This window comes from Poecilia mexicana, unplaced genomic scaffold (genome assembly GCF_051168715.1).
Source record: "Poecilia mexicana isolate PSO_F unplaced genomic scaffold, ASM5116871v1 scaffold_9, whole genome shotgun sequence".
NCBI classification, from domain to species: Eukaryota; Metazoa; Chordata; class Actinopteri; order Cyprinodontiformes; family Poeciliidae; genus Poecilia; species Poecilia mexicana.
Genome location: NW_028263378.1, coordinates 5,368,905 through 5,440,993, shown reverse-complemented (window position 1 = coordinate 5,440,993; position 72,089 = coordinate 5,368,905). Strand labels below are relative to the sequence as shown.

Here is a 72,089-nt window from a genome sequence, read left to right as displayed (position 1 = left end):
CAGTACAAATCACTTCATTATGCAGCTTCCAAACAGTGTTACAAAAGGTTTCTATCAGACGCCTGCAGTACAGAAAAAGTCCTCCCTATTAGCCAAATTAACCTTTACATTCTCAATATATGGGGCAATTGTTTGTGGATTAATGTTATATAAATGAAACTAAACTGAGTTGTGTTTTCATTATACTTCATTTTGTGTACAGTGCAACTGGACCTGCATTCAAAGCCTTCTCGAGTTCCTTAGAAAGTGTGATTTTAGTAATATTACAATGAATATAACGTCATGCAGGAATACTGAACAAATCAAGCCTAAACTTCCCATAGCAGTCTGTAGCTCTGAGTGTCTTTAACATGTTCAGATGTTCTTTAACTTTTTCGCTCACTTTCAGGGTGAGTGAGCCAAGTGAACCAGCCCTGTTTAGTTCAGTTCGTTTGGGGAGGTGTGATTACAAAATTGATCTCTGATGTGGACCAAACGCTGCCTAAAAAAACCCAGGTTTTGGTTCAGTTCAAGTGAACTCTATGTGAATGCAAGTGGGACCACTGCAAAAGCAGGAAGTGGACTATAGCACAATGCATTCTGGGTAAATACAACCAAAATAAACATGAAAGTCTAAAGCTAACGGCAGAAATGGCTCCTTGTCTTCTATCAAATATTGAAACTGCTGAAATCTCACTCCACTCCAGTTTCGCTTACATTTTGTGAAGCAGGAAGTTGCGCTCAGTGTCTTGTTCAGAGATTTAAAGTTTGCGGGGTGAAAAGAAAATCAAAAGGTTTAATTTGTTTGTTTTCACCGAACTGCATGCACAATTTTGGTCCCCATTTGAACTGAGGCCACCAACCTGTTAGGTGTAAAACACCTTCAGTGTAAGGCTCTGGCTTAGAAATGTGCTGCTAAGGCCTGATGCTGTCCTCATGTGCTATCAGGCACTGCAGAACATGTTTAGTTCAGGGTAATCAGACGGTGAGAACTCACTGTTTTATATATTTCATCTAGAGTGGTGGACAAGAATTTAGCAAATATATTGTTGACAACACACAGTTTGTAACTTTATTTAGTCAGTAGCTTTAACTTAAATTATGTACCTTTTATTGCAACAGGCTGGTTAAAGCTTGGCTGACATGGAGCTCATTTAGCTTCAATTATATATGTGAAAAAGCTAAATCTAATTGGATCACAAATTATCGGAAAGAAAATGTGTTTTTAATATTCCTAAGGATGTTTTGCCTTTCTTCAAATAGGCTTTTTTGGGTTAAATGGGTTCTTAGGGAGAAATTTGAATAATTTAATAATTTTTCTTTGGGATGAGTTTCATACCAACACATTACCAACACATTAAAATTCAACCCCTAGAGGAAGGCTGCATTTCAGCTCGAGTTCTGCTCAAGATGATGTGAAAATATTGAAGTAATTGAGATTTTTTTAAGTAAAAGGAGAAAATTGGAAAATTTAGAATTAATTTGAACATTGTGTTTTTGTTTTCTATTAGATAAGCGACATTAAAGGGTGGAAATTGCAAAAATAAACAATTTAATTAAAGATGGTGAAAAGGCAAGTCATATGTAAACTTTTTCTGTGATCTCCAAATAAAAATCTTACAGCTTACTTTCCTTTTTTCCTGTTGGTCTGAGTTGCCATTTACTCATCATTGTATGTGTTTGTTTGTCTCGCCCAGCTGGTGAATGGGAAAGTGAATTATATCTAATAACATCTGCATAATAATTTTATTCATCCATCCATTATCTGATGCAGGGTGGAGCTCATCGCGCCTCAGACGGGTCGTCAGTCCATCACAGGTAAATTATATTAACAAGAATTTTAAAAGTGTTTGTGAATCAGAAAGTTTTGTGTTCTTTTATGTTTGTTTCTCCTGCAATATTGTTGTATGTGCATTAGAGTTGCTGCTTAAATCTTTTTGATTTTTTTTAAAATTGCATGTCATATTCATATTTTTTCACTGAGACAAACTTACAAGATTGTCTTGATGTCATCCTTCCTTCAGTTCATCTAGTTGATTAGAATCATCCGTTTGATCAGGTTTAGACAGTTTTTTGTTCTGGTGCCACATAAAGCAAAATATAAAAAGATATATTTTACTTTCTGTTTAAAAATGCTATTTAGGTGGGATAAAACATCTTTAGCTGTCCAACTTTTGCTGTTATGACTTAAAAAGGTAATGTACTGCTTTGTCTGATGTAACCAGGTTTCACTCTCTGTTGTGGTTCTAACAGGGACATTTTTATTGCTTTGCTGCAGCATTGCCAACTTGTTAGCAATTTGTCTGCATATAACTCAATACATTCATACATGTATGAAAAAAATCTAACATTTCATGCACAAAAATGTGACATATCCATTTGATAATTCTTAAAGCTGTTAAACATAACTGTAAATATTTTTGAAAAAATGTTCTTTTCAGCACTCAATACATATTTACCTCTGACCAATCACTTAACGAGAGAAAACAAAATACAACAGTTCCTTTTAACGAGTTAAAAGGAACATGCCTGTCGTTTACATCAGTTTCCTTCTTTCTTTCTCCAAAGTGGTTGAAAAACTCAACAGCTTGATGAATACAGGTAAGAAGAAAAATGTTTGAGGCTTGAAATGTACTTCTTAATCCTCTTCAGATAAATCCATGTTGCATAAATGTGTGGGTGGAAACTATGACGTTAGCAATTATTTGTGCACAACAGAATAAGTGCTGATGGCTAATCTAGTGGACAGCAAAGCTGCAAGACCTTGTAAGAAAGCAGTTTTTTAATAGTTTCTCGCTATAAAGTGAACAAATCACTGGGAGTGAATAATTTACCTTAAATTACGAATTCAAAATTGCAGCGGCTACAAAGCAAAAAGCGGATTTTGATCTTTGCTTTGGCTGAATGATAAAAGAATAACTTGCGACACAGAACTGGTTTTCTTCCCTTTACAATCTTTTGGTGATTTTCTGTTGCTTGGATGTATTAATTTGAAGCATTTTACCGATGTGAAGAACCGCAATTTTCACAGTCATGGAAGCACATTATAGGAAAACAATTTGCATTTCAACCAACTGTGTGTTTGTCTGTGCAACCAATATATACGTGGAGCTTGTTTTTTTTTATTTTGCACACAAATTTGAACTCCTTTCTTTCTTTCTTTCTTTCTTTCTTTCTTTTGAAAGAAATAAGGTCAGAAAAGTTCAGAAAAATTCTTTCTCTTTCTTCCTTTCTTTATTTCTTCCCCCGCCCCATCCCAAATACCACCTTGGGGAGATTGTTATGCCTTAGTGTTGCATGGACACATGGGAGGTTTTTTCTAAACTACATCAAATACAGGCCTGGAAATAAAAGAGCTTTTTCCCCGGTTTACTGAAGTAAATTCTGCTCTTGTTACTGTTCTCAAATTCCTTCTGAAATTCATATTTTCTTTAAACAACTCCACTTATTGCTGGAAGAGAATGCGAGCTGGTCCTCAATAGAAATCCTTCAAGGATTTATTGTAGTAATGAATAACTTGATCTCCAGCTGCTGGTGATATCTGGCTGACATTAAAGCATAAAGAAACAACACCTTCCATCCCCGCAACATTTAAATGAGAGAAAGCACAGAGAAGCAATTTGCCTTCAGATGACTTTCTCTACTGTAAGTGTCCTCTCCCACAGAGTTCTCCTGGCTTAAAAGCTACATTACAATGATTTAGTCTGCCTAGAATCAGAGTGCACTTTCTGAGACACACGTACACACACTCACATCCAAGCAGATACACCCTCAGGCCAAGGGATCCATCAGTTACAGCCGATTCACTCAAGTCATCATCGTCCTCATTTTTTCCCCCTCCTCTCTACATGCACAGAAGTGGCACATGATGGACTCAAACCCTCTCAGTACCTCAGATGTGGAGCGCTTTGTTTGGAAGGCATGCTATAAAAAATAAACCCAAGGTTCCATCGGGATCTTTGAGCCACTCTTGTTTTGTGTTTGCTGGTTTTAGCATGTCTGCTGTTAGCTGTCTTGGAAATAAAAACAGTAGAGTTTGTCAGAGGACTATATTTATCTGGTTCTGTCAGATGTCATAGGAAGCAGATGGTATATACATCCAAACTCGGTTCCCTGAAGTGTCTTTTACTACCAGCCCTTTTCACTTTTTATAAAAGAAAATCCTATAGTTAAGTGCATTTAGAGGTTCTCATCAGTTCATTTGTTTTATTTACACACTCATTAAGAGCAAAACTATTCATAATAAAACATTTAAGCCCTTGTCTACTTTTATTAAGGGCAGCGGTTGTATATTTCTAAAAATATATGTATTTGTTAAACTGACAAACACAGTTAGCAAACAGATTTTGTTTTATTGATCGGAAAGAATAGATTTGAATTAAACAAGATTGTTTGGCTGTGAATAATGTTCAGCTTTGCTACTTGTGCTGTGTGAGACCCGTTTGAACTCCCCAAGTGGAAACTGTCAGTACAGTTTTGTTTTACCTCTGAGAAAGTCTTGTGTCTTTCAGTTTCCACCCAAAAGAGCTGACATAATAAATGCCAACCATAAAAAATATATATTCTGAACTTTTCTGGTGCTTAATGGCTGATATAAATAATGTTGGCTGGTTTTAGAAAAGAAAAGTGACACAGCCTTGAATATGTGACCATACTGATGATACGCATTGAGAAAACTTTTTGTAAGTTGCATTTTAGCTGCAGATTTGTAATGAGAGATTAGAGTAATAAGTTAGTTAAAAAAAATGTTACCACTGTTTCATAACCAGCAATATAATGTAACAATGGCATTTATATTATTATAATGTGACATGTTTGATAAAATGTCAACTGGTGGGCAAACTGGACAGAAAAAAAATAAAAAGAAAAGGAACAACATGTTGATGGATTCATAAAAAGAAGAGGAATTTATGTTTGATTGATTCTATTTGTTATCACAAAGTCTTTGGTAAATTCTGTACAAATTTCCAATTTAAAGGTGACAAAGTTGTAAAATTTGTAAATCAGGGTATAATAATAGCATTACAGCCATGGAAAACTTGGCAAACAATCAGCAAAACCCATATTTTCCACGTTTTTGTAAGAAGTTTATTTACAGTTTTTGAACTCGTATTCTTATTTTTTTTTAACTTCCTCTCTTCTGTGGCGTACGGCTGCATGCCCTTATGATATTATACAAAAGTGAGGCAGTAAGACCACTGAGTGAATCTCTTTCAGAGCACTGAACCAAAACACATCCCTGCAAAAAGCTTCTTTTGTCTGAGGCAATCTGTGCCCATCCTGAACCTGTTGTGTAAGGCCACTGATGGCTTCCTCTTGCTGCAGGGTCAGAGCGGCAGCCATATTGATTTTGCTGTTTCTAAAGACAGTAGCAAACAGGGCAGGCACTGAATACCAACAGGAGTAAGTTGAAAAAAGGCAACGACTCGTGGTATTTCTCTGTTTCCCTGCCTTTCCCTGCCTCTCTGTTGGGTTTGAGTTCACGTATTTTCTCTTTCATGATCTGTGTCAGTACTTTCTGTTTTGCTAAGTACTGTGAGGGACACCAGTCAGTTTTGATGTGTTTCTAAGCTTTTATTGGTCCAGAGACTGGAGCATGCTTACTAAGAGATGCTGAGTACTATGATTGCTAAATAAAACTGACATGAAAAGTGTAAAGTCATACAAATGTTTTATTACTGCAGCTATAGCACGTTTATACAAACTGGGGTCATTCAAGTTATTCATAAAGATTCTCCGTCTGATCAAAGTAAATATAAATGTATTGTTTCTACAGCAATCCCCAGACCTGAGGAAGGATGCAACTTCCCCAAATCTTTGTTACATAATATTCAAAGTTCCATCTATGGCAGGGGTGTCAAACTCAATTTCACTGAGGGCCACTTCAGCATATTGGCCCCCCTCAACGGGCCACATTGACGGTACAGATCAGGAGGGCATCCCTGCTAAAACACACCCAGACAAAAGGTTGACTTCCCTCATTCAGGTCTGAAGAGGCTTATAATGATTCAATGGTCCAGGTGTGTTAGAGAAGGAATGCATCTAAAGTTGCAGAATAGCTCTGGAAAACTAGACTTGGGCAGCCCTAGCATAAATGTATAAAAATACATTAAACAACACTTCATAATGTTAAATAATTGATTTTATGCATTGAAGTTTTAAATATTACATTTGAGTTTCCATGGATGTAAAATTACTTATTTAAATCAGTGTTTAAAGGTAAGCAAACAAATAATAAAAACAAGTCACATGGGCAGACATTATAGACTTTATGCAAAGATGACCTTGAGTTTGACACATGTGCATTATGCCATTGAACTGCCAATTGGTAATTGAAGTAAAGTAGCTTCGATTTCAAAGAAGCCGATTGGCAAATGAACCATCACCAAAGAGGAAGGCTCTTGTTGTCTCACTGCACCCCAAGAGATGCTTAACCTACAAAACCATTTCTGTCTGGTTTCAAACCAGAGACCTTTAGCGTGTAAAGCAAATGTGATAACCACTACACTACAGGAACTGAACTTCTCTGCTTTGTTTCAGTTTGAGGTTCCAAAGTTGATGATGTGAGATGCAACGCATGAAAATTTCAACTGAGGTTTGCACTCAGATGCCTGGATTCAGAGTTCAGACCATGACACCACAGAACCCTTGTTGGCCTTTAGTAAACACCTGTGATGAATAGAACATGCAAAATCTGTTTCTGTCTGGTTTCGAACCAGAGACCTTTTGCGTGTGAAGCAAACGTGATAACCACTACACTACAGAAACTCATGCTTTGTGGTAAGATCATGTCAGTTCTTCTTAAATCCATGGAAACTCAACAGTTTGTAAGGTAGGTGAGTTAGCTCAGCAGGTTAGAGCACCGTGCTGGTAATGCTGAGGTCATTGGTTCAAACCCCATATGGGGGCAATTCATGTCTAAGGTCTTACACACAATCAACACTTCAAAATAAATAGGGGTTCAAAAATAAAATCAACACTTCAAAATAAATAAGGTTTCAAAAATAAAATCAACACCTAAAAATTAAAAATGGTTCAAAAATAAAATCAATACTTACAAATAAAAATGGTTCCTATAATAAAATTTACAGTTCAAAATGTAAATTGGTGTCTGTTCAGTCCATAAAGTAAGCCTGTGATCAAAAAATTTATTGAAGATGACAGATTTCACCCTGACTCCACAATTTGCAAGCTTAATTATCTTGTACATAGACAAGGTCTGCCTACTCTATCCTAAAAATATAAATTTTTTTTTCTAAATTTGCAAAAAACTTGGCTCTCTTCAAGTAACTTTTGAAGTTTGTGAAACAAAACAATATGTGCAGTTAATTCACTGGATTTTCTTATGGAAGTATTCACACGTGCACGTCTTGGAGTGTTGCTAAGTATTTCCTCTTAGACCAACTGAAGTGATCAGACTCCAGATGAACATCAGACATGTAGCATCACTTACTTAACACATTTTCCTAATTACAAAAAGTATTTACTGTACAGTGTTGCCCTCCAGACTCTCATGACTACACAGGACTCCGTCATGAGGTGCTGGAGGGCAGCGCTGCACATCACCCACTTTCACTGCAAAGTCTGCACATTGGTGAAGAAAGACAAATAAACCAGCTAAGATTTTACTCTGTAAGAACTCAGTCAGTCAGTGATGCTAACTGACTGAGTTAGCATCACTTTTTACCAGAGTAAAAAGCAAATAAAACTCAAACTGCAGTTTTTGAAAAGTCTCACAAAATTTTAGTCTGTCTTTGAGACAAACAACCTCATATTGCAGATAAGATTCAAAAACATGGCTGCTGTCCTCTCGGATGACAGCTCATCTTTTTGGTTCTGTAACTTTCCGGCTTGAAAATCAGCATAAGCATTTCTCTGTCACCTCTAGGCATCGAGCAGAAGCAGATCTGCTCCATCATCCTGTAACCCCGTGGTTTATTTGCCCTGATGGAGACTTCTGATTTAATTAGGTAAGATGTTGTCCTCTCATCGTTGCCCTGTGTGGGTCAGATTGTCCTTAACATCACCAGGCTGGTCATCTACTTACTTACTTTCCAAACCCTGCCAAGTCCCTAAAGGGAAACTTTGTCAGTGTGCATGTCTCCTGAAAGGTGTAATGAGACAGGAAGTAAGTTTTTTTTAATCTATTTTCTTTGATCCAGGCTTAAAATATGTTGATTTTCAATTCATTTTAGGTAAAATAAATATTTCAGCTATTTATTTCAGAGTTTATTTGAGCAGCAGAGTGCCACTTGAATTTCATCACATCATGTCTCGTTGCAAACAGACATGAATGTTTTTCATCTACTCAAAGCAGAACATAATTGTGAATGGGTAGAAAACATATTTTAGATTTTTAGTTTAAAAAAAATCTGAAAAGTGTGATCATTTCAGCCTCTTTTGCTGCATTATTACTCCTACAAGTCTTCTGGATATCTCTACCAAAAAACTGAAATTGCTCTTTGCATGGAGGGAAACCATTTGATTGTAGCTGTGACTGCATGTTTACCATCATTACTGCACTAGAATGTCAAAGCAAGTTTTACATCTTCTAATATTTTACCTTTTAACCAGTTTCATGTTTGCTTTACCTTTTTTGATTCTTCTAGCAGTTAATTTAATAATTTATCTTGGTTTATTGAAATATAGATTAGGCCCAAATACAAATATCTTATAAAAGATGTCAGTTTACTAGTTAATATTTAAATGTTTTTGTCTTGCATCTATCTTTTTGTATCTTTTTGTCCTATCTCTATGTTTTTGTGAGAGAAAATAAAAAGTATTATGTGGTAAAACCTTCACCTGACCTCCCCAGACTCTTTGCTCTCCTGCCCACTGTAGCTGGCCACATAGATTTTAGGATTTAATCAAAACAAACCCTTAGTCTGGCCACTTTTTGAAAATAAAAAGCCTGTTCTTCAAAATAATGAAGGTTTTGCTGACCTTGCAAACTATTGTTGTTCTGTTTTACTTCTAAGACTGTGAGTTGTAATGACCGGGGTCAGAGGACACTTTGCACAGACTGTGTGTCTCAGATACTATAAAGAAACTGAAGGGAGACGAAAACAATTCAGGCTTCATATGGATTCAAGTTTATTGAAAAGAATTACAAGAGTGATTTGTTTTGGCTACATAACCTAAACTAGCTGCTATTTACTACATTAGGTGCTTTTTAGTCTTTACAGAAGGAATAATAATCAGGAGTGAAATTTAGATAACTGGAAGTAAACAGATAACCAGTATGAATGCTGCGTTTCTGCCAATGTGTGTAAATGCAACATTTTCCAAGAAATGTTGAATATATGTGAGAAGTTTTTTATTACCATTATTTTTTATGGAAGGTCAGTTTTGTTCATTTAAAGAATCGTAAGAACCCTTGATGTTCAGCGCAGCTCTTATCTTCTCACATATATTTTCTCAGAAAATATATCAGATAAAATATTTCCTGCTTTGAGTTTTTGCAGTCTTGAGCATTTCTGTATGATTATTTGATGCTTGGACTGTATCATGGTAATTGCTGATATTGACATTTCTATAAACTTTTACAGTGGCTGTAGTGTCACATTTTCAAATACATTGACTAGAGAAACAATTGATCCGCATCTTGAACAAATAAAGTTCAGGAACGTCTGATTTAGAGGAAAAATATTCTCAGACTGGGAGTACAGACTGACTGAAAATATATTTTTCTGTTTTTTTTTTCTCTTTTTCTAATTTAGCAAAAACTGAAATAAAACAGTTTGTCATCTTTATAACAAGAAAAATGTAGGTCAATTTCTGCATGTTATAGCACCTATTTCATTCCCTTTACTTCAGTCATATATGAGCCAGGCTCTGCATGGAAGTGTTGGTTGTTGCTATAGCAACCACAGGTTCCTCCATTTTCAGGCTAATTAAAAATACTATATTGATTTCTCTGCATTAGAATAAAAGAAATAAATAAAAATGCAGATATAAAACCTGGAAAAGTGAAAACAGAATTAGTCCAAACCACTAGGATTTGTTGATAACACTGACAATTATTAAATCATAAAAATGTACAAAAGCACAATTTTTCATTATGTTTATGTATTATTCTTTGAGCATGCTGTCTGTTGCTTCCTAAACTGTTGCAGTCATTATGCTGGAATGTCAAACTATCATATCATTTTCTTTATGCATGCCTTGTTATTCAATAGATCTCCTCCTCAAACCTTAACGCTCATTTCCTAATTACACTGCAGTTAAAGACCACGACTCTTCGCTCTCAGGTACATGGAGGGATGATCAAAATATCACTTTGAAGGAAATCATTACCTCACTGCTACTGCCTGTAAATGAAACAATCAGGTTTGTGTTGCCTCGGGCAAAGCACCTGGAGTTCACAGTTTACAATTTATCAAAGAGATTTAGAAGAAATCATTATACCAAATGAACAGTCAGCCTCTGTCCTCCAAATCAGTATTAGTGAGCCTTGCTTTCCTTCTCTAGTCCTTCTTTCAAAAGGAATTTTTGTGATTAAAAAAAACCGTCAAAGTTTTGCTCCAGGAAAAATCATTTTAAATCTGTCTAGTTTTTAATTTAATTTAATTTTTTTTTTTTGTAAATTGTTGTACACAGTTAAATAGAGCAGCAAATAGCTGCTTTACAGCTTCTGTTTCACAAAATAAAAGTTTATATTTCCAACTGTTTGTCAAAGTAAATAACCCAACACAGTAACTATTTCAGCCAATTAGACAAATAAATAATGACAGCATAAGCAGAGTCAATGATTGTTATGATGTTTCCACCAAGAACTGCAGTTCTTACAACAATTACAGTCATCGGTATTTATATTTTAAATGTAGTCAGATCCAAGACATGATGTTTCACAGAAAATGATGGAAAATGTCGATTTTCCATCATTTTGGTCTATAAAAAAAAAGGTTTTCTTTATTATGCTAATGTTTAATAATAGGTTCAAAGAGTAAACAATAGGTCTATTTTTGTAAAATAATTAATGTTGTTTATTTATGCATATTTTAGGTTGATTCTGAATTTAAAGTTGTTTTCTTGTCTTATTTGAGATACCCCTATCTGAGGTTTTGTCCAGTTTTCTTCTAAGAATGGATAATGGATAATCTTCTAGACCAATGATTGTGTTCACAAAAAGTACACACTTTATTCATCTGTATGGTCTGCATTGGGTCTTATTTGTTTTTGTCAAATCATTACAAATTTGTAAATGATTTGATTTGACAGATAAGTTTTGTTTTCTCTATAATTAGAAAAACGTGGTTTGTTTTCTGGATCAGTTTCCTTCAATGTCTGACTAAAAATGACACAGTAATTCCACAGGTATTGGAAATAAGTTTTTTTTTTTTTATAGCACCACATGTCCTCAAAACTGTCTTGAGAAGGAAGATTTGTCTGCTCTGAATGCGGTGGTGACAGCTCATCCACAGACAATAACCATGGATTCCTGGTAAAGACGCGGAGGCGCGCTCGCTGAAATGAAAACGAATTTACGGCTCTGGGCTTTGACAACAGGTTGAATGTTTGCTTTCCAGTGTTTTAAACGATGCGTCAGACGAAGAATTGCCAAAAAAGCAAACATATTGGCTCTTGCTGATAACGAGAGACAAAAAGTTACATTTCACAGTAATTGCATACCCTCTTTTTGTTGAAAAATAATAATAATAAAAAAATCCATTAAGAGGAATTTATCTGCTCCAACAAAAGCAATTACTGTCAGCGGGAGATCTGAGCATGCAAAGTCATCCAGCCTCACCAATAAAAAGTCTCCATCCATTCCCCTGTATTTCCCTCGGCTATTTTTAAAAGTTCGCTTAATTTTTTGTTTACCTTGAGTGGAGGCTCTTCACGCTGCGCCCTGTCAGCCAGTACAAATATGAAAGACAACTCCTTCAGGAATAATTGGGCTTCTGACTGTTTTCAGAGCAGAGCCGCACACAATGAATGTCAGCCACTAATTATTGCAACATTTTCTATCATATTAATGACATTTCAATGACAATATCAAGAGCCAATTAAGATCAAGAGTCCACAGCTTTTGAAATCTGTTTGCATTAAACATTTTAGCAGCTCTTACTAATTGCTTTCCCACCTATCAAAACTTCTCTCATCTTCACACAAATTAACATTTTCAATAACAACCCATATCCTTCAACTAAGCGCTTTATTTAAAATCTATACAGGGAAAAGCTCTTCATAAAAAAAAAATCTGTTTTGCAGAAGCCCGACCCGCTGCCCTCGGCACAACCCTCCGATATTTAACGCGACGGCGCAGACGCTTATTTAATATTCCCAACGACGATGAAAACATTTCCCATCTTGTTTGTGCTCCCCGGTTTGATTGGAGAGCACCTCAGTTCCATCTTTATGCAAAGCACACTGATGAAGCAGCCACTTATCATCAAGCGACTGGTGGTGTTATACATCAAGGTTTCAAGTTATCAACTAATACATGCATTATTAGTCCCGATGAGGCATGAAGCAGTGTTATTATGCATACATATTAGAGGAAAGATATTACCACCTCCACCTACGACTTTACAATGGGGGAAGTGCAATTTACCTCTTAGTAATAAAGAAAAGAGTTAAAACTCTTATTCTTTATGTCTTGCATTCACTTACATTGAGGTAACATTCAGGTATTTTAATGCATTTTTTACCCACATGCAAATAAAATAGATCTTCACCTGAAAGGTGAGATTTTATTTGGTTTTTCTAAACCAACTAAGTTCAAAACAGGCGGATGTGGATGTGTCTGTGAGTTTTAAGGATAAATAAAAACACTTTTAATTTAATCTCAAACAAGCTGACTGAAACAAAACCCAGAAAATATTTTAAAAATCTTTATTTAAGGAATAATAGCTGTACATATAAAATTATAACAATTATATTTTTGTGTTTTTTGTTTTGTGTATACCTTAGAACTTAACTCTAATTATAAAGCAATGCAATTGTTATTGGTGTCAAGTGGTTGGTTAAAAAATTAGCTTTTAAAGGAAAACCAGTTGATTGCATTGTTTCAGTTTTGCAGAAATAACTCATTCTGAGCATGTGGTAACAGTAGAAAAGATTGACTCCTTAGAAAAAAAAAAAAAAAACTCTGAAAGAAGCAGGCCCAGCATGAGCTGCCATCTGCTGCAGCAGAGTGAGGCTTTTCCAAGACTGAGCAGACACAACAACAAAAGAAGCACTACTGGTTCAGGAGTGCGTTATAACTTAAAGAAAAAGTAAAGAGTTATTTTCAGCAGTAGCTCTTTGCTTGCCTTAATCCAGGAGAGAGATCAAGTTAAAACGGGGTGGGGGCATTCTGCACGATCAACTTTTTTGAGCTTTGTATAATTTCATAAAGTTATTCTCCCATCAAAGTGTCTTTGAGTGTTGCTTTGATGCATTCATGCATGTTTAAGGAATCCTTGAATCTCCTGTGGAAACCATTTGGGCGTCAGTTCGGACCCAAAGCTCCGTCTTGGAGCTTTAGTCCATTACAGAGCACCACTCCAACACAAAGCTCCACCAGACTAGTGGCAGCAGCTATTAACAAACAACAGGTAAAATTCTGTCTGCTGCTCATTCAAACTACAGCTCTTCTAACTGCATCAATGGAGAGCAGGGAGAAGGTAGGAGGTTCTTAAAGAGACAGAGGCCAATTTCAAAGAATGTTTTAAGTTGTTTATTTTTACATTTAAAGTATTTTCTTAATATCTGAAGGTAAAACAGTTATTTTTCTGTGCTATAAAATGGCACTTTGTCATTTTATCCACCCCAAAATTATATCCAAACCAGTTAACATCAGCAGTAGGAAAGAGGTTTTAAAATATGAAAAAAGTTCCTGCATATTTTGGTTGAGAGTTTAAAGCCTCATTCATTGAATTAACAGTTTTGTAACAGGAAGTGCGGAAAACTGAATACTAATCTGAAATGTTTATGGTATGTTTTAAAAGTACTGTTAGCAATAAAAGAGATTTGTAGGTCGGTCAATCGCTAGTAGCTTAAAAGTAAACTCAAACTTAAAAAAAACATGAGATGCATAAGAATATTTCTGTAGAATTCTCCTACAGCTTGAAAGTTCACTTATTTTAGTACAGTGAAAGTTACACATTTAACGTAAATATTAACATCATGTCATAAGAAAACCTTCACACCTGTGTGATCCAATCAGACTAGAGAGCAAACAGATGAATCCAACATTTGGAGAAAAATGCAGGGAGGTTTGGATCAGGCACAAGCCCTGACCGGCCCTCACTGAGCTGGGCCTTTTGTTATGCTGATTTACTCCAGCCTTTTGTCTGAGCAGCATGAAGTGTGAGCTTCCAAGAGAGCAGGACAAAGAAATTCAAAAGCTACTGACACAGACACAGAGCAGGCTGTATTCAAATGTGAAACCTTAATCGCACGTAAAATAAAGGACGTAACACTGCCAAGCAAAATGACTCCATTTTGTGCAAACTTTTATCATGAAAAATGTATGTGCATGTTTTATCAAAGCCGAACTAGTAAAATAATTAAAGAAGGTAAAAATTATATTAAACATAATGGCTCTTTCACCATTATGTTTTATTTTTAGCCATTGTTTACATCTGGATTTACAGCATTTGGCTTCTGCTGGGGCAGAATTATGCTGCACCATCATCATAATTTATCATAAAAGTTGGATAACCTGCAACATGACCGTTCAGACCGCAGATATTGTCAAAATTATCCATCTGATGTAGTTTAGAAAGTGACACAAACTGAGGCTTTTATTGAAAAGATTAAAACTGGAATATTTACACTGCTTTGAAAAAGTCTGATATGAATCATATATGGGGATAAAAAAAACAATTGGATTTGGGTTGAATTTGTCTGCTGTGTGAATGTAGCCTAAAAACAAACCCTTTTTTAATATGCAGTACATCCTCATTATATTCTGAATTACTGCTACTATTGCCTCTTCAACATTGACTTGATTGTGGGAAACCATTTTGGCAACAGAACATCAGCATCGATATTCAATTCATATTAAGCTAACAGAGAAAGTGTGACAGTTGTATTCTCACTAGACGATGTGAAGTGTTTGGACGTGGTTTATGGGTATTTCACAAACTTTGTTGTAGTTTTAGAGATTCTGTTGAATTTTTTCTTCTTCTTGTGGTATTCATGGTTTTATGTGATCTGATATAAGGATTCTTTTATTAAATATTGATTGAGAGGTTTTTTTTTAAATAAGAGGAAGGAACAAGAAGAGGGGGAGAAGAAGACAATGAAACAGACAGTGATGCGTAGAAGTGAAGATGAAGGTAAACCTAATTTCAAAACTAACAGAGACAAGAACAACACTCCCACATTACACACAGAGGTGTCCCTCCACCCCAGAGTCCAGCCCCCCTTTCTGACGTCACCAGCGCAGAGATACAAAACAAGCTTTTTCACAGTTCAGCTCCTCACTCGGCTCTCATTGACGCACCCGCTCACACACTCTTCAAACTCACACTCAGACCTTCCTTCAGCTGAGCCTCAAACCTGCTCAGCTGCTGTGGGTGGGAGTACAATCAAAGCACAGCGTCTGACCACGCAAACTCCTGTCTCCTTCTGACCGAGCCATGCTCCTCCATCTGTAGGACGGGAGCGCTTCACACTGTGCAAAGCTTCCGACAGGGGCAATAGAGAGAAGCTCCCCGACCCGGACCCCATCCCAAATAGAGCAGCAGATGTGACTGAGAAGGAGAGGCGGAGAGAGAAACACAATCTGCCCCCCTACCCCGTCCCGTCTTCAAGAACAATACCCTGCCTTCAGCTGGAGAGGGTCAGCTTTTGTCCTTCTCCCCGGGCTGCAGCTCAACTGAAGAGCAGACAGACGCGCTGACACGTTGACCCGCTGCAGCGAAGAGGAGAGGACGCGGCAAAGCTGCACTCCACTTGCTTTGATTCAGTACTTGGACAGTTCCCGAGCAACAACTGGAGAGAGCGTGTGAGCGTGTTTTCAGCAGACTGTGGAGCGTCTGGCTCATGAGGGACTAAAGATCACATCTCACTTGCAGATTAAAAAAGACACACACACAAAAAACAAAAAACCCTGAGATGCAGACACCATGTTCACTCAAGCTCGACCTCAGTGGTCCTTCTCCGACCCTGGGATCGGAGGGAAGCACCGCCACCTGCAGCTTCCTGCAGCTGGGAGAGAAGCAGCTCTTTGAGAAGTTTTGGAAAGGGACTTTCAAGGCTGTGGCCACACCGAGACCGGAGAGCGTTATTGTGGCGAGCATCACCGCCCGCCGCAGGGTGACCGGGTAAGTTCTCTGAAATGTTCTCACATGTTGCTAAGCTTTGGTAGTTTAGAAAGAAACTCGAGCAGAAAATAGCTGTTATGTCTTCAAGGACATCTCGGTGTTTAATATACACATCATGAAAATGATCGTATTACATATTCAAGCTGAACGTATGCTACATCTCACTGGAGAGGTCGAGATTTTTTGAATTTTAAATGCATTTCTTCTTTTGTATTGTTTTAATCTTTGTTAGTTTTCACACTAAAATGAATACAACTCACCATAAACCTGTTTGTTGACATTTGAAGTAAATGTAACAGTTGTCATGAATTATGGATAAACAATATGTTCCAAATATCATCTTTGCTTTATGAATCTGCATAAAAGTACTATTTGGAGCACAATAGTTTTTTGCCCAGTCGATTTGGCCAAAGATTGTAAGTTGTAAGTACATGTAATATATTTTCCCAGGTGCATGGAGTGTCTTCATGCGCTCTGACATATGATAGTGAAGTGTACAGAGAGAGTTGGATCAAGGTGTCAGAGGTCTGACGAAATGTGGATTCATCACTTCGCCCTCATATGATTTCCTAATGCTGTACAAACACATTAGGTACTTTGAAAAACCCTGGGAATTAAAGCCCTTTATCTGTGTTGAATGACTTAAATTGTGCTTTCAGTAAAGACTTTTTAAGCCTAAATAAATAAAAAGGGGTTTTATTGCGATGTGATCTCAGTTTGATTCGATTGAAGTGGTCAGTATGACACGATGAAAGCATTTTAAGTTCTGTCCATTCACATGAAGAAAACTAACCAGTTTTTTTAAACTGGCAGTATTATGTAAAATCAACTTTTTTGAGCTTCACATCATGTTATAATTGTATTCCCTTGTCAAAAACATACCTGGAGTGTTCTTTCATGTTCTTTCATGCATGTTTGAGAAATCCTTTTGTCTCCCGTGGCAACAGTTCAGCTGTGCAAAACGCCTGGGTGGACCTACCGCCACCTTCAAAACTCCTCAAAACCACAAGCTTCCAAGCGTCCGCCTCGTAAAGCATCCCTCCCCTGTGACTCCTTCACTTTGCTCCTCCAGACTAGCTAGCAGCATTTAGCAAACATCTTCATCCTGGCGAAATCTCAGTGAAATGCTGATAACGCTGTTAAACGGTTCATAGAGGAATGGTGCTGTGATGACTTCCTGAATGCACTTACAAAATTTCTTTTAAGTCATATTTGATCTACACAGCATTTTCATAATAACTGGAGGTAAAATAGTTAATTGATTGTGACTAGAAAACATATTTGAAACTTGAACAAGTCTAGGTTTTAGTATCGTACGCAGCAGGCGTCGTCTTAGTTTTCCTCTGTAACCCGTGTTGGCACACATCCCAAACACATATCTGTGGCGTTTAAAGGTCATGTGACAGCATCGTCCTGCCTCTAATGTCAGATCCGTTCCTCCTCTCCTCTCCTCTGTGTCACGGCTCTGCCTGAGTCTCTGTTGAAGCAGCAACCCGTCACGTGTGAGCCGTGACACTTTCTGTCCAAAGGTTAGCTGTAGTGCAGCGGCCGTTTCAGGTGGAACGAGGACAAACATGTCAAACTCTTTTTCTGATCATCCTCTTTTTTCATGTCCACATAAAACTGTTCACCTGTTTTGTCAGAAGCTGTTCTGCTGCCTCTATGTTTACCTGATTTCTCATCTCTGACAGCTGTTTCTCTCTGCGCTTCAGCGGTCTCTCCATGTGCCAGCGCATAAAAAGAGATTCTACTCATAAATATTTGAAATGAGCGTTAGAATATTTGAACAGGCTTACTTATATGTACATACACATCTAGTAAATGCCTGCCTGGTTGACCTTTAAATGGTTTTGACACTCTCTATCAACTTCCCCTTACGTGAAATTAGCTATGTTGATGAGGATTACAATGGCCCATTTCATCTGACATCGGCGCAGGCAGTGGAAAGGCACAGTGAACCAAATAATGGGTCTTTAATAGCTTCTGTTACCGCAGGAGCATACGGCTGCACATGGCTTGGTTTGAAAAGATTTTATTAGCTTTTTGGATTAGAGTTAAAAATACTTTTTATTCCTCGAATGCGACTGAACATGTCAGGCCTCCAATCAGACCGAATAGATGAACGTCTTTGACTCCAGTCTGGAACAAATTTAAGCCCATTTTAGGAAATTTGCAAAAAAAAAAAAAAAACAAACAAAAAAAAAACAAAACAAACAAAACAGAAAGAAAGAAAGCAAAGTAAAGTGGCTCGCTAGCATGAACTGAGCAGCCTTTTCTCAAATAGCCTGAGGTTCTGGAGCTTTGCCATACTGTCTCTTCAAGTTCAGCCTCTCTTGGAAGAAATCTCTCCTCCAGTCGCTTCGCCCCACCACTGTTTCTGTCCGGGTGACAGTGACGATGATGGCAGCGTGGCAGGCAAGAGCAAACATCCCCAGAGAGCACATTAAATGTTGCTAACTTGCCTGGACAGCTCGTAAAAGACAAGACGAGTGTCCCTGTGGTCCAACATTTGTCTCAGGGAAGGAGAGGCAGAGGGACCTCTGGGTGATGCAGATCGTAAATAATGACTAAAAAGTAAAAACAACCCACAGAGAGTATGGAGACAGGGCATTCGGCCTCCCTCCCCTGCTGCACTGTTGATTTTTTGCGCAGGCAGAGAGAGCGACTTGGGAATGCTTAGACAATCAGAATGCATGGCCTTAGGCTCGCTCCTCTGCCTCCTTCTTTCCAAGAGGAAGCATTATTATTCACTGTGGAGAACTGAGGGGTGACGAGCAAATGCACTGAAAGCGAGAGGGCATTATGTACAACAAGCAGAGACGGAAAGAAAAGAGAAGGAGACAGAGAAAGAAGCCACAGGGAGACGCTTCATGTTCAATCAGCATGAGTTCTTTTCTCCCCGCGCTGTCCTCACCTCTCCTTTCCGCTCCGCTCCTTTTCTCTGCTCCTGAAATGAAATGCTGGAGGGACCCGATGGCCACACTGGACTAATTAGAGTTTGCTGTCGTCCCCCGTGCCCCCCCGCCCCCTGCCTCTTCCCTTGGAGTCCCACAGAGAAGAGGAGGAGTTTGGTGGGTTTGTGCAGCAGGTTGGGTCTTGCCGTCCTTCATGGGGACTTCTCTCACTCAGATTACTGGAGCTCGGGTGCAAATGTCAGCGAGTGCGTTTGTGTGCAGCCGTCCACGTCTGCTGTGTCTGAGACGTTTTCCAGCAATTGAGCGGGTTTTAAATGAGGGCTTTCAGCGTGGATGTATGGTGAGAGCGTGCGGCTGCTCCGGTGGTGGGGCTTCGTCCAACTCTGTGGCAGATGGCAGCCATGAGTGTCTGCAAAAGGAAGCGGTGGGTGTGTGTGTGTGTGTGTGTGTGTGTGTGTGTGTGCGTTTGTGCAATGTTGGAGGGGGGTATTCAGGCCTCTTACCTCAGCAGATGCTACTTTAATGAGGAAGAGGGGGAGAAGTGGTTGGAGGGGCTTGTCGAATGACAGCACCAGAGGGAGGATTCGGCAGGCCGGACGGAATAGCAGGAACACTTCTGAGTGGAGAGCAAAGCAATCCAGCTGCAGCCTCAGCATTGACTACAAGTTCTGAATACGACTGAACAATTAATCATCTGCTGAGATATGCAGCTATGATATGAAGTATATCTATATTTTGTTTTAACCTTATTTTTTATATATGTTTGGATTAACAGGTCAACATCAGCCTTTTTAAATGAATTTGCATCTTAGGTAAAAACATGTAAAAATCATTTTGCCTGTTCAGTGCATGTTTCTGCCACCATACCTCAGCTCCCGCTTCTTGCTCACATGCTACTTAACTGATGGTTAATCTCTTATCCTTATCAAAACTGCATTGTTTGCCGACGAAACTCAAAGTCTTTTGACATTTGCAGCATCGATGCTGAAAGGCACAATACAAGCAAATGCAGACAAACTGACAAACAGAGCGGGGACAAATGAGTACAAGGAATGGAGTCTGAAAACATGAAGCAGAGCCAGTCAGAGCTCCTCCAGAGATGAGGCATCTCTGCCTTTCTTGATCTCCCAGTGAGAATGATAAACATGATTTAGTGGCGGATGAGGGGTCTGTCTACCGTTACTCTCCTCTCTGCTTGTTTTTCCTCCTCTCTTCACTTCTGCCCAACATGTCTCCTTCTATGTATTTCTCCCGGTTTCGTTTCACTGCGTGTTAACTGGCCCTTCCCGTGTCTATGTCGTATTACTCTGGGTAATACGGACAATGACTGACTGCTGGAGCATTCCCACTGAAGAGCGGGAGATGATGCCAACTCCCCGGGAAGCGATTGCACTTGACAAAGTGGATTCATATGTCATACTGATTTCCCCATCCACTAGAATCCCACCACTGTTGTTGGCTTAACACCCGATGCAGCACTCATGGTTATTTTATGACACTTCTCATTCTGTATATGAGGAAATAAAACAAATTCCTAACTGGTAGAGCGCATCAATGATGTGAAAAAAATGAAATGGATAACAGTTTTATTTTAATAGAAAAAAATTTTAAAGTAATTTTGCAGACTGGCAACAAATGTCCACTAACAGAGTAAATTGAGAAATACAAATGATCCCTCCTTGGTTTTGGATAGCAGATGGACATTGAGAAAAATTGTGCAAAATGTACAAACAGAAATAATAATAATAAAAAAAGGTTCATTTTTCTATGTCTTTGCCTTGTGATGGATTAGCAAAGTGTCCAAAGTGCATCCACACCCCAACTTGGCAAGGATAAATAGGTATTGAAGTTCAGTGTGTGTGTGTGTGTGTGTGTGTCTGTGTGTGTGTAAAATATTCAGTGTGCTATTGCATAAGAACAGAAAAAGTCACTTTTTTGTCTTTTATCTTTTGTACTCATTGATTGATTAACCTTCTCAGATTAAAAGTTCAATGATATATACATAATGTATGAGTCACTATAAGTGACTCATCTTTCTGTCAGTGACACTTAACAAAAATAAATACATTTGGTAATTCTAACTGATCTAAAACAAGAGATATTTCCTCTGATTTATCTTCAGGCAGTGAGAAAAAATGTCTTTTTATTTGGTGTATATGTACTCATGATTTCATCTGTATGCCGTTAGCTGAAGAAACAAAAGATGGAAACTCGTGACTGCCTGTCATTTTGACACATCCAGTTAGACTTGCTTTCATGTAGACCGTGGTGACAGCTACCTGCAGAGGAAAATCAGTCAGAATAAACCCAAAGTTAGCAATGACAAGTCCTGCCACCCAGCACATTTCGTCTGGCCAATTAAGCCATTTCACAAGCGGTAAAGCAAAACCACACAATTTTGCTTGACTTTACTTTTAAGTGCTCTGCAAGAGTACAGTGTGTTCACTTTGTCATTAACAAACCCTTTAACTGGCAGAGAGAGCTGCAGCACATTAATGACAAAGACATTTACTGGCTCAGAGTGACTGTAATACATCACTGGAAGGGAGTTTGAATGAGATATTGATGAACGCCAACAACTCAACGATTACTTGAAAAAGTTATCTTTCTGGCTGTTGAAGCTCACGTTGACATTTCCAGATTTCAATCTAATCTTCTGAAAGTTGCTGGCTGGGAGAAATGAGTTTGGCTTTGCTGACACACCGATTGATTTTGACAGGCGTTACGTTGCTGCAGCGCTAACTTCGAAGACGTTTCTCTGCTGTTTTAGCAAAATGAGTCCGATGCTTGTGATTAAAAGCAATGAGCCCGTTGGAATGGAGAGCTTTAAAATCCCTTTGAGTTGCATTTTGCCAATCTTTCTCTTTTTGTTTTCATCTGCAGAATGTAGGGCAATCCTGTTTGTTTGGGTTTTAGAATTGGAGACTGGAATTGCTCTGAATCTAGTGGTTAATCGTCTGTCTTTCAGTTTGTAACCTTTGCAAAGAACGATGTGTTACAAGTAAAGATTTAGCAAATACACAACTACTTAGATGTGTAGATCTTTTGTAAAACACATCAACATTTATTTTAGGGATATTTCAAATCGGTACATTAGCATAGTGACACATATTATGGGAGGGAATTGGAATTTAGTGTGATTATTCATCCAGAAAATCAAAGCAGAGCGCTGAGTTTAAACGCTTCCCTTCAAACATCAGCTCAAAGCTGCTGTGAAATTCTCCCTGAAGGAGCACATATTTCCCTTTCTATGGTTCACTTCAGCATGTGAGGAAAACTGAACGACTCGCAGCCTTCCACCTGCGGCCGGTGGCACGTCCATCATCCTGAAGAGTACATCTTCATTTGGGATGTTTTGTGTAGTCGGAGAGTATTTTCTTTCTGAAGGGATTCTAATAGATCAGTGACAGTTTTAATGTATAATGAACTTTTAATCAATCGATGGCATAGTCCCATAAAATCTGACGCAGTCAGAAGCAATGTCCAGTCCAGTTGACGGTGTTGGTTCTCAGTCATATTCAATAAATTAGAAAATATTTTCTGATGAGGCTCATTTGTAATATATTAAAAGTAACTTTTGAAAATAACAACCCTTAAGCTGGTATTAAGCATACTTTTCATTAGTCACCAATTTTTAATTGGTCTGTGGTATTATTATAACTTAAATGTAATGTTTTCATTAACAGTAAGCCTGAAATCATAATAAAGTTAGTCTACATCATGTAATAATTAGTTAATGTAATGTGTGAAATAAATTGACTTTTAATAATAAGTTAATTAATGGTTCTGAGTGCTTTGTACCAGTGTCCTGTGGGGAAAGTAGTTTGTATCAATCAGTCTAATGTTGGTGCACACGGCAGGTTTTTTTTAAAATCTGCAGTATGGAAGGTTTTGTGATTTTTGCATTTTTTTTGTCTGTAAGAACTCCAGGTGTTTGCAATAACAGATTTATGTGTTTGTAATATTGCAGCTTTATGGATCTGCACCTGCTGCACTCACTTTGAGCTAAAATGTGGTGTGTTGACATTTGAAAAGACTTGAGGCATTTACCTCCATTAACATAGTAAATGAAGTTGATGGATTGCAACATGTGTTTTCAATGCAGACTGCAAAAAATATCTACAACCAGCTGCGGTAAAGAGGAGGATTCTGAACATTTCTGCAGTGTAAAGAACAGTTTAATCTGTGAACTCTTTAGTTCCTTGGTTAATATAACTGAAATTCTAAAGACGTTGTTTTGAATTTTTACAGAAACCAACAGTAATACTTCATTTTAAAAACATGTAAAGGTTGTTTTGTGAAAATGCCAGACAAATGTTGGCTCAGAATAAAATGAATCGATATATTTCAACTGCATCCAGACCTATAAAAGGTTATATTTATGTCTATTCTTATGCATTGCAGCGAAATCAAATCCCAACAGATTAAACAAATTGGCTTCAATTATTTTTGTGTACCTTCTTACATACAATAAAGTACAAAATGCACTTTATAAGAAATACTGAAGTTTCATTTAGCTGACATTGGTATAGATAAAATAGCTACATTTTTTCATGGATCTGAAAAAATGTAGCTATTTTTAGTGGTATTTAGTAGAATTGTAGTCTTAAGTAGAAAATGGTTGCAGTAATGGTATGAAAATGAGAGAAAGCAAAAAGGGAAGAAAGCTAAAAAACAAACAAAAAAAGACAGGATGCTGTGTAGCCAAGATTATTACATTTTTTACTTGATGTCACATTCCTGTCCAAAAATATGAATCGTCTGAGGTTTTGCCAAATGCAACAAAATCATACTCTGTGTAGGTATATAGGTTCAAATCCATGACTGGGAAGAGAGAAAACCTGTTGACTGGTGTTCAAATTAAATCTCACAGACATGCAGACATGACCAATTCTTGATGCTTTTATTTATAGTGGGTCTAAAGGAGGAAGGCTCACTGATTACAACCTATTTGATGTTCACAAAGCAAAGATTTCCGAGATAAAAATAAAGCGTGAGGCGGCTTTCAGTTTAACTGCTTGTCATTTTTGCCTCCAGCATTGAGACAGCAAGAGAAACAACAACAAATGTAAATTGGATATGTGTAAAAAAAAATTGTGCCCTTTCACTGAAAAAGATTTTTTTCCTTCCTTTCTGTTCAGGATGAAGTGATTTTATGACTTTCAATTTAAAATAAATATAGCTCAGTATAATATAGTTCAGGACTCTGTGTGCTTTTCTCTTCTCAATGTTCTCACTATGTGAATCATGACAATTAAGTCCCTTTTTATGTGTTAAAGTGTTGTGATAAGACCACTTGCTTTACCACTATTGTAAACCATGTTTTGCTGCTAATTTGAGTTTAAGCCCTTAAATCCTTCACCCAGAATGCTGATAGTAAAATGCTGCACCGCTACTTATCCATTGTTAACTACAGGATCTAAATATAATAAAAGTACTTCTGTTAAAAGTAGCCCAAATAATAAACATTCACTACGTGTGTAATTTGTCAACTTCCTTTCTCTTTATCTGATTTAATCAGTAATTTTAGGCTCAACTTTTCGATCTTTATAGAACCATGACAAACCTAAACATAGATCATTTAAATCTTTTACAATTAAAAATTCTGACTCACGTTAAATACATTTTAACTTCAACATATAATGTATTGTGTGCATTGAAAAACCTGCATTTTGAATATGTAGAATGTTTTATTCTTAGTTCAGGCTTGGCTTTGGGATTTGTTTAAATGATTGAAGGACAGAAACTATGCACTATGTGTTGGCAATAAGAACTTAGAGTTAGATGAAAACCTCAGTAAAGCCTTGATTCTCTATTAATTCAATGATAGATTTTCTTATTGGTTTGTTAGTTGTTTTTGTTGTTTTTGTTGTTTTTCTTGCTGCTATCTTTAAGATTCAATATATCTGCCCAGGATTAGTCCTTACCTAACCAGGTGAGTGTTTTGCTTTATAATTATAAAATGTCTGTGATGAATATCATGTTAGATGCATTATAAAAACACATTCCTGGGATGTGAAATAGTACATTTTTCTCATTTAGCATGCAATAAAAATCAAAGCATTAACTTTAAGCTTTCTTCTTCTTTCAGCCATGTTTGTCTTTTTCTTCAGTTTATTTTCTTTTTTAACCAAGTTGGCTTCTTTCTAACTGGACCCCTAGAGCAGTCGTAGTATTCATTATTAAAATGGAAACTTATCAAAGTCAACTCCTCATCACTTAAATTAAATCATTTCAAGGCTGAGTGACTCTCACGTCTCGGCCTCCTCCTCCATTTTTCATTTTCGCTTCTTGGCCGTCCTCATTTCGGGAAGACGATCTGCCATTCATTTAAAATTGCCACCATTTGCATAACTGATGCCAGGGTGAGGGGACGCACTGTAGATTCCCCAAATTCAATCGTCGACGGTGGCACAGGAATTTATTGGCCCGATGCTTTAGTTTCATTTTTCTGTGCTTCTTTCTCACCTTTGCTGTCAACGCTTCTTCTTCAGAGGTGAATGTCTGGTGAAAAACAGTTTTGCATTATTTTGAATTTTCTGTTATCATTGGATCAGAAGAGTTGGTTGAATTAGAGTCTTTACTCTTTTCAGCTGCACGTCATGCTGACTGCAAAATGAAGATAGTTGATGAGAAATAACAGTTTCTGCTGTTTGTAGGACAAGAACAACATCTCCCACCTGGTTTCATTGCTTGTGAAAAATGTTTTGGTGTTGTGGAGAGACACACAGAGTCAGACTGAGGGGCAAATATCGGAGTGAATCATTAGTTTCGAAGCTCCAGACAAGAGATGTTCGCTAGTAATTTTTTTCAAGTCAAGTTTACATATTCTGAAACCTGACAGATGATGTCTAGTCTGCTGAAAGTTAAAAATTTAATTCGTCATTTTTAGGTCTAATTCATATGACCATTAAGAAAGTACAACTGAACATGTCTCATAGTTTTTATTAACTGCTTTGAGGTATTTTAAATGAATAAAATGCAAGGTTTGGCATTCTAAAATTAGAAATTTCTAAAAGTATCAAACAGGAAGTGCTTTTATTTTGATGAATGGCCAGTGCCTTTGTAATGATGTAGTGAACGCTTGTTAGCGCTGGTGTTTAAACTGATAAATGAGGTTTAAACTCTCCACTACATTATCATCCACATTATTCCTACAGCCAATGAGGCTTTGAGAGAATTATGCATGTGACTTTCAGAGCAGCAGTTTTACATCTAAGAAAGATGTAAAACTGTTACAGTTAGCGATGGAAATACTGGCATGGCACAGACCAATGAATTACTACAAATTATAAAACAGAAGTATGTCACCTGAACCTAAAACTATACCAGATCTGCTTCAGCATTGGTTGAAGCACAATTTGGTGTACTGATTTTCCTCTTTGGGATCTTTTTGACTAAATGAAAAACAAACGTTTTTGTGTGGTTGCTTCAAGTTTAGACGTTCGCTCATGTGTCGCTAACCTATTAAAAGTCCACTGATCACAGCAATAAAATTATAATGCCAGTAGAAGGTGTAGTAGAAGCAATTAAAACATCCTAAAGAGACCAAATGAATCATAATAGCATGAGCACATTAGGAAATGACTGCAGTTTTTTGTGCATTTTGAATCTACCAATGATCTGTTTTGAAAAAGCTGACCTATAGAACCAGAGAACCCAAAATTAGAAACCGGTCATAGCTTATTAACACTGGTGTATTACACACTATTTTTTTCTACTTTGCCAGTTTGCCAGAGTACAAATTGGACCACAAAAGACAAGTAATGAGTCAGGAATCGAGATAATGAGCTTCCTTAATGACAGAAAGCTAAGTGGAAGTGAAGAAGTTGGACTAGCTTGGAGAGTTACAGTCACTGTTTTTGGATTACATAACTCTGAGGAGAAAATGTCAACATAGAAACAATACAAAGCTTTTGAAATAATAAAAACTGGATTAGACTTGCTGTCAAATAAATCTCTCTCTTTTGTCAAAGAAATCTGTAACACAATCAAAACATATCGAGTCAAAGATGCTGCTGGGGTCAGGACTGTGGTTTAGGATTTGCTTGTAACTTAAAAATGCAAAGGGTAGAGACAACTTCCAAAACCCTGTTCATCATGTGGCACGTTCCAGGGTGACTGTTATTCCTGATGACATTCCTGTAGCCGGAGCATTCCAAATAAAACTTATAAGGACAAAAAGAGATGACAGGTTTGTCACTGCTTCCCGACTACAAGGGCATGCTGAGGGCATGGGGACACAGGAGGGTGTAAAATCAGAATCTGCTTTGCAGCTAAAGTGGATATACTTTGTTTTTCACAAAATACTTCAGCATTTTGATTTTGTTGAGTACATAATGACACGTAGCATCATGTCAGTGGTTTTCTATCCCGTCCCTTTAGTGTTTCTGATGCGTCTCCGCTCCGACACACCTGATTCTTATGATTGTATTACTTTCTCAGCATGCCATCAAGTGCTGCAGAAACCTTTCTGTCTTCTATTTGTCTGTGTGAGTCAGCAGTGAAAAACCTAAAGCATGGAAAACTGTGGGTCATGTGGACTGAGAAACTCTGCTTTGGATGATATGTTCTCACTGCATAACTCCAAGACCTTATAAGTATCATATAATTTGACAATATGTCTTAACAAGTAAAACTTCAAACTTGATTTAGGCTGTACTTTATTTTTAGATGACTGCACTGAACACTTCAGGAGATTTGGAAACTCTAGAGCTCATAAGTGATTTTATAGATCAAATTTAACAAATGCATTGCTTATTATTGCGCCAGTTTGCTCTGATTTTTTCAAAGTTAAACATTAATACCTCTATGACGTTATTTATATTCAGCCAAAGGTGCACTTCACATTAATTAGAAAATATTAGCACTTACACTGATTGTTGCTTCAGTGTTGAGAGAATATCACGGCTTTCTTTACCTGGAGATCTACATTTAGAGATAGAAAGATGATGATGGAGGCTTATGGAGATTTTTTTTTAGTTTTCAACTTGATGTTGGTTTTTTTTTCACTTTGAGACTTTTTGAAGGGAGTTTTATTTTGCAGAGGAAATCTGCCTTGTATTCATGGAGTGTAAAAAGTCATAGGAAGCCAAAATAAATCCCTTCTGATAGTCTGAGATTTTCTCTGTCATGCAAAGTTCAAACTTTAATCCATGCGATGATTCTGACAAGTTTTGAGACCTTTATAGCAACAGAATATTGTTTTTTAAAGGATGTTTTATTATTAATAATAATGATATTATTATTGTTTTTGTTGTTTCTTTCAAAATTTCACAATTTAAATAAGCATTTTCAAAGAACCACGCGATAAAATCATAAATTAAAATCTCCACTTTTTACAGATTTATTTCCTCTTGTAGCATGAATTAGTCTTTGGTCAGTCCTTGACTGTAAAGCATAAAAAAGTAAAAAAAAACTATACCATCCTCAGAAGGACTGCCTCATAAAGATACGACGGACGCAGAGTTTCTTCTCTAATTAAAAGTATCTCACAGGGATCGGAGTGATCTGAGGATATTCTAATTATAAGAAACATAATTGATGTCTCTGGTATATGAGCTAATTTCAGTGGCTTTCCATCACGATTGATAGAAGCGGGGGGACATTGAGTTTTGCTTTGATAAAAGTATCGGTTATCTCTCTGCTCCTGATTCATTTTGAAAACACGAAAGCCTCTCAGATAGCCACATAATTAAACATCTATTTTGGGGCATTCAATTTAAACTTGCGTTTGGTTGTGCCCTTGTAGAGGATCTAAAATTGCTTTGTCTCAGCGCTCTCTTTGACTGTGACGACCGTTTAAGGAAATCTAGTCACAGTGGAACAGCAGATCTCTCTGAAATGAGCGACTCAGGATTAATGATTTGCCTTTGATCTGGCCTGGCCGATGGAGGAGTACCTTTTGTCCTCGAATAAATGACTTCCTCATACGGCGGAAGATTTATGAATTATTAAGACTATGCAAGAAGTTTGACTGACTGATATGACTTCTTTAACACTTTCTGAAGAATTCAAAGGCTTAAAATATAAAAAATTCTGAACACTGGATAAAAAAATCATGAGGTTTTCTAAAGAACATCCGCCTAGTTTGGTCGTCTTCTACCATAACCCTTATCTGTACTTGGATTCATTTTCAGAGTTTGTACTCCAAAACAGCTCTCACTTATCATAGTTTACTTACATTTATCGTACATATGATATGAATATTACATAAATCTTTGTATTTAAATGCAATTCGATTGTTCTTTTTAATTTGGAGGAACAATTTAGCAAGTTCAATAAATGATAAAAATGAGAATTAGCTGCACAAGCTTGACTTTAATACATATTTTCTTGAACTCATAAAGGCTGAATAAAGTAAACATGCAAGATCAAATATATACATAAAGAAACTTAATGCTTGGTCGTTTAGTCATTTTGGAGTTTAATTTATTTATTCTAGTTTGGTCATTATGTATTCTCTTAGTGTATTTCTTTGATTAGATGAGTCTTGTTTCTGTTTTACTTCAGTTGAATTATTCTTAGTGTTTCTAGTTATGTTTATTTCTTGTTCCTAGTTATTCTAGTTTAATTGTGTTTCTTAAACCTAGTTATTCTTTAGTGTTAGACTTATTTCCTGTTCCCCGGTGTCCTCTCTCCTTCCCCCTGTACCAATTTCTCTCTCCCTCTCCTCTCTCTGCCTCCTGCTCTCCCCTCACACCATCAAGCGCTGCAGAAACAGTCTCCATCTTTTGTTCAGCGTTCAACCTCCCCAGTATTTAAGCACCTTATCCTCAGTCACTCCTTGCCAGTTCCTCTCATCTACTCTTGTAATTCTTCCTCTATGCTCCCTGCCGTCCTTCCACTCCCTGGATGTATGCTTGTGTTCCTTTTTGGCTTCTTTGGTTTTTCTGTAAATTTGATCTTACACAAAAACTCCATTTGATCCTTCCGCCTGCTGCATTTGAGCCATCTCTACAAACATTCACCATGACACTTACACCAACAAGACATTTACCTAAATGCTAGTGGGGTTACATAAAATGTTTGGATATGTTGCATATATTTAAGGTTGAAACTAAAAATGCATTCAAATTAAACATGTGCACCAAGTTCCTGTGCATTTGTATAGTGGCTCACCATTTTCCTCAGGAAAAAAAGGGTTCAAATGCATCAATAAAAGTGCAAAATAACTAACATTTAAACCCAGGATGAATGTCCAACTTTCTGGCTGGCACTGTGTATTATGAAGCCTCATTGTTTTGTTTAAATAGGTGAGAGAGGTTGCTTTAACTTTTAGATATTTTAAAGTCTATCCGACTTTCTTTCTCTAAGAAAGTCGGATAGACTTTCTTAGAGAAAACCGTTAAGAGCTTCAGGTGATTGACATATTTACTCCTTCTTCAGCAAAGTCCTCCACCACATGCCTCTCTCTCTGTGACTGCCCTCAGTGACTCCTCATCCTGTCAAGAATGGGCTGAGAGAGGCTGGAGATTAGGGGCTTATACTGTATTGGAAAAGACGAATAATCTCACAGACGCCCTATCTTTTTTCATAAACTCTGAGGCGAGAAGACCGTCCACCTGCCTGACAGACCGACTTACTCATTGATAAAACGCCACCAAGGTTAAAGTACATCAGATTGGAAGAGCTGACTTTAAATAACAGTTTAGGAGCATACCACTTTCCAACACCTCGGGTCATTATTGTGGATAACTGCAATAACTGGGAGCTCTAATCCTGGCCTGAAGCTTTCTGTCTTCCAACGCCACATGACTGATTTTACTTATAGATGTGAGATGGTTTTGAAATGCTCTTTTTTATTTCTTTAAAAATTCCTCACAGTGTATCCAGTACAACTCACTGAAATCACAATCAGAGGTATGCTGCTGCAGTCTTAGTTTAATACCAGGTAGAGCTGGGTGACATGGACGAAATAAGTAAAGGAGTCAATACTGGGTCAGTTTTGAGCTCTTATGTAGCCAGTTTGTATTTCCGCAGGTCCGACTGCCTTAGGTTACGGCTGGGGATAAAATGAGTTTGTATCCCTGTAACAATGAGGTTTAAATAAGCTTTCTCTTTGATATTTTGTGTTTGCTTTCAAAATCAAAAACTAAACCAAAACTGAGGAGTGGTGTGAATAATTTTTAAAGTTAAATTGTTGGACAAAAATGCTGCTTTGATCAGTAAAACATTGCTCTGATAGCACTCAGTCTTTCTGATTTCAGTGTCTGAAATGTCCCACTTCGCATCCCTTACAGAACTGGATGTGATGTGAAGGGAAATAAGACATGCAAACGCTAGTAAATGTAGTTAGAAACAGGTCCAGCGTGTTTGTAGGAAAACCTGGAATTTTGTACAACTTTACACAAAAACAGACAAACATAACAGCATAGGACACAAACAAAACAACTTGTTTTAGCAGCCAGATCACAAAAGACTGATCATTTCTGTGTGGCTCAGTCCAGCAAGTACTCCATGTGATGCATTGACTAGACTGATGGTCCTACAAGCACATTTTTGAGTTACCTGTTGAGGACCAGTTAAAGAGGAAAAGTCTTATCAGAGGAGGTCAGGCCACCTTACATCAAATAGGAAGCCCTTTCTGTCTTTTATGTTCTGCTCCTTAAAAAATGAGTTAGAAATAGACTCGCCTTCTTCCAGACGTTGTTTTCTCCAGTTCACCGGAGAGGACAAAGTGGACTTCTACCTCTTAGTCACTTACACCTTTACAACAAACCCTTTTTAAGTTATGCCTTTCTCAGAAAATGCGCTTATAAGATTTATTTGATGGAAAATAAATATGGGTTTACTTCTATACCCACAGCATGGCTGCCCGGTTCACTCTTGGAAGGGCTTTTGTTTGCCAGGAAGGTGTCAAAAATGTGCCGTTAGGATGCTGGCAACTTTTGAAACAGATGACAGGCTTTGCATGCGTTGCCATATACATGCCGTGAGAGATTATATTTGAACACTCCTTATTTCCCAGTTGCCCTGGAAACGAAGTGTCACATGCAATTCATAATATATGGCTTGTTTACCTGTGGTGTATGGCACTGATTCCTTTAATATAGTGCTTAAAATAGTTTAAAATTTAGCATGCTCAGTAAGCCCCCCCTATTACATGTCCAGAAACGCTTGGGATTTGTCTGCACATAGAACCAGAGGCAAAGCAAGAACTTACTGTGAACTGCACAAGCAGCTGGGAAATAATACCTGACATAGATGTCTTATTACAGAGACTTCCTGATTTTTGACGTACTTCTAGTGCGTTATATATTCTGATATATGTATTTTTAAAACTAAAAAGGCAAGATGTTTTGAATAAATCATAAGTCTTAGCCAGAGCTGACACATTGCTGTACATGAACTTGTGTTTCTGCAGCAATATGTCAGCTGTGCAGCAGGTTAACTCAGTGTAATAGGTGGTTGGGCTGGTAATAAAAAATGTGTGACACACCTGAATGGACGCAACAAGAGATACAAGGATTTCTTACTAACACAAAGCTCAAAAAAGCAGATTTTTTTAAAATGTCTCTCTTTCAGCTATTCCTGCCAATTACGTTTAGCCTCTGTTAGAACATAGATGCTGCTAAATTCGTACTTTAGACAAAAGTTGATGCAATTTTTGTTTCACTATTTAGCTGACCAGCGCCCCCTTTGGTTATTGTTCCATTTGGCCATTTGTATTGTAACTCCTTAAAACTATATTTTTGATCATGGCCACCAAGATGACACTCAGGTTTTTACGATGAAATACTTTTTTACATTATTTTTGCCAGGTGAAAATAATATTTGGGTCTAAATGCAACATTTTAATAAAGTTCTTACTGTTTTCTTGGAACCCTTCCATACTTGTTGTGGACGACATTGATCTTTATGTCTGTCTCCTTAATAATCTATGAATTTATCTTGTATGACACACCACTGACAGAAAAAAACACATTTGAATCAAATTAACTATTTTTTTGTGTTGTTTTTGTGCCATCTGTTAAATATAACACCCAGAGAATGACATTGCTACATAAAACACAACTTTGACCTTTTGGGGATTTTCTTTCTTTAATTAAAATACAATTGTTCTGCTTTCAGAACAAAATAATGTGAAGACAAAGCCTCCCTGCTGTTTAAATATTTATTTCACTGTCTGACATGCGTAGAGTTACTTATTACTAATGGGTCCAACATATTTACATCTAATAAAAACTATTTTAGACACATACAGTAGCAGAAATTGTTATCATCACAGGTTTCATAAAAGCAGTGACAATAAAGACAAATGCTTACTGTAGCTGAATTAAAACAATGTCAGATACACATGAGGGAGTCAGTTTGTCAGTTTTTATTTACCCTCATTGTTCCTTCCAGAGGAACAGAGGTTGTAAAGTTAAATTGATCCCCCCAGGACCCTGACAGCCTTTGCCTTCCCACACATTACAGATAATGGAATAATTCACTTGCCCTTGAGCCCCCTTGCCGCGCATCCATACAGAACTTCTCATTGGGCTGCCAGCAAATTGAATGAACCTGCTTTCCATAAAAAGGTAATGGACTCCTTCAGATGGCCCTCTAAATAACTGGGATGAAAGGGGAGGTGATATGAACCAATTTATTATCTGACTTTGAAGAAGGTGCGCATGGAGGGTAAGGTCACTCTCTCATTGATCACCCGTTTCCCTCCATAGGGAAATGATTATTTTGCACCAACAAGGACTCAGGTCACCTCCAGTCATGCAGGATTTTTTATTTTTTTACATTCAGACCTCTTCAGTTTAAATCTTTCAGAGTAGGCAGAATTAAAATTAAAGCACTTACTTTTCTTCCCCTCAAAAATCTGTGAAAAACTAAAAGGTGCAAAAAGCACACGGGTAAAATCTTTTACCTGAATAACTTCACGCCTTCTCCTTTTTACCCTGGAGGGAACAAGTTTCTATTCGGTCAATTGTGATGAACGGTGGGGCTTTTTTTATGTCATGGCAACCTGCACTGAACATATTCTGCATGGTGCCACACAGTTAAAATAATGATGCTGGGCTGCAACACAAATCTCCCTGATAATTGAGAGGGGAGGCAGATGATAAAGTGTCCATCTGGCGCACATTTCTGTTTACTGCCAGCTTGAAGCTGAGAAAAATAGGAATGTTTTACAAAAAGGGATAAATGCAAATAAAATTATATGACGGTAAAACATAAATTTAAAGATAGATTTACTTTACTTAAAGATTTACTTAAAGATAGATTTACTGTGCTTACTTTCTGTAAGCACAGAAAGTCAATTTAGGTAAAAAGTCGATTACTTTCATAACTGCCAGATTTACAAATAATGAATTCAACACTTGTCATTTTAGTCTACCTTCTATCAACTCACACAACACATTTAATCTTCTGATACAAGACAGGTAAGCAAGTCAGAGATCGAGACCCTCTACCACCTCCCAAGTGCTGATTGGTCAAAAGCAACCAATCAGAGCCAGGCAGAAGGTCTGAGTGCTGTCAATCATGCTGGTGTATTCAAAGCTAAATATGGAGAAACACCTTTGTGTTTCAGGGAAACTGCTTATCTGCCATCGTTCTACCTCGTCCGAGCATTCATAGCAAACTTTGATGTGGTGAACCAGCTGTAGCGTAGCAGACAGATGGCAAGAACGATGCTATAACCCTTCTGTTGTCCTCCTGCAACATTTTTATTTTTAAGTTAGATGCTGCTAAACTAAAAACTTGTGCATGATGTGTCTTAAAAGTGTCTTAAGCTGATGTTTAAAGGAATCACCCGATTCAGCCTCACAGAGAGACAGAGACAGGGCGCTCCACAGGAGGTAATGATGTATATCTGTATATCTGACCCAGGTAATAAACATATGCTCCATATGTTCCTTTAAGCATAATAACATCTATTGATCATATTATAGACAGACAGCCAAGACACAGTTGGTCAAATATAAACAAACAAATGCAATTCCTATCCTAAAAAAAACAATTCAATCAATAAAAGCAACCCAGTGACATAGACAGATTTAAATCCAATTACATAAATTTTAATCCAATAATGCGGGATATATCTCTACGAAAATCTACGTTTCTGCTGTTTTTAGCCAGATGGAGTGAACCAAGTAAAGATTTGTCTAGATATAGTTAAACGTTTGATGGTACGTTGCCGGTTTATTTTGTACAAGCTAAAAGCCTGTCTTAAGATCACATGAAGCATCAAGGCAGCCAGCAGCTCCCACACTGATTAGCATCAAGGGGGAGAAGTGGGCTGAGGCACAGAAAGTCAGCGGGGGTCTTGATTGCTCTCTCCTGCTGCCGCATTCTTCTTTTTTTAAGGTGATTATGTTAGATGTGAATGCTTGGTTGTGATGTTTAAAATTGATGTATCAATGTACCAACTCCTCCAGATATGTTTTTCATGAACAAATCCATACATCCACAGTTGTGTGGAGTGGGTGGAATGAAAATACATGTTCCAAATTTTACTGTCGACATTCTTTCTGCGTGTAAATCGTACACAAAGCGTGGCAATTTGATGTATCGACTAATGTGTGTTAGTACCATACATGCACTGAGATGGAGAGAAAACATTTGCGAGCAAAAACTCAGAACAAGATGGAGAAATAAAAATTAGTGTGAGGCCATGCCATCCAGCGCAATTTGGAGAGGATGTGGGAGGAGGTCCTGACTCTGCAGGCAGCGAGCAACGCTCTGGAACCCAACACGGAAACTCAGCTCCTCGGACTGAATTCAAATAGACGGTGAAAGCAACCCAAAAACAAAGTCGAACAAGCCCGGAGGCCTGATTCAAGCAAATGAGGAGAGGGGGGGATTCAGCCGGTTGGCTAGCGGTGCACAGAGTCACATTTTTAGTATCAAAATGGAGGTGGATGTGCTGGATCTCTGCTGAATACTGAGCTTCCATCTGCCAGTGAAGCACACCTGATAGGTGGCAAGCAGAGAACAGAGAGGAGAACAGAAGGAGGAATCACAGGGATCTGTCACCTGTTCATGTCTTTTGTGCCAGAACAAGTACAGAAATGCAGAAAGCACAGTGTGAACTTTACAGATGATTACAAAAAACGATTACCTAGAAATTGCTCTGTTGTGTTTTGCAAATCCACCAGAATAAAAAAAGTGTTTGAGGGCCAATTCTAACTTTTCCATAAAATCAATTCTTTCAATTTCTCTTATTTTGCTGAGAGATATTTAAATAATTTAAATAAGCTAATGTGTATTACTGCTTATAAAACATAGTTGAGAGAATATATTAAGTTTACAAGTTGCACTGTAAAGATTTCTTAGAAAAAGATAAACAGTGCTCTACACTTGATCTGCCTTTTATTTATTCTGTTACATTTCCCTTCTTAATTTGGGCCATGATTTTGTGGACCTTTAAGTTTACAATAAGATACAATTTATGAGCTTTACCTTTCAGAACTCGTCAGGAAACTAAACAGTGACTGCCATCAAAGTTTTTGGAAAGTATCCGCTTGACTCCAAAAGGAACTTGGCAAGTTTTGAAAGTAACCTTTAAGTCACAGGAAAGCACCTGGTTCCAGAAAAGGACTTAAGAAAAGCCTAATAAATTTTGAAAAGCTCCATCAACATTTCAAAGAAAGGAATATATTAGTTCCTAGAAGGTTTCAGAAAACAGAAAATGAATTTGAGAAAAATACACAAAACGTTTGTAAACGTACACGGGACGTTTCAGGATATTCAAGCTGTGGGAGAGTTATCTCTAGCTTCTAGGAAAGAATGTCATGTTGTGCTAACCCAGCTTTGAAAAAGCAAAATGCAGACCTTTTTTATTTTCTGAATTTCTAATTGTATTTTCTGGTGCTGAATTGTCTGGTTGGCAGAAATCAGGATGGCTGACTGTGATACCAATGCTAAGAAGAAGCTTAATGCAAATCAGGACAGCATTAAAAATGGTAATAAATTAACTAATCTGTGTGAAAAAGTGCTCTGCATCTGGACAGTTGTTTTGTTTTTATCATTTTATTACTTTTTTCACTTTATAAAAGTGAGATTCTGAAAGTAGAGAAGCCATCAGATTTTTAATTTATTTTTATTTAGGACGCATGCAGGTGGTATTTTATTTATAAGTGTGTTCATTAAAATGATCTCACAGAGCATCTGACAACCCTCGTTAAAGTGCCGTGTGCCTTTCCAGCATGGATGACATCATCAAAGTTGAACTGAAAAGTTAGTGAAATTGTAATTTTCACTTTAAATGGAGGAAGCTTTAAGTTTTGCTGCCGATCCCCAGATCTGTAAAGCTTCACAAAGCAAAACCTAAATAATCCATTTGCGTTCACTTCACTCTTTCTACTATGTGAACAGATCTTGAGAAATGTAAAGATCTGTTGTGAATAATTTAAATGAAAAACCAAAGCGATTCGCAGCTTCAAAAGCAAAGAGACAATTTGGAAGTCAAAACAAATTTGAAGAGTTTCATCTTCCTCTTACAGTTGTTAATTGCCAGAACTCATGTGAAAGTTTCCTCTCTTCCACTCCAGCAGCGACGTGCAGATTGTCCCATTCGGCTCCATGCTTGTCTGCAAACCCGACACATTTATTGACACAAATTAAGGTGAAGCCCTGGCAGCTCATTAAGCCAGAGGAGGGAGAATGAAATGGCGAAGCAATGGGTCCCAATCTGTTTGCCCGTCGAGGTCCTTGCATTCAGACAGGTGTGCAGAGAAACCATTTAGTTTATTCCAGAAATTATTCCCTCAGAGCAACTACATGGAAATGTGATGGGGGATAATTGGAGGCTGGAGTTAGAAACAGCGGCTCAGGAGGTCCTTAATGCACAGAGATGTGGCTGCTGGTCTGTCAAAGCAGATTTTAAATTAGCTTCAGTGTCATGGAAAAAGTTATTTACAGTTTATTTTGCAGTTGCTGGAAAATATTGCTTGTTTAATTGGCTGATTAAGTCACATCCAGATGGCAGTTTTATATCCTGTCTGTACTCCCAATTAATTGGGAGAGGTGTGCTGCAAAAGTTGATACTATTTGTTTAGTTTCTAGGAAAAAACAAAAACTCCTGTCCTAATTTCACATTTGCAATTAAGCAGCAGAAACATCTAATTCTGAACCCATCTGTCAGCTGCCTGTTTGACAAATGACACAGGAATTTATTCAGATTTGTTTTTTCACAGCAGCAACATGGCGACCCGTCCAGCTTTAGACTTCCTACCAGCCATGGAGTTGAGACCAGAACATCCTCCCAATATAGTTTTAATGCTAATTAATCACAGGTGCACTGGGATTTTATTCCTAGCTGCACTTATATTACTATCTGCAGAAGTCTTCTTCAGTTATCTCCTTCACGTGGAAGGAAGATTTTAAATGTGTGGCTTATGAGCTGTTAATTACACCCCAACTATCTCACTCCTACACACACTCACACCTAACTTCACACTCAGTTCAGAAACAGGGAAACTGATGTACATGAAAGATTTATGATACAAAAAACAGCAGTAAAAGTTCTAGGCCACATGTGGGGAAATATAGATCATATGTTTGTCGTTCTTAGTTTATAAAGTTCAACCAAAGATCATAAAAATGACACTACTTAAAGAGAAGGCACTGAAATGAAGGCAATAAAGTGTTGACAGAGATACTAACCAAGCATTTGGCAGGAATTTTATTTCTATTTGTATATATTTTTGTTTGACCGGATGATGTTAAAATTCTTGTCGTATGCCCAGCTGCTGCTGACTTCTCTGTTTGGTGTGAAAGATAAGCAACAACCAACAGGAAATGCTGTCATCTTGTTTGGAAAAGCAAGCAGCACCATCTAATTATTTCCCGCCTCAGCTATATTTATGTATTTCACACATTACAATCAAACAAGACGCTTTGCCCTTATAATGCATTCTTCCCAGCAGCAATATATCACATGAAGATGTTTTTATATTTGCTAACATACATCATTATTCCTGCCTGCTTGCTCTCCCGCTGCTGTGTGCCTGTAGTGGCTCCTGTAATGAGCCACAGTGCAAACAGCACTTGTAAATCTGAGCACTCACACTGTGGATGTGATTTAATTTTTAGCTCTACAGAGACAAGGCAAACACAGACAGCTGCCAGTGAAATCCAGCAGGTTTTCCCAACTCAAGTGAAGCTCTTTGGCTGTAATTCACTGGCTAAAAGCATAGGATTTATTTACTTAAGGGGGTTCATCTGCTGCTTCACGTGTGCAGTTCTCCTAAATATAACTAGCACTCTGGGAGTAGTGCACTCTTATTTAAATCTATTAACCTGCTCACCAACCACAACAATTAGAAAATCCCACTCAGTCTGGTGTGATTTAATGCTTAATTTCAAGTACTGACTTAAAAAACAAATTCAATGCTGCATTGTTCCAAAACGGAAAATCAAGATCAAGAAAGCAATGATTACATTTGATAACAGTAGACATGTTTACATGGACATGACTGGAATGAAATTGTGTCATTTAAATGCCTCAGTCTGAATATTCTGATCGGATTCAGTTCGACCAGAATGCTACAAAGTCCGCAAGTATTCCTACAGACAATAAGGTCTGTTTAGATTCCCACTCAAGAAGCAGGCATTGTTGAAGTGCAATGATCTCTCTGATACAAAAATCAACCTGAGTGACCTTTGCTTGGAGTTGCAGCTCCTAAGTAAACTCTTCCATGGCCGGAAGCAGAGGTCCAAGCCGGTCGACTCATTTGTTGTCTTTCAAAGTGATTGCTGCCAAGCAGAGACTGCTTTAATTTGATTGATGTGTGGTTCACCAAGCCGTGGATTTGGTTGTAATTACTCTTTGTGCTCACCGTGATAAGGAAATTAATCAAGCCATTATGTTGCTCCCAGTTTATCATCAGGACACAATAATTGAATAAACCAACCTCACTTGTCTTCAAAGTCACTCCTGATTGTGGCGAACTGCAACTAGTGGAAGGTAAAAAGATGGAGATTTCACAAAGAGATGATTCAACCATCTCTATGCGACACTGGGTTGTTATTAATTTAACATTTTTAGAATATTTAATTCATAAATCTCTGCAGTAAGAATATAAAACAAAACTAGATTGTCTTACTTTATCTCCAAAGACTCATACAGCCATAATCCTAAGACAGTGTAAAGACAAATGTGATGCTTCTCCAACCCTGAGGGTTGCTGCTATTTCCTCTTGTCCTAAAATGTATCAGTGAAACTACAGACCACCTTTGACCACGAGATATCAGAGCAGAAGGGGTGTTGAGTTTGGAAAGGTCAGATGTAAATGTTGCAGCTTGACAGCACAGCAGTAAAATGCTCTGTAAAACGCTCCAGTAGCCAAAGTAACAAAGAGGCAATAAAGTGTTGTCTCTTATGTGGATTTGTTAAAAGTCTCTAAGCAGAATTCTGTACTGACTAGAGAGGATCGGGCTTGTTCTTTTTTTTTATTATTATTATTTTAAAGCTGAATACAAAATTCTGCATCATTTTAAAAAAAGATTCAGCTTTTTTCATTCTTGTGTTGTAAATATTACCATTGATTTTAAGACTGTTTGTTAGCAGAGAAGTAACTTTACTTCCCAACCAAGCCTAACCCTCCATGTTAACTTAGCGCCCAAACTGCAACGTTTTAGAGAAGCTTGTTCCAAATCAGTTAATGGAAAAATACCAGTCTGGTTGTATTATAACTGAGGACAAAGAAGAGAAGGTCCCAGTACTAAATCCTGAGGTGCCCCACACGATAAGCCCTTCACAGTCATCACGATCTGTTTTCTAAAACAACTTTTCTGCTGGAAAGAGAAAAGTGTCTACCCGTTGCTTCCTGGAGCCGGTTCATGAAAGTACTATTTGATATTTTATCCAAATCAGATGTTAGAAACTACCAGAACCACTACTGTGAGTTTCCCAATGTCACCTGAGATCATATTATGCTGTAAGTAGAAACTTCTCAGTAAATTGCTTCCAGTGGAGTGGTGCTTTCAGAAAGCAGACTGAAACTTGGGATTTGAACTTCTTACCAAGAGGCAACAGCCTTAACAGCCACTCTGCAGCCTTCAAAATGGACACCACTTTCTAAATGTCAAGGATTGATACTAAAGCATGTTTTGACACCTACTGACATTTCTCACAGGATCTGAGGACAGCCTTAATAATCTTGTGGTTGACTCTTTTGGTCAGATGCTTAATTGATTGCCGCTGCTTAATTGCAGCACTCTGTTCTTCATTGAGCAGAATGACCGTAATAAAATCTCTTAACTTGTAGTCAATTGCACTTGACCTAAAAGCATCCGTTTTAATGTCACACTGAATTATTTCAACAGGTTTTGAGCCCCAGCAAAGTGAGAGATGTGTCTCATTTTCCTTGTGTTGCTTTAATTACACGCGTCCTTTTAGCGGTGATGAAGTTGTACTTTGCTTTAATCGGGAACTTGGACAAACATTCTGACTGTAATTTAAAGCTATGTGACTTGGGACCACCCAGTTGGGGGGTTTTAATTGTGGTTGTAGATCATCTCTTTCCCTGGTAATTATCTCAACTATCATCACTCCTATAATAACGATGATCAATTGTTCCACATCTCCCTGACAGGGATAATGAAAAGTTTATTAGCCTCCCTCAACCTCATACAAGTGGCTGGGGAATACTTAATTTACCACTGGAAGTGAAGAAAAAGAAATATGTGCATCAGTTCTTCACTTTTAGTGTCTTAACATAAATTCTTCCTAAATCTCCACAGCTCGTTCTGCATTGTCTGACGTTGGAGGTGTGATAAGTAAATAAGTAACTATGTTTATTCAGACAACTTGTCAACCTTTTTTTGAATAATTAGCTTGTTAGACTGAGGAACGCTCCACTGCATTTAGCAATGTTTGAGTAAAAAGAGTCAACATTTGTTTTGTGTTTATTGGATGAACTAGTCATCAAGTTTAAATGGGTTTATAACCTGCATATATTTGGAAATTTAGCTAAAAAAAAAAAAATAGATGGCAGGATTCAGTTCAGATTCTAACTTTTCCGCCGTGTGGAACCTGATTCATCCAGAGCCAGATGTTCTTTTTGTGCTGTCGCTTCACCGTTGGTTGTATCGATCCTTTCTGGTGCGTTTCCTGACTTGTTTGCCACAGTTTGTTATTCACTTGCTCTCATGGGCATGAGGAGTCTTGACTTCCTCAATCAGGGGAATGGAGCACCTGTGTGGATGCCATGGCAACCAGGATAACGGAGACACAAACTTGAATGGATTTCTGGATGCTGGATCCTGCAGTGAATCCAAGCTTCAGATACTCTTCATCAGCTGTTTGTTAGTATTTTTTTCATTAATCTTATAGAAACATCACAAAAAACAAATGATTTTACCTGTATGACAATCACTAAAGAATGAATTAATCTTGCTAATCAGTTGTATCTTTTTATATCTTTATTCTGTTCTCATGTTTGCTGCTATGAAAAAAAAATGTCTGGAGTAGTTTTCTATGTATTTGCAAAACAAATTAGATTATACCGCATCAAAATTTTCTCTGAGATTCGAAAATTCCAAACTTTTCTAAGTTCAAACTCACATAGATTACAATGAAATGAATTTAAATGTATTTAATCAGGAATATCAATCAACATGATACCAGATTTAGCCAAAAGAGTTAATTTTTATCGTCAGGTTAATGGTGTAAAGAAAAACAGTTGATACACATATTGATGAACACACACATCATTTACAGCAAATTATAAGAAATGCTTAGTAATTTTACTACTTGCAATTATAGAAACAATCACAACCATATAGAAAACATTTAGTAACTCAAATATCTTAATTTAAAACATGAATGCAGTTTTGATTATTTAAAAGCCACTGTTTAAATGATTTTCTAAAACAGTTCAGTGGTGTGATTTTTCTTAATATTAAGGAATCTGTATCTCAGATATTTTAGTGAAAGCAGCAGCTGTTTTAAAAGCATCAATATTAGTGCATTTCTGAAAGCCGAGTGGGAATATTTCCAAAAGGAATACGACAAACAACCACTTGAAGCAATCCAGATATCCTACAAAATGAAAAAAGGTTCTTATTTTTGTAACATGGAATAATAAAAGGAGTGAATCATACAGAGAACATATTTAATGGAAATGTTTCATACTTATTAATGCTTTAGTAGATTCATATGGGGCTGATAATAAAATATTTAAACTTCAACCACTGAAGTGTGTTTTATTAAATAAATAAGGAAACAGGTAAGTTTAGGTTTAACTGAAAGTTGATTCATGCGCCACATGAACATCACACGTTCTAGTGCGAAATGAAAGTGTATGAATATATTCGGCAAAAGTGATGATATGTTAGCACGTTTTGCTAAGTTAGGCGTTAGCGCACACCGAGGTGAAAAATCCCACAGTTTGTCCTGTGTGCTGCGTGATTTCGAGCCATCTGTTTTTTTGTCAGCGGTGAGGGAAGAAGCAGAGAGGAGCACCACACTGGGAGGAGGTGGACTCTGCCCTTGTGACAAAGACTGGAACAAGAGGAAGTGACAGGATGATCACTTCTCTTTTTTCAAAGAATTTCTCATCACAGAAGGAGGTGTGCTCGTAAAGCGTGACTCATCTTCTGAGAGGAAGGGGTCAAAAAGTCAGAAAGTGGAACGTTTTCCCATGTCTGCACTTTTCCATGCAAACATTTCTGTCGAGCTGCAGTTCAGCTGCGTATTGGGGGTGACTTGATCCCACAGTCTCACTTTTACCTGTTTCAAGCTGTTTCATGGTAAACAAACCCTGCCCGGATTTCCCAGGATTAGTGTCCACATAATTCTTCCTCATCAAGCGAGCTGTCATTTAATCCGCTCCCTACTTGCATTCGTTTAAAGCCTTTTTGTCAGCTACGTGCTTCGCATTGACCCCTCCGATACCTCTGGCTGCTTCAGAGACCGGAGGAAGTGGATGTGTGCAATATGGCACGTGAATGAGGGAGAGGTGAAAGAAAGGGATTTGTTGAACAGATACAAAAAGTGTTTATGGCTTGAAAGGTTCAGGCTATAAACATCAAAGGCCAGATTGAAGGGGCAAACATTTGTTGTTGTTGAAATTGATTTCATTTAGAAGTCGTCAACTGCTGCTCCTAAGCTAGTCGCAAATAACAAAAAAGCAGAAAGAAGTCGAATGAAAGGAGAAACCTTTGGGTCACTTTCCATTCCGTCTTTATTCAGCTACACAAAGCAAACCTTTCTCAGCAAATGTTTTGCCTTTTCTCCTTCTGTGTCGAGATAATTGTGTGTATATTGTCCAGATGTTCACAGGAAGCAAGCGGCTTTTATTTCCACTGGCGGGAACATAATTAAACATCTTCATGCTGAACAAACAAAGAGCTCCACATTCAATTAAACCTCCCTCTTGTAATGGTGACGCCACTTTTAACAGTAAATCGGAAAAGATTCAACAAAGTGTTTTATTGTTTTGTCCTATGATGGTGAGCTGAAAAAGACAATCGGGTTTTAAAGGGAGTGAAACAAAACAGTGTGCTGCTGGTCCAGAGGATGATATTCACTAAATCACATAAAAAAGTTTCCAAGACGATTAATTCCACAGTCCCATTTTTCCCAGTATTGTGGAAAAATGAACAGGAATATTCAGAACATTATCATTACAGTTTTATGCAAACTCAAATTGATCAAATTTAAATGCTAATAGAGTATGTGAGGAAAAAAGATTGTAGATAATAGTATTTATTAATGAGTGGTGCAGTAAATTACGCCAGTGTGGAGAGGCCAGAATAAAGCATGTCTTCTTCACTTTTTTGAGTTGATTATTTTTGTAATTCTTGCTAGGTCATTAATGTCAATTATTGCAACTAATTTGGCTTAAAACTCTGAGGAGTTACAACATCTTTTAGTTTTCTTTTGGGACTAATAAGTATATATTCATTTTTCATTTCCTAGAAGCAGCTAACTGGCTAGCTAGCTTTGTAGCTAACAAGCTAGCTACAAAACTAGCTGGCTGGAAGGCTGGATGGATGTTTAATGGTTTGCAAATAGGATTTTAAAATCTTCAATGCAACATTTTTTTAGATCATGAGATAAAAAACTTACCTGCAGATTTTATCTGAAAAATGTATTGAAATATTAGCCACCATTACCAAGCTAATTACAGGGTGAAACATTTAAAACCGTTTGTTGGCTGGAATATGAGCAGGTTTTAAAAATTAGGTTATTTTATTTCTTTGTAATTAGTTGTTTGCGCTAAAAAGTTTCCAGTCAATCCCACCACATAAATAGAACTCCATTCCACTCATTTAATCTTAAACTTTTTTGTACTAATTTACACATCAATTTTCAGAAAATACAGTGAAAAAAGAGAAGAGGTGATTTAACTTAAATATATTCCATTAATTGGTCACAAGTAGTCAAATTAAGTTTATTCAAGTTAATTTATTAAGTTGTCATGCTAAACAAACGTAAATAAATTAAGTTTGTAAAGTTTCTTCTGACCAATTATCACATTTTTTTAAGTTGGAGCTCCATTTTTTTTCAGGGTACTTTTGAGCATATGTTCAATAAGTTATTCTTCACATACTTCAGTTCTTTAAATACCTATGTAATCCACTTAAAAGCATTTTTTTTTCATTTCAGACGTGTATTTGGCCCTACAAGGAGAAATTTGTCCAATCACCATTTTGTTTAAAGGTTGTCTTCCTCATCAGCCTCCTTGATCAGACTAATCATCCTTCTGGTGGCTGTCTTATCTCCCCTAACACCTTCCCCACACTGGATCATGTCGAAGCACGCAGTCTGCCGTTTTACATTATTAGATCCCTGTCAGGGGGTACTTCCTCTGACTCTGAGAGGCCCCCGAAAATGAAGGCGAGGAAGATAGAAACCGACGGCTCCTGCCTGCTCGGTGCAGCGGGAAGCAGAGGAGACGGTGCTGATGGACTAATCTCTTGCTCTGATTATCTTCTCATTACAATCAGACTGGAGCCACTCGCTGAAGAGGCGAATTTGTAATTACCGTCAAATCTCTCGCGACTAAAACAGAGAATGTTTATCAGGGCTTTAACTGCTGGCCCACATCAAGTAACTCAATTTATCAAATCATTTGTGGATGATCATTGTTTGTGGAAGGGTTGTTGCAGTAATACGTAGAAGCAGGAAATGATTTGTTTTACCTTACTTTGGTTTTTGATACATTTAGTAAGAATTTGCTAAATCCATGCAAAAAGCATCTATCTGGGATTCAAACCCAGAACCTTCCTGTTGTGAGGTAGCATTTCTAACAACTGTTACATCATACATTCAGCTAAACCACTGAAACTACAAAAAAAGGGGTCAGGGTGTGGAATATTTAATTATTTTACTTTGCTAGCAAAAGGAAACCTTTTTGCTATATTTGATTTAAAAAATCATAGTAAAGACGTGAAGGATTTTACCTATTGCTACAACTTGAGTCACTTGTACCTGAAAACAAAAATACTTAAATGTCAAGGCAGCTGAAGCATGTACATAACTACACTTCAACTGACGTATCAGTTTGACTTGTAAGTCACTGACTTCAGTTTTTCCTGGAGATTTGCTGCAAGGAGGAAAACGTGGGGACTAAAACATATGGCTAGTAGACTGGAGGGAATAACGTTTACCAGGCATGCTAAATCCTCTTTTCCACTGTTGTCTGATGTAAGCTTTAGGTTTGTGGAAACTAAGAAAAAACACAACAAATGTTGACATTTTGCTGAAGCGCTAAAAAAAAAACTGTTTCTGTCTAAATGTGTCTTTTCTTTCTTTTTTTTTCTTTTCTGTTTCCTGTGCAGCTCAGAAACAACAACATCCTACCAGCCGCTTCAGACAGACGATCGGAAAGCCGCTGACATGCGGGTGGACAGCGCAGACAGGAACGGCTGCATCAAAGGAAGCGGACGTAAACACCACAGCCACCGCAGGGCCAGAATGTGAGTTAGTCTCTGTGCTCTCACTGATGCTAAAATGAAATGCTTCAGAAATCATCAGGAGGGTTTCCTAAGCTCAAACAACACGCGCTGGGAAAAAGATAAGAGGACTTAGAAATCAATCCATGTTAAAGACGTAGGAGTTTTGATGAGAGTGATGTGAAGCTGGTGATGAATGGTAGGGGTTTGTTTTTGTTTTTCTGCTTAGCTTTTGTAGATCACAGTGCTTATGATAAACCACTTCCGCAGTTCCACAGAATTCCTTCAGGGCCTGACTCTAAGTGAGAAAAAACAGAATAATCTCTGTATTCTGGTGGATTGAAGCAGAAAAGTCTTATCAGATCGACCCTGAAGGACAAAAAGAAAGAATCTGGTGTCAAACTTTACTGTGCATCATTAGGATTTTCTTTTAGGGAAATCTTAACCTGGAAGTCTCCTTCACATGCTAGTTTTTTTTCTTCTTTTTCTTTTAATCAGAGGAAAGGAAATCTTCACTAATATAAAAGCTTCAAAGCATTTGCAGCAGCACAGCAGGGGGAACGTTGAGATATGTGAAGCACATTTGAGGTTGCATCAGTAACATAAAGCTCAGTGAATTTTATCCTGCAGCAACTGTTGGTATTAAAATTTTACAATGAATAAAACACTGAGGTATGCAGGCGTCTGATAATAAAGTTTCTCTCGTATGCAGTTAAATAGCTAAGAGTTATTTGGCAAAACCCCAAAAGTACGAGAAAAAAACTTTTTCCAGCTTCTGCTCCTCTTAAAAATGCAACTTTTTAACATTTTTTTTTTCTTTCTTGAAGCCTTTTTTTATTTTTGTTTTCTTTTATACTTGGCACCTTCGGCTGCCTGATGCTACAGCTCTGCGGCGTATCCATTTTGGCTGAAAAGTGGCCCCAGTGGGTCTTGACTTCTTGGAAAGCCTCCACTATGAAACACTGTGGGAATTAACACTTTTCTCTGTGTGATTCTGTGTGATTTATACCAATGTGATTGATGTGTTTTCATGTATGCTTTTCACACTTCAAAACTGCCTTTTGACTAAAAGGAAAGTGAACAATGACAACTTCAGCATGTGGTGTCGCTGCTTTGAATATATGCAGAGAAAAAAAACAAGACATAATTAATTAAACTGCATGAAAATACATTTTGAAAGTGTATAACACTTATCAGTATGTATTTCTGGTGTTATTTTATAATCACACCGCTGCTGTATATCGAAGACATTTACATATTTATAACTTTCTTTAACATTTGCTAACTTTATCTCTCACTAGTTTTTTGGGGTATAGTTGTATTTGAATTGTTGGGTATATGTTTGTTTGTGTTTTTTTTTTCTTTTATCTTGTTTGTTTTTTTGCCTGGGGACTGCAGATGAAAAATAATTAACATTATTTCTGTCAAAAAACATAATAATAATAATAATAATAATAATAATAATAATAATAATAATAATAATAATAATTCCTCCTAAACCACAAAACCATAAAATATAACTGGACTTAACCAGGTTTTCACATGCTTTGAAGCTTATAATTTAACAATGGTCACTTTACAAGATTGGTTTAGTATTATTTCATTTCATTCAATGCACTATGTCTAAACAGCTCAAAGCACCTGGTTAATTTGGCAAATATTTGGTTTAAAAGTGAAATTTTAATTAAATCTCTAGAAATGGTTCATATTTCATGGTGAAATCAGAAAATGTTTTACAGAAATGATTTGTTGTGGGTGTTACAAATTCCTTGTGTGTAAATACACATCAGTGGCATTTGTATTTTATATTATCACCAAGGAGAAAGGAGAGTTTTTTCTGTTTCTGTGACAAAAACAGACACTACACATCAAAATTATATTATAAAATAGCAACATTTTGGGGAGAAAAGATATGCCTAAGCCAGTCTAAGTCATGCAACATGTCACAGTATAGCAGCATATAATTCCTGCAACATTACATTTTGTTCCTCACCCTCTACCTCCATTAAAGCATGGTCTTCTAATCTTGCATAAGGAGGTTCATTCTTACCCAGTTTACACAGAAAGCCACCATTAACTCCTGCTAAGATCATCTCAATTGAAGGCATGGTATTTACCAGCTAGGTGCACATTATAATGGCTTCTGTGGCCATAAAAGGCCATTTTGTTAAGAAATATGATTGTGTTCACCTTATCTTTTCTATGACGCACGGTTGACAATAATACCAAATGGCAGACCAAAAAAAGCACTTAAAACTACAACAGTTTTCCAGGAAATTGCTCATACACCCAACTTTTTGTGCAAGTAGCTCTGAAAAATGTCTATTTTTAAGAAAATTACACTTTCTCCTCTTATAAACATTTGTGATTTTACAAAGCTGGGTGTGAGGGAAAAGATCTGGGTGCGAAGAGTGAAATGGGTTTTCACCAGATTGTTCCTCTGTGACGCCGTGTGTTTAAAATTCCTAACAGGTCACAGTTGTAGCTCATTTCACAAACTACTGTGTCCGGTATGAAGGCAGGAAATTGGGTCACATCACTCGGTGTGTAATATCTTTACAATGGTCCCCTATGTGTCCAAAAAATACTAATAGAGGAGACAAAATGTTTTAAGGCCATCTTCCATCACCCGTCTGCTGCTCCATTACCAACAACCCAGACATTACTGGTGGCCTGGAACCCGACTGTTCACTGCTTTCAACCACCAAGAGAAAACATTATGTTTCATACACAGGATGTCTGGAACAGATCCGTGAAAAGTCAAGGCTTTTTTTTTGTTTGTTTTTTTGTAAGATGTTACCATTGATTAGTTATTTTTTCCAGCTGAAAGGGTGTTTTAGTTTTTAAAACATTTTCAAACTCAAGGCTTTATATTGTAAAACCTTTTTACAGGCTAAAAGTTTTTATAAAATGGAACTCTTTATTAAAGCCTTTAATTTCTCATCTCACTGTATGATTTTTTTTGTTGTTTTTTTTTTTGTTAAGCAACACATTTTTCATATTGCTTAAATGGAGTGATGTGGGTGTTTTTGAGGTGGACAAAAACATAAGGAAAATCCAAAAAACCAATCTCATAATCAAATTGACAGAAAATTAGACTGGAAAAATCCAAAACAAACCTCTTCCAGCTGGGAAAAAAATGTCCTCCCCATTCATGAGGACATTCACAGGGACTATGCTGTAAATCTTAAAATTTAAAAACATTCAAATTAGAATATAGGACACAATGGGGATCTTTTCATCTTGTCTGATTTTTGTGTTTTCAGTAGCTATAAGCAGAAATGATCATAACACAAATAAAGATTTAATCTATACGTGGTAACGTTTTAAAATCTTGATGTCTTTGGACGCTTACCAGTTATTTAATGTTTTTCCTCCATTTGAAATGTTTTTAATAATCTAAAATTAGATGAAGATGATAATTTAGGTGGAGTTTTTAAATATAACACAACATAAATGCATCCCACTTGAAAATCCTGGCAATTAAATGTACTAATCTAATCATTTTCATTTCTGTCTCGGTGTATTCCAGGAAAGAAAAAAATGTAAAAAGTAATTTCACTCTAGTTGAGCTCAGGTTATACTTTCTTTTACCCAACAAAATAAATCCACAACTTCAGGATTCAAACTGCCTCACCTTCTGTTCAATGAAAAATAGACTTAAAAAAAAGTTAAGTGAGAAAAAACTAAAATAGTTAAAAGTTAATAAACTGAACATTTACCTGATCTTTTTTCAGAAGCCAGTTCCCAAACAAACACATATAAATAATAATCATTATTTCTAAACTTACAGTCACAGTATTCCCTTTTATGGCTGCTACTCTGAACATCGATATGTGATGCTTATATTCCTGCAGCCAACACTGCACAAATCACCACTTCACAGCCATTTGCAAATTTGTCCAACAACAACCTGCCTTTCTGTTCAAGTCCGTTTCCAAAGCCTGTTAGTCTGTGATGCATTAAAAATAACAGGTTAAATTCATAATTGGGTGTAAAAAAATACATCTGTGTGCATATTCATACATTAGACATCTCTTGTGGGATTATAAAAAAATAAAAGGAGACATAAGTTTGTCTTTTTCCACCAATGCCTTTGACTGCAAGGTCAGTGGAGTGGACGGTTCACTGCCTACAGCCTCCGGAAAGCACTGCAGACGAATCATGCATTTCCCAAAAGCTTTTACAAATAGTGCATGATTAATACTGTGTTTGTGTTTTTTTATTTATTTATGTTTTTAAATGGCTAATTAACTCCATAAATTTCCAAACCTTTGTCTCAATAACAAAGTGCTGCCAGAAAGAAACGTCCTCTGTTGGGAAAAGCACTTTCTCTTCAGATTGTTATCTTGCTAATTGGATCGCAGCAGCTCAACTCAGCAGAGAAATCAAACATTAGTTATAAAATTAAACTGATTTCCGCTTCCTCTAAAGACAGCATGTCAGCTTTAATGAGCAAATATTAGGCAGGTTTCAGGAAAAGCGTACGCTCGGCATTTCAGAATGCCTTATGAAAAGAACTGAGGTAAAGAAAATCACATTAAAGACCAGAAATACACTAAAGAAACAACAAAAAATATTTAAACATTTTATTCTCCTGTTTTAAGGAGTTACATATTTGAAGGAAAATTGTATTGTGGAGTAGAAACAACGTGATGTATTCCCTTGTTTCATTTTTTTTCACAATCACATCTCTAGTGACCTGAGTTTACACTTCAAACCTGAATTATAATTAAATCACTTTACGAACAAGAAGCCAGTGTAGTAATTTACAGATTGGGATTATCATATTTCCTGCTGCTGCCCAGAACTCTGCTAGCATTATTTTGATCAGTTGCAGTTGCCTGTGTCATTTTTTACAGACTCCAGTTTTTCTGTGTTCTGTTTCCACAGTAAGCCATTTGTTCTGGCAACTTTTTAAAGAATATAGCAAACTGGCGTAAGGGCAAAAAAGTATTTGGTAAAAAGCCTACTCAAGTACTGAGTAACTGATTGAAATATCAATCATTTAATATTTAAAAATGACATAATCATTAAGGACTGCTTAATCATATCTCGTGGAACATTTCAACATTGAGTAAAAGAGGTCAGAGAATAGACACTAGAGGAACCTCATTTGTGATTTTTGTACAAAAAAAAGATGAGGTGGATCAGTTAAACCATTTATTTGTCAAAAACCTTGAGTGGACCTCATTAGACAGAAACCCAGAAACACAACTTATACAGAATCCCAAGGAAAGTGTGTAGCTTACATATAAAGACATGCCTAGACAGTATTTCCATACATTGGGGAGAAAAAATAAAAATACTCCTTAGGTAAATTCATCCGAGCTCTCATTAAATGTCCTCAAATCCCAACTTTTATTCACAATTATTGCGCTGAGTTGCGTTTCCTACGTAGCTGGAAAATGACTGCTCTCTTGCTCCCGCCATCTCATCCAGAGAAACCATTTCTGCTGGCCAGAAGAAATGCAAATGCTCTCTCACTACAAGGCCAGAATGGTCAAAGTGTTAATGAGTGACAAAGCGTTCTCATTATCAGGAGAGGGTACTTGGGCTTGCTGAGTCTAATCAGCTCTAATGCATTTCAGTTCCTAATGCTCCTGAACTGCCGACGACGCCAAGCAGGGCCATTTATTACTACAGGACACTCTTGTGGATCCAGCAAAACTGGCACACATTCTCCAGAGCTTAGTGGCTGCATATTTCCGTTAAGCGTTCACCATGGTACAGTATGCAACACTCATACTGTACCATGGTGAAATCAGGAAAAAGTGGCATTTTTCCTCTTAAAATTGCAAATAAAAGGCAGCATTACTCTTGGATGAGCAGTGATAGGATTTGTCAAACACATTTTGACGAATCCTGAAAATATTATCATAAAGACATTTGTTGTTTATTTCACATGCTAAGGCCGTTTTTCATACGCTGTAATCAGAATACAGCAGCTTGTCAATGGCACAGACAGACAGACAGACAGACAGACAGACAGACAGACAGACAGGTTGATTGTGACATGGAAGCATACGCAGGGTTTATTTAGCCTTTTAGTCATTTTTGTGCAGATACCGTCTCATCGTTATTTTGCATTTTTAATTTCCTTAATCTGGATTGAGGATCTTCTTGCGTTGTCATGGAAACCCCACATGATTCTAGAGCTAAAGGGAGAGGAAGATTTTTAGGGGTCTCCTCCCAAACGTTTTGGTCCTCTAACCCTCAGGATCTCTTAAAAAAATTTGAAAGGACCGTCTCACTCAAAATGGATTTTCCTAAACCTTGTTGTGTTTACGATTACTAACTATTTCTCTTCATGTAAAACAGTTAAAATATTAGAGATCAGACGTTCAGCGGGTATTTTAGGAGTGTTTATGTTGTTGAGAAGACACTGAGTTTTCATCAGTCAGTCACAGAGGATAAAATCTGTATCTTTTTAAAATCATCCCGTTTTCTTGACAATTTCCCAGGCCTCATTGTGATGTAATCTCCTTTCTGTTCACATCACCTTTTTGGCTCGCTCACAAACTGCCTTTGCTCCTGTCCTTGAAAGGACTGCTCAGTAAGCCTTTGGTGCTTTTTGAAGTCCTTCATCCCCTTTCTCAGATGTCTCACTTTCAGACAGAGGGAAAAGGTGGGCGTCTGGAAATTAATCAATCTGACCACAAGAAGGAACTTGACAGTTTTCTTTTTCTGTGTAATGATAAATTCAGTTGGGGAAAAAAAGAGTAAAAGTGGGGAAGATGAATAACAAGGACTTGAAGGAAAATGTGTGTTCAGGCAGAAGACAGTGTGCAGAGGTAGACATTAAATGCAGAGAGTTGTTTATACAATGAAAATGTTAGAAAAGTGGCACACTCATGAAGAAAAAAGTCGAAATGATCGTATTTTTAAAAAAGGCAGTCTGTATATGAATTACAGCCTTAGTTTGGACCAAACAGAAACCAAATACAGTTAGGAACTGGTGTTTAGGATCTCAGTAGGTAAATCATGCACCTCAAGGACATCACATTTGAAAAAAATCATGCAGTAGACAAGCTAACAGAAATGAAACAAGAAAAGTTACCAGCTGAGCAGGGGTTTGTTTTTTCTTCACAATCCAACAATGTCCTGTTGTAACTGGACAGATCCTGACTCCAGAGGTTCAAAGACTGCACGTCTTGTTTGAAGTGAAGTGATTCTTGAGAATAGGGACAAAATGGGTTTTAATTTTCCCATATTTTTTTTTATTATTTCTCAACCTTATGTATGCAAATATGACAAATAATGTTTAGAAAATATGAAGATGCTAAGGTACAGGCTCCCAGTTGCGATTTTTTTTTAAAAATTACATTTTTAATCGACCTGACCCAAAACTTTGTCATCACCATCTGACAAAAATAAATCTAAAATGATTTTTAAAATACCCCATTAGTGATATTTTTACTCAATTTACAGACAAATGCTTCTCAAGAAATAAAATAAATATTATTTAAAACAAAAAACAAGAAAAAGTCCATCTGATGGAGTTGACACAGAACTGAAGGTGGTGACAAACTAGTGAGTAAAATGAAAAACTTGGTACATGTGAAGTAATGCAATTCATGTAAAATACATTAAAATGAATTAGTTGCACAATTAAGTGAGATTTGACAACAATTTCACTGAAAGAGTCAGAAAAACTCTGACGGAGTTGACATCTGACGGAGTTGACGAAATGCCAAACTACCTCAATTTATATGTTATTCTGAAGGAGGCCATATTGTAGCTCGTCAGGTCCATGAAATCTTTACATTATACCAAAATTAAGCTTTTATTTCGCAAAATTTCATCAAAGTTTTGTAAATTGTCAGTTATGGAGTTGACACATCATGGTTGTGACAAACAACTTAGGAATAAAACAGAAGAAAAAACTAAAGAATAACTTAAGCTAACCGGAGCTAACTAGCCCTCCTAGCAAAGGAAGAGAAAAGACAACGTCATGGGGTCCTCAGAAGTTCTGGTGCCCCCCAATAATGCCTGATTTTTTTTACATTCTTTTCATTTCTGACGGTGTTGACAAAAACTAAGGACAAATTTCAACGGAGTTGGAAAATATCTAAAAATTATTTTTAATTCAATTTATCGATACTTTTATAATTATTTATATGACTACTTATACTTAATTGTCATAATATATAATTTTAGTATTTCTTTAATTGTTTTAAACTATAAGAATGTGTTGATTTCTGTTCCTGGACAAGGGCTTTTACAGGCATCATCCACCGACTACAATGTTTAAAATAAAAAAATATTCAGCAAAAAAAAGAAAAATATACATTGTTGTGCTCACATGACCCAGGTTAGTTTAGTTAGATATTTGAAAAAAATATATTTTGTGTATATTTTATTCAAATTTCATGCTTTATCCATAGGACCTGTTTTGTCCCTATTCTCAAGAATCACTATAGCTGTTTTTTCTTTGAGGGTTTCTAATTATTTTTGGTTCAATTTAATCTGCAATACTGGTTTCTGTTGGCTTCTTGGTGCTGAACATCGTTCATCACATCGCATGAGTGACTGCAGCTGTTCCCCTCTGCTCTGTTTTGGCCCCACAGCCCCTCCTTTGATGGCGTCCTCTCCCCTCGGGCCAAAGGGAAGAAGAAGAAGAGAAAGTCTGAGAGGAAGAGAAAAAGAAGAAGGTGAGTTTTAAAAGTTTGTCAGTTCTGCACTCAGTGTTGCAGTCCTTTAATGTTAGAAACAGCAGAATACAATGAACATGCAGTAAATCCATGAAACCAAAGAATTGAAGGTATTTATGCATTTTAATAATACTATTCTACTGTAATGCATGAAACTAATCATTGAAATTAATGTATAAATAGTGACTTGCACTGTGTTGACTCTATTTGGACTGAATAGAAATAAATTAATAAATAAATTATAAAAAATTTGATTCACTTTGACTTTATCTTTGTAGATTGTAATGAAATAAACTGCAGGTACTTCAAATTATTTTCATTTGCTGCCTTTAAAGAAACTGTAGAAATGTTCAACTTGAATAAAAGTGGTTTTAACTTAAATGAACACACTTTAAATTAATTGTCTAATTAACCACAATGATTTGCATCAGAATTAATGAGATTGCACTAGAATTCATTTGAAATAATCGGCATACAATGGACAAAGGATTTGGAATTACCGTATTTTCCGCACTATAAGGCGCACCTAAAAACCTTCAATTTCCTCAAAAGCCGACAGTGCACCTTATAATCCGGTGCGCCTTATACTGTATATGGACCAATATTGAGTTACAACAGGTCTAGCAACTACGGGCGGGCGACTTCATTTTCACCCGCCCATAGAAGAAGCGTGCGGTGCATGCTGGGATAGTTGTCAGAATGCTGGTTTGTTAATAAAGTTTGACTGACCTATCTACCTGTCGACCGTCTAGAATCAGGTCGTCTGCACCCCGTTCTCCACGAACATGCTGAGCGCGAACGGAGAAGGGTGACCATCGTCCGGCCACGCCCCGGCCCGGAAGGCTCTCCTCGGAGTCGGACTGTTTTGTTGACATTCCATTTAGTGCAGCTCCAGTGGATGCATAACGTAACTCCAGCCTCTACTGTAGCGCCTTATATATGAAAAAAGTTTTAAAATAGGCCTTTTATTGAAGGTGTGCCTTATAGTGCAGAAAATACGGTATGTAATTCAACAGAATTAGATCATTTATTCTTGAACTACTCTGTTTTCAATAAATATTATTGAATTGGAAAATAATATAATGTACTGAAATTTGTTCTATTTGCCTTTATTTAATCAGATTAAACTGAGTTAAAATCGTATCTATTTGAAAATGATTTCATTGAACTCATCTTGATTCCAATGGACACAAATCTACCTGTAATGCAACTGAATGGTTTGTTGACATTCTAAACATCGTAATGTGAACTGAATTAAACTCAACTTAATTAAGAAGTATTATAATTCATGTTTATCTTTCATTATTACTATTTATTTCCCTTCAGGTCTCCTTCACACAGTCTGTCACCACTGAGGAAGAAGAAAAAGAAGAAGAAGAAGAGCTCCAAGAAAAGCAAGCGCCATAGGTATTTCCTCTTTATTATTACAGTATTGTTGGTATGGATTTATTTTTTTAAAAAGTAACTCAAATCATCTTTCTCTACATTCCAGGTATACCTCCAAGAAGTCAAAACACAGGTATTTTTTTATGTTTAATATTATCATTAGTATTCATATTGTCAGTAGTAGTAAAAAAGTTCTACACATCTAGAATACGTTGCTGTTTTAAATATGGTGTAACAATGGCATGCATGCAGGAGGATTACTGGATTTTCACCTTAAAGCCTGATTCTTAGTGTATCAGCAGGAAGGCAGGCTGACTGTGAAGGCTTTGTCAGTCTTAAACACCTCCGGCTTATTCTGCTCTCCTTGATCCCTCCAGCTCTTCAAGTTTAAAACGTAAGAGGAAGGATGAGCGCAAGCACAAGAAAAGGTCAGTCTGTGATTGTTGCATCAGAATCATCTGGAGTATCCTTTCCTTCCTTCCTTCCTTCCTCCCTTCTTTCCTTCCTTCCTTCCTTCCTTCCTTCCTTCTTTCCTTCCTTCCTTCCTTCCTTCCTTCCTTCCTTCCTTCCTTCCTTCCTTCCTTCCTTCCTTCCTTCCTTCCTTCCTTCCTTCTTTCCTTCCTTCCTTCCTTCCTCCCTTCTTTCCTTCCTTCCTTCCTTCCTTCCTTCCTTCCTTCCTTCCTTCCTTCCTTCTTTCCTTCCTTCCTTCCTTCCTTCCTTCTTTCCTTCCTTCCTTCACACGCAGCTTTGAAATTTTCTTTGAGCTGATAAAAACAAACCCTCACACAGAGAAAAACACCGAAGCCACAAAGAGAGTGAAGCAAATATCAAAAGGGTAACTGAAGCCAATTTCATGCTGTGATTTTGCAGTTTCTCCTAATTTGACTTTCAACCAGATAAGTGTTTTGTGGCAGTGCCTTATAAATTAATTGACTTTTTTTTTCATGGTAAAACCACAAACATTAATATATTTTACTGGTGTTTTAGGTGATAGAACAAGGATCTTCAAACTTTACAATTCATATGACCAGTCCAGTTAAATAAAACTTTAGAACTGCAAATGTGAAAAAAGGCAACTAGTGATTTTAAACTAATATCTACTATATCAAATATGTTATTTTTAAAGAAGTACTTTTTTTGTACTTTGGTTATGTTTTAAAATAAGATAAAACATTTAAACATTGTAAAAAGAAAATAGCTAATTTGTCAAAATCACATAGTTTTGAACACTTGAACACAATGACAAAAATAGCTTGAAATTATGCAATTATTCCTTGTAAAAACTGAAAGCCTTCTGACAGATCTTCATGTTTATTATATTTATTCTTAAAAACATTAGTTGGTCCTTTATCATTTTTATCCAGATTTATAACGAGCCAATGTGGAAAACCCTCAGAGGCATAGCAGCTCTAGACCAACATCATGGTGGCATTTTTTTAAGATGGAGCGAAAATGTTTTTGATTTTTTTTTTTTACAAATAAAACGCTTAAAATGTGGTATTTGTATTTATCTCCCTGTGTAAACACAGAGCTGTTTTTCTTTACCAGCTTTGCACATCTAATCTTTCCCCGACATTTTTGTGAATCAGCTCAGACTGAGTGAGACTGAATAAATAGCATCTGTAAACATCCATTTTCTCAGTGGATTAATGTCTGAATTCCCACTAAACATTCCAACATGATTATCCTTTCAAGTAAACTGTTCCAATGTTGCTCAGGCTGAATGTTTTGGGTTATTGTTTTGCTGAAAGGTGAACCTCCACACATTGTGTCAAGTCTTCCTTCACAATCAGCCTGTATTGATTTCCAACCATCTTTCCGTCAACTGGAAGAAAATGATTGCACTAGATTTTCAAAATTCTGAGAAAAAAGTCAGAATTTTGTTTTTTATTTTCGGTGTCTTTACCCTCTTCCATACTAAATACACATATGACGCATTTTTCAGATGTTTAGTTGTAATGACATAATTTAAAAACTAGCAACTCCACTTTCTCTAAATTGTTTCATCTCTGTTTCAACTCTCAGCCCTCGTTTCTCCTCTTTTTCCTCTCTCCTCTGCGCTCCACCAGTTCACGGACTCGCTCGCGTCGAAGGCGGCGCTACAGGAGGTCGGAGACGTACGCTTCCTCCTCCAGATCCTTCACGGGGGACAGGTAGGGCCCCTTCTCTCCCTCAGCACTTTTTTCTTATCAGCGTGAGGCGTCTTGGTCTCACTGCAGCAGAAACTGATAAGACAGAGGTGACTTCCTCCTGCTCCAGTATAACCAACCCTTATCACGGCCTCACAGAAAATGGCCACAAATGCACTTCTCTGATCAATTCGCTCAGTTAGGGTGGAAAAGAGTGAAATATTGGGGTTTTGGTGATATGTAAGAGGTTCTGTGGTGTGGCTTTTTTTTTCTGATTACATTTGAGTAATTGCTGGTGGAATCGCTGGATAAAAGCGGTAATTCTTTCACTTTAGCCTCAGTTTGAAGCAGATTGTTGTATTGTAAATAAGAAGTGCCACCGCAGGTGCACTTCAAACAGTAAATCTGACTAATGAGTTCAGGACAAAACCTCGGGGAAGACGGCAGGACTCACATAGTATTTAATGAAAGAGAAGGCTAGAGGTTTATAAATATAAAACACTTTGAGACAAAATAGTGAGTGTCTTAAATGAGTAGCATGATAATCAGGAGCATTCATCTCTTAGTTCCACATTTTCTGTATTTATTTCTCAAATGACAGTAGAGAATCATGGACATTTAAAATTTAACATAAGGTTTAACACACTTTACTGCAGAACTGGGCGGATTTCTGTTGTAAGCTCCACCGCCAGGTGATGCAGGCCACGTATCCTGCAAGTTAAGCAACAAAATGTTCAGTAAAAAGCCCCAAAATAAAACATGTAAAATAAGAAATGCCATTCAGCAAGACATAGAAGCTTGTTTTAATTAACTAACTCCTTAAAATTGATGAAAAATACTAGTTTTACTGACAGAATATTTCACTTATAATTGGACATTTTTACCTTTTATAAGTGAAATAATCTGCCAGCTGAAAATATATTGACCTAAACCAAGCTCCTATGTCTTACCGAAAAGTTACTTGTAAATTAGTTTTGCTTTATTTCAAGTGTATTAAGATATTTGCACTAGAAACTGCACTAAAAAAATACTTGGTAAGATTTTGTGTGTTTTTATGTATGAGCTACACAACAAGTGAAGTTAGCACTGATTTAACATTCAAACCAGAAAAAACGAAACAAGGTGGCATCACAACTAAACTAAAACACGACAAGAAACTCATTATTATTAAAACACACCTAGATTTTAAATGAGGTTGACACGTTTATTGTTGTCTGAGCTAAAATAACGAGAAAACAAAATCGTTAAAGCTCGGTGGTTACCAACAATTTTTGGGACAAATACAATCAAACCTCACACTTTTAAATAAAATCTCACAACTTGTACTTAAAGTACAACTGAAACTCTTCTTCGTTTTTGGTTGTTTAATGCTGGAAATATTTTGCGTTCATTCATTTTCTGATTGAACAGCAATTACATTTTGTTTTACCACGAAAACTACTGCAGCTTCATATTTGCTTCATTAACATCAAATGTGCTTGTCAGCTGAGACAAGTCGCAGCCATCTAACATAATGCTGTGTTGTAAAGTCAACTAACCGAAACATTTCCCCACAGACACCTGCAGAAGTCTGTGGTTCATCAGGCTTCCAGAGCCACCGGAGGGGCTGGAGAGGAAACCCGATCAGCGCTGAACCCCACCGAAGCAAAGTGGAGACATGCATCTAAATCTGTGTGTAAAACGGCTCCTAAATATCGCTCCATCCTCTCAGCGGGCACCGTAAGTACAGTTTCCAAGTTTTTCAATGCTGCCGCAGGTTCACATTAGTTCCTCTGGTCTGGACGTGTCAAACTGTTTATGTTTTTTTCTTTTCTAAGCCGTGTTCAAATGCATATCTCAAAAGGAATCCACTACGTTAGAGTTGCTTTAGATTTCTATATTTATGGTGCAATTACACAAAGTTGTTTCAGGTTTGAATTGCAACCAAGGGAAATCGCAACCCCATTACCTCCTGTCCCTTCAAGTGTAAAGCTTACCAGTCTAATGTACAGATGTTATGTTTTGTATGTAAACATCACATGTAAAAGCTGTTTACCGTTTTATAGAAAAGCTTTTCAACACAGGTGTGAAGCCAAAGTGGAGCGGAGGATAGTAATGATGTGTTTTATGTTTACTGCTGCGCTAAATCACAATGTTCCAGCAGCATTTAAAGTCATCAGGACTGGATTTCACAGCCGCTTGTTAGCGCATAAAGATTTAGCAGAACTAAACAATAAACATGCAAACAAACCATGCGGAAATGCATAAATCTAAAGATGTTTATATACCTGTGATATATGATAGTCAAATTACCAAAACTAGAAATATGTGACAAATTTAAACACTAGAAGGCATATTGGCCATTTGTTTTTCTTTTACAGTGTCACCAACTACAGATATTGTTTGAACAAAGTGACTAAAATCTTTGATTTCATGAGCATAGGTTTTTATCTGATGGTTATTATTATAGTTTGCAAACAAAGTATGTGCTGTAGCAGGTTCAGTCCAGGTTATTCTATTCATTTATTTTTAGTCTAGTAGAAGACAGAGCCTCTAAACAGTGAGGCGTTGTGGGATTTTCCCTTTACTTTACTGGGGAAAAGGCAATTGCTAGTCCTTGCTCCAACCTGGCATAATGAGAAAAAGTTTTAGTAAGAGATTAAATATTTTCACAATTATTTGGGTTTTGGTAAAAAGTTTAATGGTCCAGTTTGAAACACCTCTGACAATACTGAAACCGTACATGTTTTTCAACCTTTTCAATTCAAACCCAGGTTGTTTTATTATCAAATACTTTATTTTTTTCACCAACTGCAAAGATTCAGTGCCAAAAAATGAAAGAAGAAGGAAATAGCCAGCAATCCAAAGGTTTTAATGTGGGTAAAAAAGGAACTCGTTTTGGCTGCCAGTCGTCAGGAACACATTGTTTTCTTAGCGTTCCTGACAACAGTTAAAACCTTTAAATGTTTTTGGAGTGCTAGTTATTTCAATTTTCTGTATTCTTCAAAACCAGGCAATCATTTAATTTCCCCTCATCCTTTTTTTTTTTTTTTTTTTTTTTTTGCATTGGAGCTGTCTGCACTACTTTCCTCCTCAGTATTCAAAGTCAAACCATGGATGGAGGATGAGCTGATTCTTAACTTTTGAAACTTGCCCTCCGACACCCTCGATAGTAAAAACTGTATAAAAACAGTGTTTGTTTGTTTTCCCCACAAACTTGCCTTCCTATGATGTTTACTGAAGATCTGCTAGGGAAATCGCAACCCCATTACCTCCTGTCCCTTCAAGTGTAAAGCTTACCAGTCTAATGTACAGATGTTGTTATGTTTTGTATGTAAAAGTTGGAAATGAATAAATTTCGAACAATCATCTAGAACTCCTCCTGAATCCAGATTTATGATGTAGAAAGTCAAAGGTTTGTCACCAATCGCCTCTTCAAAATCCAATATGGCTTCTGCTTCCATAAAATCTAATGTAAACTTCAGTAATAAAAGGATTTATTACTGCAGTTATGATAGTTTCTTTCTTTTTGTTAATCAGGCCACAGTTATCTAACTTTGGGGATTTAACAGCTAAATAAAGTGTTTTTTACTTTTTTCTTAAACCTTACATTTGTTGTTCTCCAACAGTATTTTTGTAGTTCTGATTAAAATTATAAAAATATTACGACTTTAGACCATCTGTAGTCCATCCTTAGCTAAAACTCACAGTGAACAGCTGAAAACTGTTCTGCTGCTTAATGTTGAATTTTCTCCGTGTTCTTTATAAACACAGCTATGTCCTTAAACCAATTGTCTCCTGCTTGGTGGAGCATGAAACATCTTTAATTTCTCCCCAGTAATCATTAAATTATGCTAATTGAAAATATGGATGTTTTAATTACACACCAAATGGTTTTAATTGAAATTCAGCAAATTAATTCATTTATCCAATCATGCCAACATTTATTTTGTAGTCTTTAAAGGAACTTTACAAACTGATGTGTACAAGGATACACCATAGTGATTGTATCTATTTATAAACGATCTATAAGTAGATAAAAAAAAACATGTCTAATTAGTTAGATGCATTTGTTTATACACTATAAATTTAAATTTATTTTTAAAAATGGCATTTATCTGAGACAAAAAAACAGCTCAGGGATTTTTAAAAGACTCAATATTTTCTTGAAGGCATCTGTGTTGATAGAAGAGTGTCTATGTTTAAAATGTGTGAAACCTTTTAGCCCCAAGTGTGAACAGATTGTGTGAAACTCTTAAAGAGGATGGTAGAAGATTTGTTTATGTGTCCCTGGTGGATGCTGTGTTGACTGATGACTGCAAAAACCTTCTGGAGGATAGGGCCCACGTTTTTTTTTTTTTCACCTTCTTTTTGCATCTGTTATTTTGCAATACAGGAAAAAAAAAATAAAGCTAGCAGCTGTAACAGGTACTGAATGTGTAAATAGACTTAAATTAATTCAACTTTTTTTATGGCAGAGACATAATGTCAGTCTGAACACTTTAGAAAAATACAACCTTTGAACCAATGAAAAATGCGGGGGGGGAGCTATATATTTTTAAAAAATATGTTGTTTTAGAAATAAACATAACAAATTTTCTTTTTGAAGGCCAACTGGAGTGTCAGTAAAACACAATTGTTCTATTAACTTCCTGCTTCCTGTGACAAAGAAGTCCAAGAGTTCCTTCCATTGGTCACTCTTCAAAATAGGAAAGATAAAAGAACGAACCATTCCAGTAAGGCAGATGTGTATTAATCAGGAAATAGTGACAAGAATCCTTGCAGTAATCAAACAATAACAGAGAAAAGTAGATTATTTGGAGGATCATTTGTTGTTCAAATGAGACTAAAACACTCCAAAATGATGTCACACTGGTGAACTTTTTTTTAAAAAACTCTGGAAACCGTTTTGAAAACATGGTTTCATGGACATTTGAAATTAAAATCTGATGACTTTTACCAATAAACTGAAAATGTTTTTCCTTTTTTTGTTTTGTTTTGTACTGCGTGTTAAACATTCTGAAATTAAAGGTTGTTTTTCTAAGTTATTCAATCTGAGATGATGCTATAGAAGAGAAAGTGACGTAATTGAAGGGTTTTTACATGCATTTATGAGGCGTGCCAACAAGTGTGGAGGGCACTGCATATCCACCCCCGGAAAACAACAAAACGATGTAAAAACACAAATCTAACTGGCTCTGAGTTTGAAGAGAGGGTTATTGTCTTTTTTTTATGCAATTTACGACTAATGATGCACTTACGTTGCCCGCTCTTCCCTTTTTTTTTACACCTTACCTACTTAAGGAGGAAATCTTGATTGGTAAGTCGCTGCTATCTGCAGATTCAGGGATTTACTTGTAGGTCGCTGAAGGCTAAAAATGTATTCTTACAGGAGAGAGAAAAGCAATCATCTGTCCTATTCTGAGGGCTTTCTTAGTTAGACTGATGGGATCTTTCTTAGTCTGCAATCCTTTTCTTTTCTATATAAAACCCATTTTTGTGATGTTTGTTCAATGTTTTTTAAATTAGGCTTTTCAATGGGGTTATTGTTTACTCTGTTTTCCTCTTCACTGGAGTTAGAGCTGGTAGTTCTTTTCACACATAGATTCTTTTGTTCTCTGCTCTTTTCTTTTCCCTTCCATATAATTGTTTTAGTGCAGCTCTTTTTACAAAACAGTTTTCTTGTTGATTTCTTCGACTTTAGTTGAGTTCAAACTTTCTTTCGAGGTTAATCGCATGCTTGAAATTTGCATGATGTCTTTCTATTTCAAAGCTTTTTGTCCCAAGAAAAACATAAATCTCTACTGTGCTTTCAATGGAATATGTGCCTTTGCACTAGTGTATTCAGAGTAAATCAAAGCAGGTAGCAGGTTCTGTTCCATGCAAATTGGGGTTTAAGCTGTTGCCTCTTTGTCTGTTCGCAGATTTTGTCGTTGAAGCCTGGAAGCGAGCTTTTAAATGGGAAAGGAGCTCAGGATTTTTCGAGTCACGCCAAAGGTACACGTGACTACGACTCTGGTAACGACACATCCTCACCTCCGTCGAGCAAAACCGGTGTTTCTCGAGCAAGTGTCGCTGAAAACCAGAGGACCTGCTGTCAACGTCTTACCTCGCCTCCGGAGAAGCAACGCTATGCTGACAGAGACAACGGCTCCGATTCAGGGAACTCTGTGACAAGCTGCTCTTCCTCATGCAAACCCTACAGGGATGATGGCTTCTCTGCTAACATTTTCAGTGGAAACAGCAAGAGGTGAACATTGTGTTTGGATTGTATCATCGATCTAAATGTGTCCATTGTTCTTTGGGGGGGGGGAAATTCTGTGTTCACAGTCATTTGAAATTTTCAGTTGGGTGCACTTTTCAGAAATTAAAGGCTTTTTTTTCCATTTCTTAAAAGGTACTTTAAAGAACTTACCAGGTACTTTACTAAAACTTAGCAAGTACTTTCCTGGAACTTTTCTCAGCTTTATAAATTATTCTACCAGAACTTAACACTTACTGTTTTAAAACTACAATGAACTTTAATAGGATTTAAGAGTTAATTTTCTATAACTTGCTGTGAACTTTCAGAACTAACTTAGTATATTTCTAAACTTTCCTTAATTTTACTGGTACTATTACTATTGTGTGTTTCTGACCTTTTCTATATCTGGTTACTTTACCAGCACTTACCAGATAAGTAAGATAGCTCACATTTTTTGAAGCAATGTTCTATTAAAAGGCAATCAGGCACTAAATGGCTCTCTTTGGGTCCACATTCAGTGCTAATCCAGATTAATTGGTACTTCTTGGTAATTGATAATTGGCTAATGCTAAAGGCAGTCCTAAAAATATCACATTTGCTTTTTGCAAACAGTATTTTATTAGCCTTTAAGCTATGGTCATTTTTGCATTGTGCAATTATTTTTAATGAGACCAATCATTATTTACATGGGAGGTAAAGGTAAGAGGCTGTTTGTCATTAATTATCTTCCAGTCTGAAACACTGAGAATGGAACAAGTAAGAGTAACTGAGTGTTAGAAAAGTAATGTGACATGAAAATCAAAAAGATAGCAGCTAAAATACCACTGCTTTATTTACCTTCTTCATATAAAAGATACTGAAAACACTCTACATGTTTTGTTCTCTCGTGGTTTACACAGAAAGATCATTGGTGTTCTCCAAACTCCACTTTCTCATGGTTTTCTTTGTAAATACACCTCTAACACAAGCATGACCTTTGCTCAAAAACTCATAAAATAGTCATATAAAAAAGTTATGACAACTCTCTAGACTAGTTGTTTGCTGGGGGTAGAAATCAAGGCGCAGGTAAGAGAACCTATTACAACCTATTAATAGAACCTAATTTTAAATCCTAATTTTAACGATTGGTCACTCCCAACCCCTAAAATGTCTTTATGTTTTCTTTGCAGTGGGCAGATAACCTTGCGGTGTGAGGGAGAAGTCGTGAGATGCACGAAGGCAGCCCGATGTGCGCAGCGGAGGAGCAGGTCGTCTCGAAAGCGGCGGAAAACGCTGTCCTCCTCCACCAGTAGGAGCAGATCTTCAGGGACTTCCAGGTACTCTGGACGCTATTCTCGAAGCCCTTCGGTGTCTTCTTGCAGGTACTTTATCTAATTTCGCAATTACACGCTGTCCAGCAGGGTTCTACCAGAGATAGTACGTTCAGTATTTGCTCACCTCTCTTGCTGCAGCTCGTACTCTCGTTCCCTGAGCAACTCATCAGATGTGAGGCGAAGAGGCAGCTTGGTCAGCCTGAGCTCCAGAGGAAGCTACTCCAAATACAGTGCTGATAGGTGAGTTTTGCTAAATGTTTACAGCTGCTAATGTCTCTTTTTAAGCGCTGCACAGAAATAAACCTACGCTGACATTTTTGGGTAATTAAATGTTCACACTGTTGAATCTGGTTCCCCAGACTACGAGACAGAAAGCGGCAGTCCAGTTCCAGAGAGACAAATCTGAAGCACATGCATAAGGTTAGTGGGAAAAGACGAAGACGCAAGTCCTACTCTCCTATGAGGAAGAGGAGAAGAGACTCCCCAAGCCATCTGGAAGCACGCCGCATCACAAGGTAAAGCTGATTTTAGTCTGCCCTGATCCTTTATTCCTGCACACTTTCATTGCCAAAAAAATCTCTTAGTTTTAACAGTTTAGATGGACGCATTACGTGTTTATGCAAACTTAAAATTATTCATATCCAGATAAGAGATAAGTTGGCTTTCAGTCCCTAAAGAGGTCAACAAAACAGATGTTGAGGAAAAAGGAAATCTAAATTTTTGTTTGTGGAAGTGTCTTATGAATCACATACAATAAAAGACACAAAGATAATAGCCTGAATCCAAAGTATGTTTTAAAAATGAACAAAGTTTTACTATTGGATATGGCCGCTTTATATTTTTGTGCACTTAAACTTCGTTTAGGAAAAAATATAGCACAAGTACAGGACAAACAAAATATTTCACTGTATTATTAAAACGTAACGATACAGCAGAGCATTCCATCTACATCAGTCATCAATCATCATTTAGTAAAGGGAAAAAGAAAATGTCTGCTGCTGGCAAAAGAATTATAGGAAAAAAAAACTGAAGACACTCTTATTGCTTAAGCTTAAGCAGAAACAGGAGCTGCCACATGATGCTGATCATATACACTTTTATTAACTGGTTACCAGTAACCATGACAACCACTAAAAAAGCAGAAGGTTTTGCAGTTTGCTTCCTTGTTGTATACAGGGTTGCCTTAATGGATTGGTAAGGCCTTAAGACAAAGCAGTCTGGGAAGGTTTCTAAATCAATTTCTGGTTGATTTAAAGGCAATAATTTTTAGTTCCATTATTCTACACTGCAGACAATTCCAAAAATGGGAAATGAATAAATATAAAATCACCCCTGAGGTTAACGTGTGCAATAGCCAAAGAAACTGTAAAAAAAAAAAAATAGCCCAATCTCTGACTCAAGGTGGTCTTTTTAATGCCACCTTAAATGAAATTTAAAAATAAAATATAAATACAATACAAGGGATGGTTGGGGGATCCTGCTGTAATACAACCAAGCATAACAAAAACAGAAATTTCTGAGGTTTGTTTGTGGCTCTTGGCAGTGGCTTTGTGCTTCTAACTTCACTTTCATCTACAGTGGTGAGAACAAAGCCAGCGGCAAAAACAAATACCGTCCAGCTAACTGGTGATAAATTCACACTTACCCATGATAGATGCAAAAACACCAGCTAGCTAGAAACTGTCAAGACTGTGTTAGCATTAAGTTAGCGGTAGTCTCAACCACCTCGAGTCACAGAGCGCTATAAAGATGTCTGCGCACGACTCAAACCTTTGCCTGACCAAAAAGACCAAGAACAAATTACATTAACAAGATTAAATATTCTTGCCAAAACAAAATATAAGACCTGTGATTAATGTATTTACGGCCTACTTACACTTTATTTTATTAATTTAAGACATTTTAAGGCCTTAATATGAAGTACATGACTTTTTAAGACTTTTTCAGGATGCGCAGACACGCTCAACCTCAATTATACACGTTAAATGGCAAAATTCATTACAGCAAAGTTAAAGAGCAAACAAGTATGGCTTCCTTGGCAGGGATACCAGGAAAAATCTTTTGCCAAATGAGCTATGTCGATATAACTCAATGTTTACACTGTTGCCTCTGAATTAATGACTAGACTTGAGCAATATGTTACTGATGCAGAACAGGTTGTTATATGATGTTCAGCACTGTGTGTGGGACAAACAAGAGACCTGGGTCTCTGCAGGCCAGCATGAACTCTTCTGTTTGCAAAAGTATTTGAGAGCTAAATGTTATGGAGCAACAATCATCCCAAATCTATAAGCAAATTATTTAAAAAGGTATTAAGTGCTCTAATGTTCCAATTAAAGTCCTGCAGGTTCTTTAAGGAGGAAATGCATGAACCAGTTTCTCCAAACTTCAATGGTCTGACTGTGTAAACAAGAGTGGGCCAACATTCATCCACAATGCCATGAATGAATGAATGAATGAATGAATGAATGAATGAATGAATGGTGTAGTCATACAGAACAATATCACAAGTAACTGCTGTTGAAGATGTCTTCTTCTCCCCATGCCATCTAAAAGAAACTCTACAAAATAATCCAGATTTATAAAAGAAAAACTGCAACATAAAATATATTTTTTCACTGATTTATTGTGCTGATAAATGTGCAACTATATTTTTTGCTACTCCGTTTGTTTCCCAAATCTCCACAGTGCCAGGAAGCGACCCATCCCTTACTTCAGACCCAGCCCTTCCTCCAGCAGCCGCTCCACCAGCGTGTCGTCGTGGAGCAGCCTCTTCACGCGAAGCCGCAGTCGCAGTCCGATCCACAGCGTGAGCCGCAGTCGCAGCCGCAGTCGCAGTCGCAGCTACTCTTCCTACAGGAGCTACAGCCGGAGCTCATCATGGAACTCCATCTTTGGGTCCCGCAGTCGCAGCCGCAGTCGGGGTTCTTTGAAGAAACGAAGGAAAACCCGGCGTTAATGTTTTTCTGTGCAGAGACAGAAACTACATCTGTATTCGTGGTCAGGACAGAAGCTGTAGGGGCTGATGCTCGGACTAAAATATCCCAGCATTTCTTCAAGGCCATCTGTCATTGAGATATTTCTAAAACGTTTTTACTTTTTGTTCCTGCACATCATCCTCTTGCACCAATAAGAGAAGTTGCATTTCCACATTAATCAAACCAATGTCCATGTTGAATACGTCCAACTGAGATGCAAGTTTGTGCACTTCTCACTAATTCTTATGTCTTAATGGTTAAAATTAACTTAATATGTTATTATGCAGTAATGTGGGAAAAACAACAACATTTGGTTTAAAACCAGGCCCATAAAGCACTGAAATTACTTATCCCATTTAGTTTATGCCCTGATGTTTAGCAGGGCAGCAAACACGAACTGTTGTGTCGGGTCTTTGTGACACTGATTTTACACCAACAGATAAAGTACAGGGGTAACATTTAAGCTGTTTGATCCCGGCGCTCACAGACGACTTCACAGGGATCGTTATCAGGAATCAGGAAAAGGCTTCTGGCTCTGATCTCAGCACTTCACAAGACGGAGAACAAACATGTTTCCTCGGCGTAGGTGGCCTGACGGCGAGCAAACGGCCTGTCAGCTTAAATGTCACTTTAATTTCTCCTCTGATCAAGTGGAAAACAATTTAAAATGTCTGTCTAAAATACATCAGCGATCATATTTTCATGGAATTGCAGGAAGTTTTTCCCTCAACAACTATTTCTTCCTCTTGATCCTTTTCAGTTTTTGTCAGATTACAACCCGAAACGTGAATGTATTTCATTGGGATGAGCAGCTGGGACAGACCAAAACAAAGCAGCACATAATAGTGAAGTTTAGGGATGCATAATATGGACATCAGTATCAGCTGATCTTAGTCATTTTTTAACATGTCGATATGAAGTCCAATATGTAAAACAACAGCTGAAAATCTGTAGCCCCTTTTGCAGACTCTACCAGATTTTTTTGGAAGATTCTCCTGAATTTACTGATCAGCTGTCTTGTCCCTGCCGTAGATTAGCCTTACCATAGCATTACACTACCAGCATCATACTTCGTCATAGGGACAGTGTGTTCCAGAGGAATAGCAGTGTTAGTTTTCTGCCACAGATAGTATTTTACACATAGGACTGAATGATCAGTTTTGATCTCAATAGATCTTTTACATGTTTACTGTATCCTCTACATGACTTGTAGTAACTGCAAGGTGGATTGTTTTTTTTTTGTTGTTGTTGTTTTAATTAGTAGCTTCCTTCTTACATAAAGGCCAGATTAGAGAATTACTATTTGTCCTGTCAAAAGGTCTCATATCTGAGCAGTGGATCCCTGCAGCTCCTCCCAAGTTACCATTTGCCTCTTCCCTGCTTCTTGTGTCTTTGATGATCAGGTCTTGTTAAATTTACACACTCTCTGCTCCTTCAGATAAATCTGTTCCTTTCTTTGCCTTCGCGATGCCGTTTGTTTCCATGTTTTCACAGAGCAGCTGCAGTTTGACTAAGATTCATTTAAACACACCTGCACTGTTTACAAATTATGAAAATACTCAACCACCTGGTTGTAACAGATTTTTTAGGATTATCAGAGGATGTGTCAAAACTTTTTAAAAGCATAAATATTTTTTCCTCTGACTTGACTATTGTGTGCCTCTGTGGGTTGGTCTTTCCGTTAAAATCTCAATATACTGACGTTTGTTTGTAAAATGACAAAAACTGTACAAGCTTTTGGATGTCTCTGTACTATGCTTAAATTACTTTCACTCATGCTCACACTTAACTACATAAATAAATATTTGTATTTATTTTTTTTAATCTGGTAAATGATGATTTAACTGATGTCCAACACAGATACTTTATTTCCTTTAATAGTTATACAACACTGAAACAAACATTAGCAAACATATTTATAACTTGTTTAAGATGTATCAGTGCTCTGTTCTTTTCTGTAGTTGTATGTAATGCTATTATCTCTTATTTATTTTCTTTTACAACTGTAACACATTTTGTCTGTAAATTTTTATTTTTTTATATATATATGCAAAGGTTTAATTAGATGTCCAGCAAACTCAGTAAAACAAACTGTTGAATTAATTTGCAGTTTTGGGTTGATTTCAGTTTTTCAAAATAAATGTTGACTCCCTAATGGTTGAGAACATCAAAATAATCTTCTGTAGAGTAAAATCCCACATTCAGTGAAGCCTTCACTAATTCTTTCCCCATCTGTGTTATGACACTGCAAGTTAAGCTAGAAAGAGAAAACAGTAACTACATCTGAAAAAGAAGCCAGTGATTACATTTGAAGAGTGTACCACAGTACTTAACTTTTGTTCACCTATTGGAATTATTGAGTATGCAAAGGGTAATTATTAGGAAATATTTTGGGTTTTTTCCTGAT

The 72,089-nt window shown here is 37.1% G+C and overlaps 1 protein-coding gene and 1 non-coding gene across 2 annotated transcripts; one reads left to right on the top strand and one right to left on the bottom strand.

The window, feature by feature from the left end:
* Positions 1-6,674: 6,674 nt before the first annotated feature.
* trnav-cac (transfer RNA valine (anticodon CAC)) lies at positions 6,675-6,747 on the bottom strand. The gene has a single exon. It is a non-coding gene; the product is annotated as a tRNA-Val (tRNA).
* Positions 6,748-16,022: 9,275 nt separating this feature from the next.
* On the top strand, positions 16,023-70,113 carry srrm4 (serine/arginine repetitive matrix 4). The gene is made up of 13 exons (XM_014999663.2): positions 16,023-16,238; positions 46,886-47,023; positions 55,570-55,653; positions 56,980-57,060; positions 57,146-57,172; positions 57,417-57,467; positions 59,109-59,192; positions 60,725-60,887; positions 65,072-65,397; positions 66,561-66,752; positions 66,843-66,944; positions 67,064-67,219; positions 69,393-70,113. Exons 1-13 carry the CDS (start codon positions 16,030-16,032, stop codon positions 69,661-69,663), a joined length of 1,884 nt encoding a protein of 627 aa, XP_014855149.2. The 5' UTR covers positions 16,023-16,029; the 3' UTR covers positions 69,664-70,113.
* The last annotated feature ends 1,976 nt before the right edge of the window (positions 70,114-72,089 follow it).

Excerpts from the sequence above, each read along its gene's own strand:
- srrm4 (XM_014999663.2), top strand. The coding sequence starts at position 16,030 with ATGCAGACACCATGTTCACTCAAGCTCGACCTCAGTGGTCCTTCTCCG. Across the intron at positions 57,061-57,145 it reads AAGAAAAGCAAGCGCCATAG|GTATACCTCCAAGAAGTCAA; the intron begins GTATTTCCTCTT and ends TCTACATTCCAG. Across the intron at positions 67,220-69,392 it reads GAAGCACGCCGCATCACAAG|TGCCAGGAAGCGACCCATCC; the intron begins GTAAAGCTGATT and ends AAATCTCCACAG.